Source organism: Triticum urartu, chromosome 2A (assembly GCF_056163025.1).
Source record: "Triticum urartu cultivar PI428250 chromosome 2A, HENAU_Tu73, whole genome shotgun sequence".
NCBI lineage: Eukaryota > Viridiplantae > Streptophyta > Magnoliopsida > Poales > Poaceae > Triticum > Triticum urartu.
In genome coordinates, this window is record NC_141874.1 from 141,832,335 (window position 1) to 141,904,423 (window position 72,089).

General features: G+C 44.9%; 2 protein-coding genes across 3 annotated transcripts; both read right to left on the bottom strand.

Annotated features, from left to right (window-relative positions):
• Positions 1–23,229: 23,229 nt before the first annotated feature.
• On the bottom strand, positions 23,230–25,058 carry LOC125541252 (uncharacterized). 2 transcript variants are annotated; one of them, XM_048704711.2, is made up of 2 exons: positions 24,141–25,058; positions 23,230–24,029 (listed from the first exon to the last, which is right to left on the bottom strand). In XM_048704711.2, the coding sequence occupies exons 1-2, from the start codon at positions 24,798–24,800 to the stop codon at positions 23,895–23,897; spliced, it is 795 nt and encodes a 264-aa protein (XP_048560668.1). In that variant the 5' UTR covers positions 24,801–25,058; the 3' UTR covers positions 23,230–23,894. The 2 variants fall into 2 exon arrangements, with proteins under 2 accessions (XP_048560668.1, XP_048560667.1); XM_048704710.2 differs by having other exon boundaries at positions 23,230–25,054.
• An 11,432-nt stretch (positions 25,059–36,490) lies between these two features.
• Positions 36,491–40,619, bottom strand: LOC125536256 (putative methylesterase 11, chloroplastic). The gene is made up of 5 exons (XM_048699449.2): positions 40,161–40,619; positions 38,297–38,533; positions 37,448–37,591; positions 37,184–37,315; positions 36,491–37,095 (listed from the first exon to the last, which is right to left on the bottom strand). Exons 1-5 carry the CDS (start codon positions 40,473–40,475, stop codon positions 36,808–36,810), a joined length of 1,116 nt encoding a protein of 371 aa, XP_048555406.1. The 5' UTR covers positions 40,476–40,619; the 3' UTR covers positions 36,491–36,807.
• Positions 40,620–72,089: the final 31,470 nt, after the last annotated feature.

Sequence of the window (72,089 nt, forward strand, 5' to 3'; positions counted from 1 at the left end):
TATATAAAAGTTTTTATTATATCCCTCTTGGATGCCTATCATTTTAGGACTAAATTTATAACCAAAGCAAATTACCATGTTGTTTAGAGACTCTAAAAATAATATAAGTGAAGCATTAGAGTTCATCAATTTCTATAAAATAAAACCACTGCCGTGCTCTAAAAAGATATAAGTGAAGCACTAGAGCAATATTGCCTAGCTCAAAAGCTATAAGTGAAGCACATAAAGTATTCTAATAAATCACGATTCATGTGTGTGTCTCTCAAAAGGTATGTACAGCAAGGATGATTGTGGCAAACTAAAAAGCAAAGACTCAAATCATACAAGATGCTCCAAGCAAAACACATATCATGTGGTGAATAAAAATATAGCCTCAAGTAAAGTTACCGATAGACGAAGACGGAAGAGGGGATGCCTTCCGGGGCATCCCCAAGCTTAGGCTCTTGGTTATCCTTGAATATTACCTCGGGGTGCCTTGGGCATCCCCAAGATTAGGCTATTACCACCCCTTATTCCATAGTCCATCAAATCCTTACCCAAAACTTGAAAACTTCACAACACAAAACTCAACAGAAAATCTCATAAGTTCCGTTAGTATAAGAAAATAAATCACCACTTTTGGTACTGTCGTGAACTCATTATTTATTTATGTTGGTGTAATATCTAATGTATTCCAACTTTTCCATTGTTCATACCCCCCGATACTAGCCATAGATTCATCAAAATAAGCAAACAACACATAGAAAACAGAATCTGTCAAAAACAGAACAGACTGTAGCAATCTGGATATTTCTAATACTTCTGTAACTCCAAAAATTTTGAAACATTAGGAAAACCTAAGAAATTTGCTTATTAATATTCTTCAAAAAGAATCAATATTTTATCACGCTTCTGCTAAAAATGATAATTGTTTTTCTAAGCGCAAAAGTTTCTATTTTTCAGCAAGATCAAGTCAACTATCACCGTAAGCTATCCCAAAGGTCTTACTTGGCACAAACACTAATTAAACACAAAACCACATATAAAAAGAGGCTAGATGGATTATTTATTGCGAAACATGACCTAGAAAGCAAAAACAAAAATAAAATTGGGTTGCCTCCCAACAAGCGCTATTGTTTAACGCCCTTAGCTAGGCAAAAAAACACGAATAGATCTAGGTATTGTCATCTTTGGCATGGAAACCATAAGTGTCTCTCATAATAGATTCATAAGGCAATTTAATTTTCTTTATTGGAAAGAGTTCCATGCCCTTCCTTAACAGAAATTGAAATCTAATGTTTCATTCTTTCACATCAATAATTGCACCAATCGTTCTAAGGAAAGGTCTACCAAGGATAATAGGACATGTAGGATTGCAATCTATATCAAGAACAATGAAATCTATGGGCACATAATTCCTATTTGCAACAATAAGAACATCATTAATCCTTCCCATAGGTTTCTTAATAGTGGAATCCGCAAGATGCAAATTCGAAGAACAATCATCAAATTCACGGAAACCTAACACATCACATAAAGTTTTTGGAATCGTGAAAACGCTAGCACCCAAATCACACAAAGCATGGCACTCATAATCTTTAATTTTAATATTAATAGTAGGTTCCCACTCATCATAAAGTTTTCTAGGATAGAAACTTCCAATTCAAGCTTTTCTTCAAAAGATTGCATCATAGCATCAACGATATGTTTAGTAAAAGCTTTGTTTTGATTATAAGCATGAGGAGAATTCAACATGGATTGCAACAAGGAAATACAATCTATTAAAGAACAATTATCATAATTAAATTTTTTGAAATCCAAAAGAGTGGGTTCATTGCTACTTAAAGTTTTGACCTCTCCAATCCCACTTTTATCAATTTTTAAATCAAGATCTAAAAACTCTGAATCATTGGGACGCATTTTAACTTAAGTTGACTCATCTACAGTCCCATCTTTATCAAGATTTATATTGGTAAAAAACATTCAATGGGAGTCACATCAATCACTTTAAGACCTTCATCTTTATTTTCATGGTAACTAGAAGAACACGTTTTTATAAACCAATCTTTTTTAGCACGCATCTTAGCGGTTCTTTCTTTGCACTCATCAATGGAAATTATCATAGATTTGAGAGACTCGTTGATATCATGCTTGCATGGAATAGATCTAAGTTTCAAAGAATCAACATCAAGAGAAATTCTATCCATGTTCCTACCAAATCATCAATCTTAAGCAATTTTTCTTCAACCAAAGCATTGAAATTCTTTTGCGAACTCATAAATTCTTTAACACTATTCTCAAAATCAGAGGGTATCTTATTATAATTTCCATAGGAATTGTTCTAGGAATTACCATAATTATTAGAGGAATTACTAGGAAACGGCCTAGGATTAAAATTACCACTATACGCGTTATTACCAAAATTGTTCCTACCAACAAAATTCACATCCATAGATTCATTATCATTCTCAATCAAAGTAGACAATGGACTATCATTAGGATCAATAGGATCACTCTTGCTAGCAAATAATTTCATAAGCTCATCCATCTTTCCACTCAAAACATTAATCTCTTCAATCGCATGCACCTTTTTACCAGTGGAAGATCTTTCGATATGCCATTGAGAATAGTTAACCATAATATTATCTAGGAGTTTAGTAGCTTATCCTAAATTAATTTCCATAAGAGTACCTCCCGCGGCCGAATCTAAAAGATTTCTAGAAGAAAAATTCAATCTGGCATAATTTTTTTATATAATCATCCACAAATTCAAACCATGAGTAGGGCAATTTCTTATCATCAATTTCATCCCCTCCCAAGATTGTGCAACATGTTCATGATCAAGTTGCTTAAAATTCATAATATCATTCCTAAGGGAGATGATCTTAGCGGGAGGAAAATACTTGGAAATAAAAGCATATTTACACTTATTCCATGAATCAATACTATTTTTAGGCAAAGATGAAAACAAAGTTTTAGCACGATCTCGAAGTGAGAACGGGAATGGCTTCAATTTAACAATAACATTATCCACATCTTTCTTCTTTTGCATATCACACAAATCAACAAAATTATTAAGATGGGATGCGGCATCTTCACTAGGAAGGCCGGAAAATTGATCTTTCATAACAAGATTTAGCAAAGCGGCATTAATTTCACAAGATTCTGCATTAGTAGCAGGAGCAATCGGAGTACTAATAAAATCATTATTATTGGTGTTGGAAAAGTCATGCAATTTGGTATTCTCTTGATCCATTGTGACAAAGCAAGCAATCCAACACACGATCACACAAGAAGCAAACGAGGAAGACAAACGGAAGAGGGGCAAAGAAAAGGCAAATATTTTCGAAAATCGTTTTAGAAGTGGGGGAGAGGAAAACGACAGGCGAATGGCGAATAATGTAATGCAAGAGATGAGAGTTTATGATGGGTACTTGGTATGTCTTGACTTGGCGTAGATCTCCTCGGCAACGGCACCAGAAATTCTTCCTGCTACTTCTTGAGCTTGTGTTGGTTTTTCCCTTGAAGAGGAAAGGGTGATGCAGCAAAGTAGAGTAAGTATTTCCCTCAGTTTGAGAACCAAGGTATCAATCCGGTAGGAGATAACGAACAAGTCACCGAATACCCGCACAAACAATCAAACAACTTGCACCCAACGCGAAAAAGGGGTTGTCAATCCCTTCATGGTTACTCGCAAAAGTGAGATCTGATAGAGATAGATAAATAGTAAAGTAAATATTTTTGGTATTTTTGGTTTATAGATCGGAAAGTAAAAGATTGCAAAGGAAGTAAATCGGAAACTAAAATTGTAGATCAGAAACTTATATGATGGAAAATAGACCCGGGGGCCATAGGTTTCACTAGTGGCTTCTCTCAAGATAGAAAATATTACGATGGGTGAACAAATTACCGTCGAGTAATTGATAGAAAAGCGCAAAGTTATGACGATATCTAAGGCAATGATCATGAATATAGGCATCACGTCTGTGTCAAGTAGACCGAAATGATTATGCATCTACTACTATTACTGCACACATCGACCGCTATCCAGCATGCATCTAGAGTATTAGGTTCATAAAGAACGGAGTAACGCATTAGGCAAGATGACATGATGTAGAGGAATTTACTCAAGCAATATGATGAAAACCCCGTCTTTTTATCCTCGATGGAAACAATACAATAAGTGCCTTGCTGCCCCTACTATCACTGGAAAAGGACACCGCAAGATTGAACCCAATGCTAAGCACTTCTCCCATTGCAAGAAAAACCAATCTAGTTGGCCAAACCAAATCGATAGTACAAAGAGACTTGCAAAGATATCAAATCATGCATATAAGAATTCAGAGGAGATTCAAATAATATTCATAGGTAAGCTGATCATAAATCCACAATTCATCAGATCTCGGCAAAAACACCGCAAAAAAGTATTACATCGAATAGATCTCCAAGAACATCGAGGAGAACATGGTATTGAGAATCAAAGAGAGAGAGAAGAAGCCATCTAGCTACTAGCTATGGACCCGTAGGTCTGTGGTAAACTACTCACGCTTTATCAGAAGGGCAATGGTGTTAATGAAGAAGCCCTCCGTGATCGAATCCCCCTCCGGCAGGACGTCGGAAAAGGCCCCTAGATGGGATCTCACGGGAACAGAAGGTTGCGGTGGTGGAAAAGTGTTTTCATGGCTCTCTCTGTTGGTTTTGGGATATATGAGAATATATAGGCGGAAGAAATAGGTCGGTGGAGTCACGAGGGCCCACAAGGGTGGGGGGCACTCCCTACCCCCCTGGGCGTGCCCTTCGTCCTTGTGTATGCCTTGTGGCTTCCATGACTTGCACTCCAAGTCCTCTGGATGTCTTCTGGTCCAAGAAAAATCATCGCGAAAGTTTTATTCTGTTTTGACTCCATTTGGTATTCCTTTTCTGCGAAACTCTAAAACAAGGAAAAAACAGAAACTAGCACTGGGCTCTAGGTTAATAGGTTAGTCCCAAAAATAATATAAAATAGCACATTAATGCATATAAAACATCCAAAATAGGTAATATAATAGCATGGAACAATAAAAAAATATGGATACGTTGGAGACGTATCATACATCTATTAAGATGCTTAAAGAAGTCATTTTCCTGAGGTTTGGAGTCTCTATATATTTAATGACTGATTATGGTTCACATTTTATTCATGGTGCTTTCCGTAAACTTCTTGGTAAATATGATGTTAACCATCGAATTGCATCTCCTTAATTATCATCCTCACTCTAGTGGTCAAGTTGATTTGAGAAATAGAGAAATCAAATTGATTCTGCAAAAGATTGTTGATAGATCTAGCAAGAATTGGTCTAAGAAACTTGATGATGCATTATGGGCATATAGAACTGCTTATAAGAATCCTATGGGCCATTTATGTATAAAATGGTTTATGGAAAAGCATGTCCATTACCTCTTGAGTTACAACATAAAGCATATTGGGTAATTAAAGAATTTAATTATGATTTCAAACTTACTGGTGAAAAGAGGTTATTTGATATTAGCTCGTTAGATGAGTGGAGAACCCAAGCTTATGAAAATTCCAAGTTGTTTAAAGAAAAAATTGAAAGATGGCATGATAAAAGAATTCAAAAACGGGAATTCAAAGTGGGTGAGTGAGGGAGTCCTGGATTAGGGGGTGTTCGGATAGCCGAACTACACCTTCAAGCTGGACTCCTGGACTATGAAGATACAAGATTGAAGGCTCCGTCCCGTGTCCGGCTTGGCGTGGAAGGCAAGATTGGTGATACGGATGTTCAGACCTCCTACCATTGTAACCGACTCTATGTAACCCTAACCCTCTCCGATGTCTATATAAACCGGAGGGTTTTAGTCCGTAGGACAACATACACATCAACAATCATACCATAGGCTAGCTTTTAGGGTTTAGCCTCTCTGATCTCGTGGTAGATCTACTCTTGTACTACCCATATCATCAATATTAATCAAGCAGGACGTAGGGTTTTACCTCCATCGAGAGGGCCCGAACCTGGGTAAAACTTCGTGTCCCTTGCCTCCTGTTACCATCCGGCCTAGACGCACAGTTCGGGACCCCCTACCCGAGATCCGTCGGTTTTGACACCGACATTGGTGCTTTCATTGAGAGTTCCTTTGTGTCGTCGCCATCAGGAAGGATGCCTCGCCCCGTCTTTAAAGACGGCACCGTTGCTAAGGGATCTTTGGCTGTCGGCCAAACCCTCCGGCTAGGTGGTTTTCTTATGACCACCTATTCGGCTTCTGCACCAACGATGACCTCTCGAGCCATCGAAAACAATCTTCATGTCAACTTGGAACTTGCCGAGCAGTAGATCCAATAGAGCTTTCCTCCATAAACGAGCTCTTGGATCGCTTCACTGCCCTGGGAGTTGCTACGGATTACGACCAGATTGGGCCTAAAACCGATCTGAGAGAGATTAACTCTCCCCAAGCCACCCATCACATTGCCGTGGTAGAGGGACAGTGCGGCGACCCTTCATCTATCTTAAGGACTCGCTATGTCCGGATTCCCGATCCCTCCAAGCCGGATGTCCGCGGAGGGGAGGATATCACTCAAAACCTGAACCTAGAATCAGGCGATGGACTGGATTCATTGGACGACATCCAGGAATCCAAATTTTCGAGTTCGGAAACTCCTCGGCCTCTGAGCCTCAGAAGGGGTAAGGCTTCAGATTTAATTCCACCCACCCACCCAAACATTAGCAATCTATCCAAATCAAGCAAGAGCCCAAAGAAACAGTACATCATTACTGGGCCAGATTCCTCCTGGTTACGAACAGGATAAAGGGCTGCCGCGAGGAAGACGCAATTTCATTCTTCTGCAATAATTGCACGGACAAGGGAATACTCAACGCCATAAGTCGCCGTGATATTACACGCTTTGCTGACTTAGCGTCCATAGTACGAAAGTACTGTGCGATGGAAAGCGCCCGGAAAACCGAAACAAAATTTTGGGACAATCCGGCCCTTAAGGCAATCCCAGTCCGAAATAAAAGGGTGCATCATCGCCAGACACCCGGGTCAAACACCAAAAGGCAAAAACCCTCTACAGGGCATGGAACCGTACTGGAAGGATGGCTTAATGGACCCTGTAAAATTCATAGTACAGAGGACGCCACACCAACTCACAGCCTTAGAGCATGTTGGATACTCCGGAAGGTGGCCAAAATTGGCGAAAACCTCCTAATTCCGGAGGCCATAGAAAGCCACCCCAGAGACACCAATACGGTATTAACAGTCTTCGAGACCTTCGCATCAAATAATATGCGAAAAAGGACACTCCGCAGCCTTGCCGAAGTCTACCAAGTAGCAACAATAAACCCATGGAGTGACACGGCCATCACCTTTAACGCCAGTGATGAACCTAAATTCCGAACAGCCCGAGCACCAGCTGCATTGGTCCTCGGTCCAATAGTGGACGGCTTTCGTCTTACCAAGGTACTCATGGACGGCGGCAGCGGATTGAACCTCATTTAAGAGGAAACTCTTCAAAAAATGGATATAGACTGGAATCGCATCATGCAAAGCAGCACAACCTTTAGAGGAATAATCCTCAGTCGGGAAGCGCGCTGTACAGGAAAAATCACACTAGATGTGGTGTTCGGCACGCCGAACAATTACAGGTCCGAAGAGGTCACGTTCCATGTGGCCCCGTTCAGCAGTGGTTATCATGCTTTGCTAGGGCGGGAAGCATTCACAATCTTCCAAGCAATACCCCATTATGGGTACATGAAGCTCAAGATGCCCGGGCCTAACGGGATCATCACTCTCGCTAGTGATCCGGACATAGCACTCCGCGCCGAAAACAAGACAGCCGCACTGGCCCTCGAGGCACTATTCAAAGCCCTAGCGGCTGAGGAGTTGACTGCGCTGCGCTCTACGGTGAATAGGGACGATGTGGTACTCGACAAAAGATCCAAATCCACCTCCTTTAAACCAGCGGACGAAATAGTCAAATTCCAAGTCCATCCAACGGACCCCAATAAAACAGCTTCCATCGGGGCACAGTTAAACCCTGATGTCGACGCCGCATTGTGAGAGTTCCTACGAGAGAACTGGGACATTTTCGCCTGGCACCCTTCAGACATGCCAGGAATCCCACGCAGGCTGGCCGAGCACAGCTTAAATATACAAACAGGATTCAAACCTGTCAAACAGGCTCTCCGGCGTTTTTCCGAACCTAAGAGACAGGCTATGGGAGAGGAGCTAGCAAAGCTATTAGAGGCCGGATTCATCAGAGATATAAAACATCCGGACTGGCTAGCAAACCTGGTGATGGTACCAAAGAAGGACAAATCCTGGCGCCTGTGTGTTGATTTTAAAGACCTTAACAAGGCTTGCCCAAAGGATCCCTTCCCCCTCCCCCGCATCGATCAAATTATCGATGCGACCGCAGGACACGATTCGTTGTGTTTCCTCGACGCATATTCCGGCTACCATCAAATCAAGATGGCAGAACTAGACCAAGCCGCAATGGCATTTATCACACCATACAGGCCATTCTGCTTCAACACGATGCCCTTCGGGCTCAAAAACGCCGGCGCAACATATCAGCGCATGATTCAGACATGTTTGGCAAGCCAGATCAGTAAAACAGTGGAGGCATACGTAGATGATGTGGTCGTCAAAACAAGACATGTTGAATCTCTAGTAGACGACTTGAGGCTCACAAATGATAATCTCCGAACATACGACATCAAGCTCAACCCGGAAAATGCGTTTTCGGCGTTCCAGCCGGAAAGCTCTTGGGCTTCATTGTATCCAGCAAAGGAATTGAAGCAAATCCAGCCAAGATCCGAGCTCTGTCGCAACTGGATACCCCAAAGGACCTCAAACAAATACAAAAGTTAACCGGATGTGTGGCGGCTCTAAGCCGCTTTATCTCCCGCTTGGGAGAAAAGGCCCTTCCCCTTTATGGCCTCCTTCGGTGCACCGAACACTTCAAATGGACGGACGCAGCCACGGCCGGACTCGACGAAATAAAAGCCATACTGGCAACAAACCCAGTCCTGGCCGCGCCAAACACCGGCGAACCAATGCTATTGTACATCGCAGCAACACATCAGGTTGTAAGCGCAGTGCTCGTCGTCGAACGAGAAGCGGACGGACACAAATTCCCCCTTCAAAGGCCGGTCTATTATGTGCCCACTGTCCTCACTCCCTGCAAATCACGGTACCCGCATTATCAAAAGATTGCGTACGCGGTATTCATGGAATCCCGGAAGCTACGACACTACTTTCAAGAGTGTTCAATAACAGTAGCCTCGGAAGTACCACTTAACGACATTATAAACAACCATGACGCAACGGGCCGGATTGCGAAATGGACCATCAAGCTCCTCCCGTTCGACATAACTTATAAGCCACGACGAGCCATCAAGTCACAAGTTTTGGCCGACTTGGTCGAAGAATGGACGGAGGCCGACTCCCTAGAGAGTACGGCACATATTCAAATTGGACTATGCACTTCGACGGCTCCAAAATGTTGGCTGGACTGGGGGCTGGCGTCGTTTTGACGTCCCCCACAGGAGACACAGTTCAATACGTACTACAGATTCTGTACACGGACTCCAACAATGCAGCCGAATATGAGGCCCTTCTACATGGTCTCCGGATGGCAGTATCCATGGGCATCCAACGCCTAGAAGTGCGCGGGGACTCGAACCTCACAATCTCCCAAATAAATGGAGACTTCGATGCCAAGGATCCAAAAATGGCAGCTTACCGCAACGCCGTCCTAAAAATGTCAGCTCGGTTCGAGGGACTTGAATTTCACCATATAGCCCGGGAAAATAATCAGGCGACAGACGTCCTGGCACGCATCGGCGCAAAACGCGATGTAGTCCCCCCCAACATCTTCTTGGAAAGGCTTTTCAAGCCATCCGTGGCATGGGAAGGGGAGCCGAACAATAACAGCCCAGACGCAACCGCACTGCCCGACACCGAACATTCTGACACAATCGGAGGCTCTGCCATTGAAATAACACATTCAGCCCACGTAATAATGGTCGTCATCGCCCCATGGACAGAACCATTCCTCGCCTACCTTACTAGGCAGGAACTCCCCGAGGACCAAAATGAGGCACGCTGCATAGTGCAGCGATCCAAAGCCTACAGAGTCCATGAGGGAGAGCTTTATAAGAAAAGCACTACCGGAGTCCTTCAAAGGTGCATCTCCGAAGAGGAGGGGTGGAATCTCCTGGCTGAAATCCATGCCGGACTCGGCGGTCATCACGCTGCAGCCCGGTCCCTAGTAAGCAAGGCCTTCTGTACAGGCTTTTATTGGCCGACGGCCCGGGCAGACGCTCAGGACTTAGTCCAACGATGCATCGGCTGCCAGCTCTTTGCAAACCAAAGCCATATGCCACCCACCGCCCTCCAAACTATCCCCATCACTTGGCCCTTTGCGGTCTGGGGGCTTGATATGGTTGGACCCCTTAAAGGCGGAACCCACAAGCACAAATACTTACTGGTCATGGTGGATAAGTTCACCAAATGGATAGAAGCCAAGCCTGTTAAGACGGCCGAATCTGGACCTGTGATAGACTTCATATCCGGGGTTGTACACCGTTACAGCGTCCCCCACAACATCATCACTGATAATGGCACGAACTTTACGGTCGACGAGGTAAAACTCTGGTGCAAAAACATGGGCATAAAGCTCGATTATGCTTCCGTCTATCACCCACAAACTAACGGCCAGGTCGAACGTGCAAATGGTCTTATCATGAGCGGCATCAAACCCAGACTAGTGCGGTCCCTAAAGGAATCCAACACGCACTGGGTAGAGGAGCTCGACTCCGTACTCTGGGGGCTGCGGACCACGCCGAATCGCACCACCGGATACACACCATTCTTCATGGTGTATGGCGCAGAGGCAGTTCTACCTTGCGACATAATTCATGACTCACCTCGAGTGCGCATGTACGAGGAAAGAGAAGTCGAGCTTGATCGGCAGGACAGTTTGGACGCATTAGAGGAGGAGCGTGACGTGGCGAAAGCCTGTTCCGCATTCTATCAACAGCAAGCTCGAAGATACCAAAGCAGAGAAGTACGGGCCAAAAATTACAACGTTGGCGAATTAGTTCTATGCCTGCCAGACAAGAAAAAGGACAAACTCAAGCCCAAGTGGGAAGGTCCCTTCATAATTGACCAAGTCCTGACTGGTGGAGCGTACCGCCTGCGAAACGCATCGGATAACCGACTCGAGCCGAACCCATGGAACGCAGCCCGTCTCCGAAGATTCTATGCCTAGCGCCAGATCCTGTGTTCGTCTCCTTACCATGTCCATTTTTTATATATTGTCCGTCTTACATTTCTCTCCTTCTCCCTTTTTCTCTCTCTTATAACCTTTAAAGGCTCACAAAATGACGCGCTATCCGCGCTCAGTAAACCTGGGGGCTTCTTTAAATAGAAGCTTATTTATACGGGCTTCATGCCTAACACATGTGTCAAACTTCCGCATGTACCTTTTATTCACCATTATATGCATCGATATGACTTAAGTTTTGGCCAAGCTGGGTTGCCTGGCTCCTGTGCTTACCCCTACGTTCCCGATTATTCGGCTAGGTGGTAAAGGGAGCACCTCTGCAATTGCTACTGCCGGATCAGCCGGACGTGTACCTCAGACTGGGTGAAGCCGAAAGCTAGCGTTCTTAAGAGAATATTCGGTCGGTGAACTAAAGATGATCTTTTTCTTTATCTATGTGCCCCCAGGCGTTTTTCCTGCGTTTCTTTTCGCAGCATGGACATGCACTTTAGGGCATGCCCCCCAGGGAAAGGAACCCCTAACGGAACTATTCTCCCTGGAAGATGTTTCTTACTAACCATGTAATATAACATAACTAGTCGGGCACTTGTCTGTTCACGCACTAATGACCCCTACGCCTGGTCTCCACGCATTCCCCGGTTCCTATATAACCGCATGGGAATTCGGACACACTCCGGACCGTCAGGCCCCGAGGTTGAAGCGAAAAGGTCGGCCATGACAAATGATCTACAATCCGGCTAGAAGGCATTATAAATGTCAATTCGATTACATAGTCATTTTGTCTGATTGTATTCCTCTTCAATACCATCTAACAGGCTGTCTAATTTACAGTCCTGCTGGGAGTACTTTGCGGCCAACTCTACTTGGCCGTACACTAAGCTTACAGGGATTTCCTTCCCATCGGGCCCTATAGGACCGACCTCGGCCATGTGGTTGGGGTCAGCCTTTGAGTACCGCGTCTGCACCATGGCCCAGGCCTCCCTAGCGCCTTGACGACAGGCTGATATCTTCCACAATTGGAAGCGCCACCGTGCTCCCTTTAGCTTCTCCGCAAGCTCTCCAATACCTTCGGGCATGGAGACGGATGGCCACAGGGCCTGGGCGACGCCTCGCATCGCCTGCCGAACTCGATCGAGCAGTTGCGAGAGCTTGGGAAGAAGGTCACCCGTAGAACCGGGCATCTCCTCCGCCGGACGACCTGTTAACACACCTACAGACATTGCTCTGTCAGTTGACTTCCCCGTCGAACTTTCTTTCAAATGGTTCGTTCAAGCACTTACTAAATATGCCGCGCCGAAGCCGCTGATTCTCCTTCACAGAGTCTGATAGCTAGGCATGAACATCTTTCAGCTCAACGCCCAGCCGGGTGTTGGCATCTTGGAGAACGTTCTTCTCCCCCATCACCTTTAATAGCACCCTCTCACCAGCCTTTAGCTGGCGTAGGAGATGTTGCTTTTCCGGATTCAATCCGGCGCCATCTGCAATTTTATTTGTCAGATTCACACCAAAGCCGTGCTTCGCAAAATACTTATCTATCGAAATGTATATTACCAGAGGGGGCCTCCTTAGGCTCCCCTTCCGCGGCTAGTGCGGCCTCCAGTTGGGCTTTGCACTCTTCCAGCTCCTGGGACAATAGGGAATTCTTTTCTCTAAGAACCTGCATATCAAATGATCCTTAAACCAGTTATTCTACCTGTTTCAAGTCTCGGGGGCTACTGCTACATAGATATTTACCCAAAAAAATTACCCGTATGTCTTTTACATATTGCTCCGTGGCTCTGGCTAGACCATTTTGAGCGGCACGGAGGTGCGCATCTCCCGAATTGAAGGCATCTAATGCCTCTTGGGAGAAGCAAGCGTCGCGAAGAATTGTCCGGTGACGCCTGTGGTTCATGGCACTTTCCACCTCAGAGTTGGTGGCAGACAACCCGTCCACATCCTCCGTCAGAGGAACGTCCGGCACACGCCTTGCATTCGCCTTCGCCCCCGGACCAGGCTTTGGAGCCTGGCTGGTGGAGGCGCGATTGGCAGCCTCTCCGGATATAGTCCGGCGAGGTCTCTTTGTCCTGAAGAAGGCGCGAGTGTCAAATGTGCCTCGAAGGTATAAAAACTGGGATAGAGGGGCGCGCCATACCTTTGCGCTGATGCCTCGGTCCGGACTGCACCTCTTTTCTTCCCATGGGGCCCTGCGGCCCCTCGTTGGCTCGTTGCCGCAGGTTCGGCCTTCCACCTCAACAACCTCCCCTACAAAGTTCGGTTGCGATCAGGAAATTGAACACGCATGGACGGACCCCTATCCGGGGTATTGGGACTTCGATATCAGGTACCTGGGGCGTCGGGATTAGCCCTGGGTAATCGGCCGTAATGGCCACCAAGGTGTTGTCCTCGCTCAATTGATGGAACACTCCATCAATCAGCTCCACAGATATGTTCAGATCCTCTTGAGAGGCCGGGTCGAGAGACCGTCCTGGGTCCTCGGGTTGTGGAGGCGGGCTGGTTCTTTCCTTAACAGCCCGGCGCAGTTCCTGCGTTGAGGTCATTAGACTAAGTATTTAACAATGGGAACACTAAACGGATGAGCAAGTAGATGCGACCACTTACCCAGCTTGGGGGATTGTGCATAGATAATCCACCCTGTGGGTTGACGCGGAGAAATTCCTCCTCTTCTCCCTTGTACAAAGTGGACAAGATCTTTAATAGAGCGGCAACTGAATCTGGCCCTTTACGGCCGTAGCGGGTGGCGTCGTCCTCCCTGTTGAAATCCCACATGGGGTGGCTTCTATACTGAAGCGGCTGCACCCCCTGCATGATGCATTCGGCCATAACTCCGATCATGGTTAGTCCGGAATGGGCCAACAATCTTATTCGGCCCATCAGGTGAACGATGTTCCTGTCACTTTCCCTTTGAGGGCTCCGTGGACGCTAGCTTAGTCGCTTCTTTAAGGGAGCACTATCGAATTCTAGGAGGCCGATCCGGATAGGATCCGGCAGCGGGACGTCTTCTATATAGAACCATTCCGAGGGCCAATCTTTGGATGCCTTCTTTGGAGTTCCGGATAGATGTCCGGTCCCGGCGATGCGCCATACTTCGGCTCCGCCCACTTGATATATTGACCCTTTCTTGGAATGGGGCACGAGGCAAAACAGCTCCTTCCACAGTCCGAAATGAGCTTCAATACCCAAGAACAGCTCGCAAAGGGCTACAAAGCCCGCGATATGCAATACTGAGGCAGGCGTGAGATGATGTAGCTGGAGGCCGTAGAACTCCAGTAGCCCTCGGAGAAATGGGTGGATGGGAAATCCGAGCCCCCTTATTAAGTAAGGGACAAGGCACACCCGCTCTCCTTTGGATGGATTAGGGGCATTCTCTGCTTGCTCTCTGCCGTTGTAGACGGCAAGACCGGCTCGAACCGGGAGCATATAGGCCGGGGGGAGAAATCCCTTGGTCTGGAGCGTCACTAGCTCGCTATGCGGAGTGGAACATCTCTCCCAATATCCAGGCTTAGGGCTGGAAGGGCGAGCGGAGGAGTTGCGGCGGCTGGCCATGGTGGAATGGACCTTTGTCGGATGCGCTCTGATGAACACTCGTGGAGGGGAGAAGGTGTGGATTGGATCTAAATCCTCGTTCCCTTAAATAGGGCAGCTCATTTGCGCGGCTAGGGGTGTGAACGAAAAAAAACACTCAGAATTTTCATATTCGTTTGACACATGGGAAACGGCCATTATTGGGCGTAGAAGCTAAGGAGCGCAACATCTACAAGAAACTGGACTTTATTCAAACAGGTACGCGGAATTTGGAGGAGAACCCGCCTTGCAATGCCGAAGAAAATCTGCGTGCCGGACTCGTCGTCATTGAAGCCTGGTTCGGGGGCTACTGAGGGAGTCCTGGACTAGGGGGTGTTCGGATAGCCGAACTACACCTTCAAGCCGGACTCCTGGACTATGAAGATACAAGATTGAAGACTCCGTCCCGTGTCCGGAAGGGACTTTCCTTGGCGTGGAAGGCAAGCTTGGCGATACGGATGTTCAGATCTCCTACCATTGTAATCGACTCTATGTAACCCTAACCCTCTCCGGTGTCTATATAAACCGGAGGGTTTTAGTCCGTAGGACAACATACACATCATCATCATACCATAGGCTAGCTTCTAGGGTTTAGCCTCTCTGATCTCGTGGTAGATCTACTCTTGTACTATCCATATCATCAATATTAATCAAGCAGGACGTAGGGTTTTACCTCCATCAAGAGGGCCCGAACCTGGGTAAAACTTCGTGTCCCTTGCCTCCTGTTACCATCCGGCCTAGACGGACAGTTCAGGACCCCCTACCCAAGATCCGCCGGTTTTGGCACCGACAGTGAGCATGTTCTATTGTACAACTCTCGCTTTAGTTTTTTTTCTAGGAAACCTTCTCTCCAAATGGGAAGGACCATATATCATCGAAGAAGTTTATCGCTCCGGAGCTATCAAGACCAATAATGTATAGGGAACTAATCCGAGAGAGGTTAATGGACAAAGAATTAAGCATTATATCTCAGGTACATCTATTAATGTTGAAACTAATATTGTTCAAACTATGACATCGGAGGAACACATAAGAGAGAGCTTTCGGAACTCCAGAACCCTAAAAAAGTGTAGGTATGTGATACTGTAAGTAAACCAACTCCAAAAATTTCATAAAAATAATTTTTGTTCATTTTGGAATATTAGAAAAAATTACAAAAATAAGAAACAACCGAGGGGACCCACGAGGAGGTCACAAGGAAACAAAGCGTGCCCTACCCCTTGGGCACACCTGGTTGCCTTTTGGGCCCCTCATGTGCCTTCCCGACTCCGTTTTATTCTGGAATACTTGTTTCGCAAGATAAAATTTCTCTATATATATACTCATGGATGTTTTGACCACCAAATCGCAAGAATCTCCTATGTTCTTGTTTTGTGTTGTTTTTCTGACGGATCCAAATTCCTATGGCTCCCCGAAGGCTTCGTACCAAGCACCGGATCGTGCAAACTTCGTCGGCAAAACGCCCATACAACGAGGTTTACTATGAGTGGTCGTCAAGAGAGGAAGACATGGGCAAGGAGGATAAAGCCGAGGAGGCCGCGGGAAGTCAGACTCAAGAGGGAGATCAAGCCATGCCTATAGGAGAGACTGTAAAAAAGGGAGATATACTGTAAACCCTTTATGATCATCTTTCCCCGTCTAAAATTGATACTTTAAGGATTTTTCGAACAATTTGTGCTCATAATACTTCCTTCACTCATTAAGTTATTTTGTTGGAGGATCATAATCGTGCCGTTCGGAGCATTAATAGAAATCTAGAATACTTATTGAAGCTGAAGGGCAAGCCCACTACTTCATCATCACCATCATCACCAAAGAAAGAAACTTGAGTACACGGGTATGTGCACCATCCTAGGATTGTGCCAAGCTTGGGGGAGGTGCCCCCCTATCATATCACCATCATTGTTATTATCTTTACCTATCTTAGTTCGATCCTTAGTTATTTCATGATTTAGAAGAATAAAAGTTTAGTATGATCTATTTTTGAGTGCTAGTTTGGTGATCTATCTATCTATGTAATCGAGTTGGGAGTTATATAATAAAGAGTAGTTTGAGTTTTGCTTCTTTATTTTTATGTTCCAATCTTAGCAATGAAAATAATAAAAAGATCATATGCTAATCCCATGGAAAGTAATGACTTTACATAAAGAAAAGTATAACTGATAATTTTTTTTGGAAGTTAACAAACATAGTATTGGTCAATGATGCAATTCATGAAAGATTAATAAGGGAAGAGAAGATTCACATATAAATATACTATCTTGGAACTCTTTTATGATTGTGAGCCCCCATTAAATATCTTATGTCAATTAGTTGACGTTGGACAAGGAAGACAACGTAATGAGTTATGTTTGCTTATATTCACACATAAGTTATATTGTCATGAATACTCCAACATGTGGTGCTTGCTCAATATCTTTTGCTAGCCAAAAATCCGCACCAAGTAGAGATACTACTTGTGCATCCAAAACCCTTAAACCCAGTTTCATGTCATGAGAGTCCACTATATCTACCTATGGATTGAATAAGATCCTTCAAGTAAGTTGTCATCAGTGCAAAAAGCAATAAAATTGCTCCTAAATATGTATGATCTTTTATTGTAAGGGAAAATAAGCTTTATAAAGTCTTGTGATGGTAAAGAAATAAAAGCAACAAACTGCATAATAAATGTTGCTATCATAAGGGACAACATAAAGTGACGTTCATTTACATTAAGAGCTTGCATATCCAAAAATAAGAAGCGCATGACAACCTCTGCTTCCCTTTGCGAAGGGTCTATCTTTTACTTTTCTGTATTTATTTCAGTGCAGGAGTCAATAGTGTTCTTCTCTCTATTCCTTTTTTCCTTTTTTTCTCTTTGCAAGAATCATGTGGTGGAAAAGATCTAGGCACATATATCCAGTTGGATATGAGTAATCATGAGTTATTATTGTTGACATTACCCTTTAGGTAAATAAGTTGGGAGGTGAAACTATAAGCCCCTTTCTTTCTTTGTGTCTAACTTAAACTTTTGCTCCATATATATGTGATGAGTGTCAGCAATCATAGAAGACTAAATGATAGTTTAGTATGTGGACTTACTAAACAAAAGCTCTTACATGAGACCCTTCCTGAGAATATGATGAACTGTAATTGTTTCCTTGACTAAGAACATAGTTTGATAGTTTTCAAGAAAGTTTATGCCTTATACTTCGTAATTGTGATGAATTGTTACTTGATCATGAGAAGTTTTATGATGATATATTGCTGCTAGGACAATGATCATGATGCTACTATATCTGTATTTGGTCTTTATCGACACCTCTCTCTCTTTCTAAACATGTGGTCATGATTATCAGTTTCAGCTTTTGCTTGAGGAGAAGCGAGGTCTAATCTTGGGGGAGTTGATACGTCCATCTTGCATCATGTTTTCCCACTAATATTTATAATGTTTTTATCATTATAACACTTTGTGATGCAATTCTAATGCCTTTCCTATCTTAATTTGCAAAATTTACATGGAGAGGGAGATTGCCGGCATCTGGAATTCTGGACCTGGAAAAGCTACATCAGAGATACCTATTCTGCATAACTTCAAATTGACCTGAAATTTCACGGAGAATTTTTACAGAATATATAAAAAATAGCGGAGCAAAGAAGTACCATAGGTACCCACCAGTTGCCCACAAGGCAACATGGCGTGGCCACCCCCTGGGCATGCCATGATGCCTTGTGGGGCCCACAACTGGCCTCTGGCCCCCATCTTCTACTATATGAAGGGTTTTGACCTAGAAAAAAAATCAAGAGATGACTTTCCGGACGAAGCGTCGCCGTCTCGAGGCGAAACCTGGGCAGGAACACTTTTAGCTCTCCGGTGGAGCGATTCCGCCGGGGACACTTCCTTCTGGGAGGGGAAAATCGAAGCCATCGACATCACCAACAACCCTCTCACCGTGGGAGGATCAATCTTCATTAGCATCTTCACCAGCACCATCTCATCTCAAACCCTAGTTCATCTCTTGTATTCAATCTTTGTCTCAAAACCTTACATTGGTACATGTGAGTTGCTAGTAGTGTTGATTACATCTCGTAGTTGATGCTAGTTAGTTTATTTGGTGGAAGATTATATGTTTAGATCCTTGATGATATTCAATACCCCTCTAATCTTGAACATGAATATGATTTTTGATTAGTTACTTTTATTCTTGAGGACATGGGAGAAGTCTTGTTATAAGTAATCATGTGAATTTGCTATTCGTTCGATTTTTGTTGATATGTATACTATGTTGTTGCTTCCTTTAGTGGTGTCATGTGAACATCAACTACATGACACTTCACCATACTTGGGCCTAAGGTAAGGAATTGTGGAGTAATAAGTAGATGATGTGTTGCTAGAGTGACAAAAGCTTAAACCCTAGTCCATGCATTATTTCATAAGGGACTGATTTGGATCCATATGTTTCATGCTATGGTTAGATTTATCTTAATTCTTCTTTCGTAGTTGCGGATGCTTGCGAGAGGAGGTAATCATAAATGGGAGGCTTGTTCAAGTAAGAATAGCACACAAGCACCGGTCCACCCACATATCAAATTATCAAAGTAGCGAACACGAATCAAATAAACATGATGAAAGTAACTTGATGATAATTCCTATGTGTCCTCGAGAACACTTTGCTTATTATAAGATACCGTTCCGGCTTGTCCTCTGCTATAAAAAGGATTGGGCCACCTTGCTGCACCTTTGTTACAATTACTACTTGTTGCTCGTTACAAATTACCTTGCTATCACACTACTTGTTACCGATAATTTCAGTGCTTACAGAGAATACCTTACTGAAAACTGCTTGTCATTTTCTCCTCATTGGGTTCGAAACTCTTACTTATCGAATGGACTGTGATTGATTCCCTATACTTGTGGGTGATTAGTATCATATCTCGAACGGATAAGATCAGGATCCCTAGAAATGGGGGATAGCGGTCGGTGGGGAAGGAAAGGAGGGATTTCCTTCCCCTCCCCTTGGCCAACGACCCTACGGGCTTGGAGGGCAAATCACCAACCCCTCCACGCATATATAAAGGTGGGGAGGCGTTGGGGACAGCCACACTTCCACCCCTTGGCGCCTCCCCCTCCCGTTACTCCTCCACCTCGCGCAGACACTTGGCGAAGCCCTGCTACACTTCCGCTGCCTCCACCACCACCACCCCGTTGTGTTGGATTAGATCTCATCTACCTCCTCTCCCTCGCTTGCTGGATCAAGAAGGAGAACGTTTTTGGTCTATAAGGGTACGTAGACATACTCCCCTCTCGTTGCTTTGCATCTCCTAGATTAGATCTTGGGTGTTCGTAGGAAATTTTTTGATTTTCATGCTTCGTTCCCCATCACCTATCCTGGCTTACCTTCTCCGGAAGGAGTTACCCGAGGACGTGACGGAAGTCGAACGTATAGTTCGCCGAGCTACCGCTTATGCCAACCACGAAGGAGAGCTGTACAAGCGCATCGTTATTGGAGTTTTCCAACGTTGTATTTCTCCTGAAGAGATCTGACAACTCATTCACGAGATAACCTGGTCGTTCACAGTCTAGGGGATGGACATGGTCGGACCTCTTCGTACAGGTGAAGGTGATAATAAATACCTCCTCGTCATGGCAGGGGCAGACCTACATTGAGGTGAGTGGGAGCCCATGCCCCACCCAAAATTTGAAATTGCACTAATATTTGCTTGTGTTTTTTGAAAAAATATGCTTAATTTTTTTACTTTTTAAAGAACATGCCCCCACTCAAATAGTTTGCCCCTAGTCAAAATACTCTCTAGGTCTGGTACTGCATCATGGTCGACAAGTTCACCAAGCGGATCGAAGCGAACCCGGTCACCAGCCAAGCTGCGGAGCCGGTCATTAAATTCATGTCCGGTGTGATTCACTGGTACGTCATGCCTTGACGCAACATCAAACTGGACGGACTACGCCTCCGTTCCACTGTAGTGCTAAAAGGGTAAAATGAGCCTAGTTTCTAATTTCCTAAATCAGTATTGCTCATTTTTTTTTCTAGGTTTCTATTGCACTGTTCCGAAACAGAGTTTTCTCCAGAGTAATCCATGCACTCCACTGTACTTTCAGCCAATTGGATGCTTGTGAATGGTTCTGCATTACTTTGAACATCATGATTAGAGACCTTTGTCCGTTGTTTCCAGTAAGTAGACCTTGATGGGTTTGATTAATATAAACATATTTAGTTGTTCTTGATTGATGAGAATATGTTAATGAACCAACTATAGAATTAGGGTCTCTTATTGCCATTTAGTAAATGGAATATTAACTCTAGAATTTTTACTGTGACCCCACCTGTGTGATTGCAGACAGGATCTCGGATCATTGAGCGTTTTTGTCCTGGGTCGCTTGTTTCTTTTTCTTTTTTGAGAATCAAGAGCTTTATTAATTTAACCAGCGGGATTACAATCCTTCATCACACAGGCCGTGAGGAAGGTCGGAACATAGTTGATCCAAATACACCGACGTCTAGAGGAGTTACATTGTTTAGCACAAAGATGAGCTAGTTCATTCGCTTCCCTCGAAATGAAGGACAATCGAAACTCCTCAAAATTCCTACAAAGCTCTTGGATTTCCTTAATTATGGTAGCTATCTCCGAGCGGTCATTCTCTGGAGAATACCACAGTTTAAGCACAATTTGGGCATCAGTTTCCATGTGCACTTTCCTATACCCCAAATCAAACGCAAGCTGGGCGCCATCTCGTATTGCATACGCCTCCATGGACATAGCAGAAAGTCCATTCTCATACCAAATTGCCTGAGCACGAATTAGCTTTCCTTTGTGGTCGCACACACCTGGTCATGTGCCTCCCCGATGGGAGTCCTCTTGAAACGAGCCATCTACATTTATCTTCAGGGTGGCTTGGTCCGGCGGCTTCCATCTCTGTACCTCCTTATTGGCAACTGTTGTCATCTTTTTTCCAGTCGCCGCTAGATCAGCAGCAACATCTGTTGTCCATTTAGCTGATTGCATCAAGGATCTTGTGGTCTCACCGTGTGTGCGTGCATTTCTTTCTGTCCAGACAGCCCAGGCACCACATAGAATTACACATGCATCTGACTGCTTAACCTTGTCATGATCCACCATATCCACAGCCCATGTTTCATGACTTAACACTGGTATCTTAACTGACGTAGCTTGCTTGACCTCCTGCCAGAATAATTTTGCCCAAGTACAGTCAAACAAGGCATGGCGGATGCTTTCCTCTTGGCCACAAGCTTCACAGAATGCTATTCGCTCAATATGTCTCCCGCAGAGAACAGCTTGAGTTGGGACATACCCTTTGATCACCCTCCACCAAAAATTTCTTACCTTCAGCGATACTGGGAGTCGCCACAGTTTCCTCCAGAACCCCCTCTCCTGCCCCTCTGAGCTTGATGCTGAAACTGTATCACGCCGTAACGCGACCATCAGCTTGTATGCTGAACGCACTGAGAAATTCCCAAATCGATCCAGGGACCATGCCCAGAAATCATCCTGTGCTTTCCCAATCGGTATATGTGTGATCATGGACCAGCAAAGCTCCTAAAATGCAAGCGGAATTCAATGATTCTCTCGAGGTATTCCACACCGGTTGCAGCTTTTGTCAAGAATTTCATTTGTTGACTTTTGTCATGTAAATATTATTATTTTATATGCATTTTTGCTCTTCGATTTTTTTTTCAGCACAGCTCTTTAATTCGACATCTTTCCTAATTTGTACAAACTCACATAAGCAAATATAAACTAATTTTCTACAAACTCACATCATAGTTCAGAACGGTTTCACTGAAATGTAGATAAACAATGGACTACTGGACAACTTTTACAGAGGATCTTGGTGATGATAGGATATGTTGGGGGAGTGAGTTGACTAGTACAACCAGATCCAGCGCTGGATGACTTGATGTGGGAAGGACTGCTCAAGAAAGATATGAGGAGACCGATAAAAGGACCGGTGATAGTGTCACGAGTTTAGACTGGAACGGCACGGCGGATACTTGGAGCGATGAACATGCCAGTTCTCACTCCCGGTGGTGCAAGTGCAGGGAGTCTGAACTGAATATGCAAGACTGTTGTTGCACATAATTCGGATGAAAAGCTAAGATATGAAAAAGCCAAACCTGTTTGTCAAATAGCTGCACTATGATGCAAGCTTTTCACACTCTTGCCAATTTGATTGCGGTATCTCTTCTAACCAATAACTGTCCCAAACATGGTTGTGCGGCTCACCACTCAAACGAAGCATTGTGAAATCAGAGGTGAATCCATTGGATTCGTGCCTCAGTACACAGTTTTCCAACTAGAGCAGCAGAATGATTTAAGAAGACATAGAAGCATACAAGAATAAATCGATACAAAAAGATTACTCAAATGCTTTGCACAGATTCAGGCCAACAATTTTCCATTCATATCTGAAACTGATTACAGTATGACTTGATAGTCAGTACATCAAGGACTTGCTTAGCTCAAAGCTTCACCCACACATACACACAAGAGTTCACCAACCAATGCTACTCATTGGAAACTGCAACTTTAACTCACCAAGATGCCAATGCCTAAGAATCCAAGTCAGTCAAGATTAATTTTACAGGACAGTCAGCACAGACTCCAGATGCTAGGCAGCTCACATGATTACGTGTGTATCGACAAGTTCAATTCTACTCCTTTTTCCTGCTACAAGCCGGGTAGCAAACGGGCGTTTTTTATTTTGCGGCGAGTGCGTTTTACGCTCTGTCTCGTGCCGGAATTGCAGTACATGAGTTTCCAGTTTTTTTGGCTCATCTGCTTTACTTTGATCTATTGAAATGCCCTTTATTTACTTAAACCCTTAACTTAGGACCAGGTGTGGATGTAGTGTAACTGTGTCGTACACATCTTAACAAGGTTTTTGCTGCCTAGCTAGATGGAGACTGTGCTGACACTCTTGTAAAATTACTATTGACTGAAAGGGATTCAAAGAACACTAGAAATCTTGGTGATTAAGTGCAGAACCTAGAGAGGCAAAGATTAAATGAAACTCATGTGTGAATGGTTTAGGAAGGTAAAAAGACTAGCAAGGGCGTAATACCACTGGACTCAAGCAAGGAATTGGTTGCTTCCTTGGTGCTGCAACAGCAATGGCAGGCAATGGTGATTGGTTTTGCCTGGGAATCTTGCAGCTGAGCTCCCTCATCCCCCTTCTAGCCTGCAGAGTTGAAGCTAGAGTCACATTCTTCACACCGGGCGCAACAGCAGTGACAGGCAGTGGTGTAGAGCCGACGAAAGAGCAAGCCTTGGAAGCGACGGGACGAGAGACCTTCTTCACGGGTGCAGCAGCATTGGCAGCCTTGGAAGTCGGGCGCTTGCGGTGGTGGCAAGCGAACTCCTCGTCTTGAGCCATCTGGCGTCCACGGGCACAGATGGCGCACCGGACACCAACAGGTTCAGTACCAGCAGCGGCCGGCAAGGTGGTGGCAGGCCCAGGGCGCGTGGCGACGGCAATATCGGAGGCATGGAAAGCGATGGACGCCGTCGGCGCCGGGCTAGGTTCTCCGTGGTCGACACCCTTGGGGTGGTGAACGAGTTGGCACCAGGCACGAACGGGATCAGCACGGGTGGCGGTGGCTGGAGCAGCGACAGCAGTTGCGACCGTGGCGGCGTGGCGACGGGGACGCCCTCCATGGTGGACGCCGTGGCGGCGGAGTTCTTGGACGGCTGCGGCGGCCTCCTTGGCGAGGCCGTCTTCCCCAAGACGGCGCTGGAAGTCGGCGTCCCAGCAGGCAAGGGACTCCCGGGACTCACCGGTGGCCTTGGCAAGGCTGTGCTTGGTCCAGTACTGGAGCACCCTCTCGAGGGCGCGCGAGGGCACCCGCATCTCCAGCGGGCGGGCTTGGGCGGCGGCCGGGCGATAGTCCCACGCCGGAGCGACGAGCACCTTGCCTTCGGAGCTACGGAGCTGGAGCACCTTCGCCGCCATCGACGGCGTGTCTAGGTCTGGAGATCGGGAAGGTGCGGGAGCAGATCGAAGTGGAGCTTTTGCTCCCACCGCCGCTGCCCATTTATTCAGGGGAGAGCTCCTAATTCTTGCCGAACTCGGATTGGAACTGTCGCCGGCTGAACTGGAATTGGGATCCAACTCGAGCTCGGCTGCGGCAATCTCACGCGCTCATTCATTTTTGACTGAAGAACAAATGGAACGTCTTCAGTTTCTCAGTCCACAGAAAGAACAAATGGATTTCTTCAGTTAAAAACCTGGACGCCTCTGCATCCTACTGATGAATTTCTACTATATAAAATAGGATGTGCAAGACAGAAAGAAAATTCATTGCCAATTTGGCTTTAGGGAAATTCGGTGGTACAAAAATCAGTCATAGTTTGTATTGTTCTTGAGCACAGCCTAAAATGATGTGTATAAAACACACAATTGTACTTTTAGGCAAATTGCATAAATTTCTGAAGCCACTAAATTCGACCTCTACTGAATGTTGCTTTTTTTTATCTCAAAATATGTTTCCTTCCTACACAAATTTTCCCTTCTGATACTAAATATGCTTCTGAAAGAGAAGCCCAGCAAAAATGGTCGTGCGTCCCAGCGGCCTCGGACGCCGCACACCCATCATAGCTCTTCTCGTTGTGGGTTGCAACGCACCGACGGTTGCAGCTCCCTCGTGGGTGGTCATAACTCGTCGTCTCGGTGGCTGGCTAAGGGTGCAACACGAGGTCCTTGTGGTCCCCCATGTCGATGACCTCGCCCCCACCCCACCCCATCATGACAGGGGAATACGTGTGTGCGACACATGACAGTGCGCATGGAGTGATGGCTACCACCTCCGATGAACTTCTAGGTGAGAGGTGTGAGACGAGTATGAGAGAGATGCGGGAGAAGATGAATGGCTGAGAGCATGATAATCTCCGCCTATAAGAGGATAAAGAAAGAAGGGATAAGCGGTTGGTGGGCCATATTGGCGTATGTGGCTTACGTATGAAGCCTGCTAAAAGCGAGCAAGCGGGGCGGCTGATGAAGAGCCAAGTCGGTCAGCCAATATAGATATTTACCTTTTAATTTTGCCAAAACTTACATCTTAATTAAGTTTTCATGTCAAATTTGTATCCTTTAGAAGGTATTTCAGAAAACAAGTTTCCATGTCATCCATTTGAAGGCACTTGCTTACAAAAGAAGCATGATAGGCATTATTTTTTGTAACAAAAAAAGAGTCTGAGCAAAGGAAAATATATGACATCTAATTATATGAGCGCTTGTGTCTACATTGATATTCAAAAAATACTATACTAGTGGGAAACATATATGTGCATTGTAACAGGAGAACAAAATTGCATGCTCCTATCCCAATAAGCACGTCTTGAGACCCCTCTATGGTTCCACGTCCTCTATTCAGATATAGTGTCCTATTTTGTGTTGTCGCAATGCTACTTATCCTCCTTTCCGTCCTTACTGAAAGTGTTGCAGTGCCACTGCACGGCACACCTATCGTTGAACCACGCCAGCGCTAAGGAATGTTTCAAACTTTTAAAACCAACCTCGTCAGGTTGGATATGAGGGCCATGCTCCGCGAGCTACACCCTGCACTTGGTTCATACACCGTCCCTCATACTCCCGCTCGCTTTTAAATTGTTTTCTAAATGCATGAACATTATATTGAAAAGATATTAGATGCATACTACCTCGCATCCGGCGTTTGTATGAGAGGCTGACATCCGAGCATGACCAGATCGATACCATCGAGTGTATATCGAGTGAGGTGCAACTCACCCGAGCAATCGCCGAAAAGTTCCCGCCCTCCATTCTACCATGAATATTCTTATCACAGAAGACCCAAAGAATGTCATTCCAAGTGTGCGGTAGGTCGGTCCAAGATGATTTTTTGACATTTCTCATAATATTTAGTCATAGAAGTAATCCGTCAATACATCCATGACAATACATGTTTTCCCAAGTTTCCTTGACATGAAAGTGTTCCTACTATAATATGAAGAAGTGTCACAAAAGTGCTTTCTTCTTGTAGCGTGTATTTGTAGATCTGATGCAATCACTACTACAGGGCCAAATAGCATTGACCGACTAAAATGTATCATCACTGACCAACGACCCGACAATGCTTTTAGGTCAACAATGACTTCATCATCACAGATGGGACGGCCAACGAGTGCTGACTACCACAAGCCCCCCCCCCCCCCCCCCCCAAGCAGAGTTTCATCATTAACAACTTTGGATTGCACTGCTAGCAGTAGCAATTCAATGGGACTACTACTAGAAGTGCATCCCCAAGTATGCAAATCACATCACACATACAAGTATTGTCAATATTCCATCTCGTATGCACATATACGAAACCTTTTATAGTGCATTCCATTGCATACATATACATTGCTAGCCTCATATACAACAATTGTAGATCATAATCATCGCATTGGTACATTTTCACTTACAAGATCGTGTATCCTTTGTTGGTTTCATTGTTGTTTTTGTCGCATTGTTGGTTGCATCCTTCTCGTTGTCGATAGATCTGCCACGTTGCATTTCAATATCCGGACCATTGAAAGGAACTAACTCATGCTGCATATGAATAGCCTTTTTTGGAGTAACTCTTGCATATGAATAGTCGGATATCTATTCAATTGGGGGTAAAGCCCACTAAAAATATTTTCAATACATGTTTCATTTTTTTCCTTCTTTGATTATATGTGTTTTTATCAGGTTTCTTCGTTCTTTTTTAATATATGTGTACTTTTTCAATACATGTTGTACATCTTTTGTATCACACGGTACTTTTTTTATACATGTTGAACATTTTTCAAATACACGATGCATGTGTTTGAACATTTTATAATGCATATTAAACATTTTTCAAATACATGTGGATCTTTTTTAATGATATGATTTTTTTAAGTACATAAATATTTTTTTGCATTGTATTTTTTTAATACTTGATAAATATTTGTTCCAAATGCATGTCGGAGTATTTTTCTAATAAATGTAAAACAGTTTTTAAATACACATTGAATATTTTTTGAATGGTATGAAACTTTTTTTAAGCACAAACATATTTTGAAGATGTCATGAACACTTTTTTGTAATGCGTGAACATTTTCTTCAAATGTCACCAACATATTTGTTAATGATATCGACATTTTAGTTGCGTGAACATTTTTGTAAACTGCAGAACATTTTTTAATGTGCCATATACACTTTATGTTTCAGAATACAAATGCAAATAAGAAAAAAAATAGAAACAAAAATGATGAAACAAGAAAAAAATGATGCTAAAAAAACCAGCGCTTGCTCACTGAAAAATAAAACCCGCTGGGATCAAAATATAAGATGCTTTTTGACACTAACATAGTTATAATACAGAAGGAGTAACTTGGTAGTGGGCCGTCCCACAATAATGCACCATTGCAGGCGAGCCTCAAAAATGGCCCGGCCCAAGTCTTAGCATTAGCATTCCTGCCACGACCGCTAAACCCTCTTGATCTAGACATGCCTTCGGCGGCGCCACTTCCCCACCGACTTCCATCCCCTGCCCCGGCGTCGTGCCCGGGACTTATATGTCGCTCTCCCCCTTTCTTTCTCCCACAGCCCCAGCCGCCTCCTCCTCCTTCCCACCCCGCCCTTCGCAATGCCTCCTCGCCGCGACCACGTACGCCCCTCCTCCTCCTCTCGAGCTCCCAAACCCTAACGACGTCTCCGGCAAGGCAAGCAGACGCGGCAGAGATGGAAGCCGAAGGCCATCCCCGCCCCCTCCCCCTCGTTCGCGGCCGTCGAGAGGATGGCCCTTGCGCCGAGCACGGCAGGGGCGGCGCAGGTGTGGGTGCCCAGGGGCTACACGACCTCGGCGTCCTCGTCCTCAACTTGGGTCACTGGAAGTTCTGTACATGAAGCAGGCAAGGACCGAGCGTTTTGAATTAACCAAGGCCTTGATTGAATGCAAGATGAAAGAGGGTTCCTCAATGAATGAGCATATAGTAAATCTTGCTGGCTATGTTGATTGACTAGCTTCTCTGGAATTTGGAATTCCGCCGACACTCAGTACAGACATTGTGCTTGCTTCACTCCTCCCATCTTATGATGGCTTTATCATGAACTACAACATGAATGGGATGGAGAGAAGTGCAAACGAGTTGTTTGCTATGCTCAAAACTGCAGAAGCTGGAATGCAGAAGAATAAGATAGTGTTGATGGTGAACAAGACCACCAGTCTCAAGAAGAAAGGGAAGCTGGTAAGACTGAGTCTCAGAAGAAGAACAAGGGCGAAACCTCTAAAGAGACTGAACGTTTCTACTGCAAGCAGAAGGGACACTAGAAGCGTAACTGCAAGAAGTATTGGGCGAATAAGAAGAACGGTTATTCTAGTAAAGGTATAATCATTATACAAAGTTAATGTTATTCTACTTGTAAATTTCTGTATGTCATTAGTATTTGATACTGATCGGTTGCTCTCATTTTGCAAACCGATGCAGGGACTACAAAGAGCTCACAAGGAGAGAAGAAGTGAAGTCGTGACATCAGTCGGGAATGGTGATGGGATCACTGCTCGGAGACCGTCAAAGTCATGTGTTTAGTTTATCTTCAAGATTTATCTTAGAACTAAAATAATATTTATTTTGCTTCGAAGTTATGTAATGCATTATCCTATGGGTTATGTGATGGATATTCTTATAAGTCTTAAACAATAGTTGTTCGAATTATTATGAGAATATATTTTTGATTAAACATCTATTTTTGATGGTTTATTCATGATGAATCTTGAAGGTTGTGATCTATAACATTAAAAGCTAAACGTCTTGAGAAGACTGATAAACCACTTGTGTGTGGCACTGCTTGGTTATATCGGATAATTGATCTTCATAGGGATGAAGTATAAAAGGTTTTTGAATTGACTGAATACATTGAGATGTATAAAGTTTGACGGATATAATAGGGTGTGATGAAATTTTACTTCATCAATCTTATGAGTAAATATGATTTACTTTATAAAATATAAGACTAAAATATTTGAAATGGTTCAAAGAAATTCAAGATGAAGATATAATATCATTATGAATGAAGATAGAATAATTCTTCTTTCATGAAGAACTATATCTAAGTCATAAGTTTAGTAAACCATTGAATATTGTGGAATTATTATTAGTGATCTGCTCGTATTAAAATTTGGGGGATTCAATCATGAAACAACAAAATATGTACTAAACGGATGCACCATCTAAAAGTCTGATAAAACTATAAAGAGTAATATAGTATTTTAGACCAAATGCTTGATTGTAGGTTTTGTGTTGCTCTTACAAAATTCAAAGGACAAAATGTTTGCCAGAATATGTTTATCGAGAAAAGGTTTTATCGTTAAAAGAGTAAGTGGGAGGATGATACAGTTTATTAATATTATTGAATACTTGGCTCAAGTTAAAAACAAGACTAAACCAGAAAGGTTCGGGAATAAGTTTGTCTGTGAAACTAAGCAAAGAATCTACTACAAAATATGTAGAAACTTTAGTTAAAACTGTAACAAAATGCAAAGGTCGGGAATAGATTATCGAGTCTACTGAATATGATGTATCGAGCAATGTATGAGTTGAACCATGTCATTTCCAACTTCTGAAAATGCATGCTTGCACTTTGTGTGAGTGTGTGTTAATTCAAAAGTTTGTATTTACATCATGTAATTTATGTGAGTGGTTTATACATGTGTTTTTACTGGTTGGCATGCAAATTCCAAATTTTGAAACCAAACCAAACACAATCCAATCAATGCTGCCAAATATTTGATTTGAGACCAAATGACAACCAATGGTTTTACCAAACCAAATTGGTAAGTGCTATGGGGTACAATCCAAATAGCCACAATCTACCTTTTTTAGCCATGCCAATAACTTGGTAGAGCTAGATGGGGCTCAATCCAAACAGACCCTACTATAGGCTAGACCGACCTACGACTCAGAATAGGCAAGTTATAGACACACCCTTGATTGGCAGGGAAACGCACAGGCAGTCACCCGATTGGGTCGGCCTAGTAGCGAATGCAACGAGCAGGAAACCGGGCACTATAGCAAAATCGAACGAGTACCGTCGTGTCCCTCGATAGGATATCCCAGAGAGGTGAATAGGTCAGCGGGAAACAAGGATGTGAGTTTTACACAGGTTCGGCCCCTCTTGATGAAGGTAAAGCCTTACTCCTGCTTTGTGTATATTGCATAGGGGTGTGTGTGTACAAAGTACATGTATAAACCGAATGGACTGTATCTATGATCTATCGACTAGCTTGGCCGCGACTTATATAACATTCTAGGGTTACACATTCTAGTTGGCTACATCAATGGAGGGAAAGTCCTCCACGGCTCCGTCTTCCCTTACTTGGACGACAGGGCTTCAAGAGTCTTCTTATAGAACACCATGGGCAGCCCACCAAAGCTCAGAGCCGGAATTGATCTAGGGGTCCTCAAGCTGGCCCACCAGGCCGACAGCCGACATGGTGAGGCACCCTTGGGCCGTAACACTGGCAAGTACTGTAGCGATGAAATTGACTACAATAGTGAATCAAATCGGCTACAATAGCGAGCTGGATCGAGGCATTGCAGCAACCATTTTTACAAAAAGTTTGAGAACAAATTTTGGAAAGGATAAACATTTTATGAATTTTTCAATATGTTTTTGAATAATGCAATCAGTTTTTTGAGAAGCACGAACAAATTTTGAATTTCCAAAACATTTATAGAAAAGTTTGAACACCTTTTGAATTTTCCAAACATATTTTTTTAAGAAATTCTTTGAAATTTTTGAACTTTTTTGAAAATGTGGAACTTTTCTGGTTCTCCAATTTTTTTTAAAAAGTACACACATTTTTCAAATTTGTGAACATTTTTGAAAATGTGAGCCGCCCAAGGCTCACATGGGGGTGCACATTTGTTGCCATCCAGTGGATGTACGCTTGGAATAGGAGGTCCCGTTTGATGCAATGTGCGTCCAAAATAACTAATTAAGGGGTATCCCTGTAAAGGCCACTCTCATATTATCTAGTGCCCGACAAGTGGCGCACATGCGTCGTAACTTGAGAGTTTTGTCCTTTTTCATAGATTTATTTTTTCAAAATGTTACATTTGTTGAAACGCTCATGCAAATTGCAAACTTTTTTCACCGTTGAATTCCTCATGTCGAAATTTTTCAAAACTAGATTCATGTTAATAGGTTTGACGATTTTTTTCTTCAAAAACGAGGAATAAAGAAACAAAAGCAAAGAAAACAAAAACAGAACACTAAAAAAATGAAACCAGAGGAAAACCAAACCGAAAATAGGGACACCAGAACCACAATTGTGCTTTTTCACTTTTTCCTAGAAGCACAGGTGGGTTTTTCCTTTTTTTGGGAAGCGCAAGTGCACTTTTCCCTTTTTGGGAAGGACATTTTTGCTTCTCATCGAAGTACACGATGTGCTTTTCCTTTTCTTTGGAAAGCTCGTGGAAGCACAGGAAGTGCTTTTTTTCTTTTTCAGGAAGCTCATGGAAGCATATGATGAGCCTTTTCCTTTTTCTAGAAGCTCAACTATATTCCTTTTCAAAAAGCACATGTTAAGCTTCTCGTGGGAGCACAGCCGTGCTTTTCCCTTTTTGGAAAGCACATGTTGTGTTTATCATTTTTCAGAAAACATAGTTGTTCTTCTCACGGCAAAACGCTATTTCTACAAAAAAAAAATATTTTTTCCACCAAAACCTAAGAAAAACCAAACAAAAGCTGAAAAGCCAAAAATGTCAGAAAAAACCCCACAACATGTAAAAAAAACGCTAAGGATGCACCCAACGCATGACACATGGTGGTGGCTGGATGCACCACTTGACACGGTCTTAGGCTGAAGGAAATGACTTGTGCAGAAGCCCTTAAAGATACCCCTTGATTAATTGCTCATGTGCGTAACATAGGAAACACTGACTTGCCCTGCCTATCCAGTAAAAGCCTTAAACAAACAGGTCGAGTAGTGCCAGTTATTTAGCCCGTTTTCTTTAGTCCATTTTGGGCTTTTACTTGATTGCTCCAGAGGCCCAACCAAAGGACAACTTTTTTGCTCTCTATCATGGCGCCACAACACGCTGCGACTATATCTCGCATTAAGCGAGTAGGTAGAAAGTCTCACTGAAGCTTCTAAAGTAATTGGTCAGCCCGTTTTCTTTAGTCCATTTTGGGCTTTTACTTGATTGCTCCAGAGGCCCAACCAAAGGACAACTTTTTTGCTCTCTATCATGGCGTCACAACACGCTGCGACTATATCTCGCATTAAGCGAGTAGGTAGAAAGTCTCACTGAAGCTTCTAAAGTAATTGGTCAGCCCGTTTTCTTTAGTCCATTTTGGGCTTTTACTTGATTGCTCCAGAGGCCCAACCAAAGGACAACTTTTTTGCTCTCTATCATGGCGCCACAACACGCTGCGACTATATCTCGCATTAAGCGAGTAGGTAGAAAGTCTCACTGAAGCTTCTAAAGTAATTGGTCCGGCCAATTCGCATTCGTGCGTGCATAGTTAAAGTAATAAAAAGAGCGCAAGAAAGGGGAGAAGCAAGGACCGATCCCTGGTCTCTATGGAGATCGCAGGCACTGCTAGCCACTTCACCCAAGTCCCATTCGTGGTAAGTAGTAGGGGCGCATCCTACTTGAGGCGATTCGAGCTGGTTTTGTCCGGTTTTTTCTTTCTTTCTTTCTTTTTTCTTCTCCTTTTTCCATTCTTTTTTGGCATTTTGTTTCTTTGGTTTTATTTTTCATTATTTTCATTTGGTTTATTTTCTTCATTTTTCGGTTTTCTTCGTTTTTTGTTTTTATTCTATATTTTTTATGTGTCAAAAAACATTTTTCTAATACATGTCTAATATTTTTCCAATACAATTTTAACACTTTTGTAATACAAGTTCAACATATTTTCTATACACATTTTTAACATTTTCAAATGCTGGATTAACAATTTTCAAATATAAGATTACATTTTCTAAATACATAGTCAACATTTTTCCTATACACACTTTTAAACCTTTTCAAATGCTTGATTAACATTTTTCAGATACAAGATTAAAATTTTCTAATACATAGTCAACATTTTTCTATGAACATTTAACATTTTTTCAAATGTTTGATTAACATTTTTTGAAAACATGGTCAATATCATGGTCAACATTTGAAAAATGTTTGATTAAAAATTTTATATACATGATCAAATATTTTCATCATTTTTAATACATGGTCAAGATTTTTTCTAGACGCATTTAACCTTTTCCAAATGCTTAATTAACATTTTCAATCACTTCTTCAACATTTTTCAAATGCTTGATCAAATTGTTTCATGCACATTTTTTGTATACATGATAAAAATTTTATTTATACGCATTTAACATTTTTCAAATACTTAGTCAACATTTTACAAATGTTTTTGTAGAGTGATTTTTGTATATATTTATTTGAAATATTTGGAAGTATAAACAAAAGTAAAGAAAACTAAAAAAACAAAACAAAAAATGAGTCTGTTGTTCCCGTGCACCTGCGTTGTCCCAACTAGAGCCACCGTTCAGCCAGGGTTCCCACTGTATCTCTTTATATGAGACATAGGGGCGCCCTCGCTAATAGGTGGTGTCGCCCGTTCCGAGCACATCATCGACGACATCACGCCGCTGCTCCTCTACTCCGTGGTCGAGTATCTCCACTTCCGCATCCTCGTGAAGGACATATTCGTGCAATTCCGCTCCAGGCACCCCGACAACATGCTCCACCCAACGTGTAAAAAATCTGCCTCGCCTACGGACAACCATCCCAAGGTACTCAGGCCAACTCCTACGCGCGATCCCAAATGGACGCTCGTTTTGTCCCATAGGTCGGGTAAAAAGGGCGGCGTCCGGCCGTTTGTTTGTTTGTGCTGGCAGTGCGCCTAACAGGCGAACGCATTTTGTCCGGCCGTCTGAAATTTTTGCAAGAAAAATGAAAACTGAAATTAGATGCGTTGTTATGGTCATGCCGGCCAGAGCGTCGGCGATCGGCAACCATGCCAGCCTACAAAAATTATCACCCACGGTTCACGCCGACACAATAGCCAGCGGCCGACACACTTGGCGGCGCACAAAAAACGGGCGTAGTTCGCAGCCCCAGTTTATGTCGGCATACAAGCCGACATATAAAATGATGTTGCTCTTGGTCCGTAGCTCAACCATCTAGCTCGAGCATTGTCGTTTGCTTCTTCTCGAACTAACCGCTTCTCTTCGGGGACATCTTGCTCAAGTCTACCGTCATGATCTCCACCTCCTTCGCAATGAAAACTAGTGCCACCTCCTTTGCTTTGGTGTTCACATTGGTGGCCTCAATCTCCAACTTCTTTGTTTGGACGGCCTCCTCAATCTCGAGCTTCCTCCTTTTGGCGGCCTCCTCCATCTCGAATTTCTTCGTTTGGTGCTCCATGTAGGCCTTCATTTGCTCCTCTTTTTCTTGGCGCTTCCTCTCGTCCCTTGCTTCCTTTTGGGTCATCATGCCTTGCAATTTTTTGTGCAAGGCGAACGATGCCGCATCACGATTCTCGTCCACCTTCGAGTTGGCCACTTCACTCCTTCATGATCAAGGACGACCGCCGTCCCTCCATTCTTCTTTAGGGTGGCATATTGATCTTTAAACTTAGGGTAATATTTGATGAGTGTCCAACAATGGGCTAGGGTGAATGGCTTGTTCGCATGTTGGGCCTTGAAGGCTTCCAAAGTTTGGCCGGCGTGGGTCGGCTAAACCCTAACATGAGGAGGGCTTGCTACGTCGCTGCCTGCGTGGCCTTGGCGACGAGGGCCTCATTATCTTCAACGGCGACCTTGTGTTGCGCAGCGGTGGTGGCCGGCGACGACTTTCCTCTCCGCAGCTGCGGCCCTTCGGCCAGCCCTCTTCGCCGTTTCTCAGGCGAGCTGCACCGGCGTGAGCACCTTCTTGGGTTTCTTCTTCTTTAAAGCCGCGGAACGGGCGGCGGTGGCGGCCGGGATGGCGGCGACAGCGTCCTTTGAGGCGGTGGCCATGACGGGAGCAGGAGGGCGAGAGAGTTTTTTGGGTGAGAAGGGGAAATGGCAACGTTGTGCCCTCGACGGTCGGACCAGGGGGAGGACAAGGGCGTGTGTCCCACATGTTAGCGCTTTTTGACGGAAACGCGACCCAAATTTGGGCCATAAATGCGTTAAGGGCGAGAAGAAAACGAACCCCCATCATTTGTGTCGGCGCGTTGGACTGTATTTTTTGTCCATTTTGATCGAAACGTTGGATTTGGCCTCATGGCGCGCTAGTAAGCTAGTGCCTCAACCTCCGTCACCTTAGTTAGCGATGTCGAGCAGATGAGCCCCAAGCACAGGATGAACAGAGAAGTGATCGAGCTGGAGCAGCTGGGGACAAGAGTCATGCAGTTTGCAGCCCTAGTTTGCAACCTGATTACAAGGCGATCAGCCCGCGCTTGCACTTTGCCCTGGACTCCTGGAGCATGAAGATGGAGGATGGATGAAAATCACCATTTGAGTATGAGCACCAATTCAAACCAGGGAAGAAGGTGATGCTCCAAGAGTACCTCGTCTGCTACATCGTCATCGAGGGCGGGATCAAAGGGCAAATTCCAATTTCCGTGAGGGTAACCGGACCATAATTCGCATCGACAGACAAAATAAAAACCAGTTAGTATTATTTTCCTCTATTTTTCCTCATATTGGCTGCAGTACAATTACACAGTCACACGTGTATTAAGTTAACCACCATGATGAACATGTCATTGCAGACAGGAAAGGTGTAATCGTTGAGACAAGGGTGAAATCCAGAGCTCCTGCTCTGCTGCTTACATCCCTGAGCAACGGCTTCCAAACGTTTTGTACAACGCCTATTTTTACTGCATTTTACCTCCAGCTTACTCTCATCCCAAAATATACAGCAGCAGTCATGCGAACAATCATGGCGATCTCGCCGGCTGAAAAAATAATCTGACAGAGAACAAGCTCTCATGATGCCTGTGCTCGCGGCAGGGTCGCTATCTCTACCAGCGTTTTGTGCAACGCTTGCGGCCTCGAGAAGAAAGGGGCGTGGTCTGAACCTTTCAGCCGCAGGACCTTCTCCGGCGGGTTAGTCACACACATGCTCTGCTGCAGGGAAAGAGGTATCGCGTTGTCCTCCGTTGTCTCGACAAAGAATCGCCGCACCGACCCGTAGTTCCCTTCTGTTAACGTGAGTTTCTCCATTACCGGGGCAAAGGGGATGGGTCTCATGGACACTGAAGCCAATGATACATCCTACAGAGACAAATGGAGTGGGTGTGAAATGTTAATTTCGAAACTAGGATTCAGTGATATGGTTGGACATGATTGTCTGACAATATACCTTGGCAGGACTTTGGTTGAATAACAGATCTCTTACTGAAGCCCTGTCGATGTTGATAGCGGTGGGAGGCCGGTCCTTGCCATTGGAGTATACTAATTCCTGTGCCTTTTGGAGCATACCATTTGTATCCATCTGAAGCAATGGGAGCACAATTGTCTGGCATCAGGCAGAATCTTTGAAGATATACTAACTTGAATGCTAGACAACATTGAAGATTATTTTTTCAGTTTTTTAATTGTAATTATGCTGTCATTGGGGTCAAACCTGTTGTTGGAAGATATCAAGAGCACTATGTCCATTTGTCAGCATTGTTGCACACAGGAAAACAGCCTTGGCAACTTTCGATGGAAACATCTCCATCGCATGGGATATGCAAGCACCCCCAAAATCATGTCCAACCAAGATAACCTGTGTAATAACAAGAACTATCAATGATGTATATTTGCTTAGGTGAACAAGATGCTGTGCACAGCAAGAAATATCACAAATAGGGACCAGTCTCAAAGGAAAAAATCTCATGGAATAAATTATGTGATGCTGAAATATCAGAACCAGCGCCACAAAAATTCCAACAATACTGAGAAAATGTGAAATTGAATCTGATGCATCAGCGAGTAAAGTGGCATGCCTTTGATAAATAAATTGCACATACATTAATGGCATGTTACCTAGCTACTCAAAACTATTCAAGTACGAGCAGTACGGCAGCAAGCATGGCCATTTTCATGAGATCCCGCTGGGCCGGCGAGCCGATCGCACGACACGGACACGGGTACTCTAGGAGACTATCTGGAGAACATTCATTGTGTAAGATTTTTGTTCAAGTAATACTGACGCCCAGACTTCAAACCGTAAGCTCAGATTCCATCTTTCATAAATTGATTCCAAAACACTGAGAACGTTCTGTGCTTATGTTTTTTCTTTCACATACATGTTGCTATCTCGAACGGTTAGGGGTTACCTTAGGCTAACAGCGTATATCTTAATACTTAATATCTTCTAATATTATCATCCATGATAGTCAAATGATTAGCCTAATAATATTCCAAACTGAAGTAAATTTTGCTAAATATGTCAAACATATTATGGTTAGAATATCAAAAGAGAGCAAACCTTTTCAGCATCACCTAGACCCTTAAGGTAAGAGGTAAGTGGCTCAGCATACTCTGAAAGACTGCTAATCTTGTTTGTATCAGAAGAATTAATCCCGGAGCCTGTTAAGTCAATAGCATTGACTTTGAACCCACTATCTTCAAGAAGTGACATGGTCTTGTACCAACACCAAGCACCAAACCCACCTCCGTGAACAAGAACAATTATGTTGGTTTCCAAATCTTTAGTGTTCAACTCCTGTTTAAAAAACAGCACATTGGTTAAGATGGTTATATGAATGCAATGACCGCAGTTACATATAGAAACAACACTAAAACATCTTTTTTGTTTAGATAATGGAAGAGCTTTATTGCTTCCTGCCTCTGCATGGTAGATCCACATCTTACATACATACAGATAACATATATTAGAGTCAAAGAATAAATCACTGAGAATCTTAAAACAACTCTGAAACATCTGCATTACTAAGCAAGAACATGCAATAAATCCCTTGAAGTTCACTAGGAATTCAGGAGCATAGGCAGTTAGGCACTAGACAAAGTGTCAAAGGTATTTGCGTTTTTCATAGTTGTAACTGTAGAAATGTTTGTTTGCCAGCGATTCGAAAACAAAAACACCAATTAACTGCCAAATGGCGTGCTAATTCAGTATCATATATACATCCATCAACTGACCAGTGGCATTGAAAATGTCAGACACGAACTACACAATCAACCAAAACCTCCCTGCTGACGGCCGGCAGCTTCTTCTTGGTAAACAGTCAGCACGCCACTAGTTGATAGCCATGTTGGCAGGTATATAAGCCAAGTTGCCGCCGGCAGCCATTTCCAGTAACGGCCAAGACAGACTAGGTGACAGCAACAAACATTTGATTTCGACAAAAATTAGGCAACACAGATTCACCGTGACTGAAACAATTTTTCGAAGTAAAGAATATCAGGAACTAGGATCCATGGGACAAGTGGAAGGTACCCTCCTCGTCCCTTCTCCAGAATAAATGAAGACATGCGACAATATCATTGTCCTAGGAGGCTAGTACAAGAAACAATCAATGTAATGGCGTCTGAATTCTGAATCATGCCAATATGTACCAACAACAACCGCCACCCATCACCCAGACGTCCGTGGTTTCCAAATACGCTCTGGACTTTTACTAAATCAATGCTCGGTAGCTTGCCATATGGATCGCATTGTGCAATCACGGAGAGATGAATGGACAGAGGCCCCTGGAGCTGTAGGTTTTCCACGTTTCGACTAGCCTATGGCATACGGGACCCCCATGTTATAGCCTCACTAACCAGCGACACAGATGGATCAGAGATTCAGAGGACGCCTGCAAAATGTAAGTACTGCAAGTCTACTTGGCAATTCTCACATCGCTAATCGCAGTAAGCACGGGAACAAATCGAACTATTGAAGGGCATTATAGAATCAGGACAGGTTCGACAAAAACAGATGAATTTTGAGGACAGAGCAACATAGAATTGAAGTAAGCATTTTTTTCTTCGAAAAGGACGATTACCCCGGCCTAAAAATCGGGCATCGTTTCGGCAAGCCGGACAAAGCATGGGAATGGATCAAATTCCACCATGGAAACAGGGGGAGACCGGAGAGGCGGAGACGGCGCCGGAAACTACGTAGAAACTACTGTAGGCGGCACTCACGGAGCCTCGGTGGCCGACGAGAAAACCGACCGATAACCACCAGAAATCCGGAGTTCCCGGCGAGTGAAGGAAAAGTCAACATGGAGCAGCGTCAAAATTTCACGCGGCGGCACGCGGACCAACTAACTAAGCAATGCGACCGGGAGAAGCGAAGCAAGCGAGGAACGAAGGAAGGAGGAGGAAGAGGACGGGGTCGATACCTTGGCGAGGAGCTGCTGCGGCTGGAGCTCGGGGTCGGCGAGGGAGCGCGGGCGCGTGCTGGAGCTCCTGGGCAGCGGCGGGCCCTGCTGCTGCCGCTTCGCGGCGTACCGCACCGACGCGGACCGGTCAAACGCGCCTCCCCCTCCGCGCTGCCCGAGCACGAGCGCCGCGGCGGCGGCCAGCGCCTGCTCGTCGATCTCCGCGGCCTTGGCGCCGCCGCCGCCGCGGCGGGAGGACGCGGAGGAGCGCCGCTTGGCCTGCGGCGGGGAGTCGGAGGGGGGCGTGCCGGACATGCAGGACATCAGAGCGCCCATCGGACCCTCCTCCCGCCCGCTCCGATTCCGAGAACCGGCGGCGATCGTGGGGCGAGGAAGGGGAAAGAGGAAGACGAAGCAGAGCAGAGGGGAGGGGGGGCGCGGCAGAAAGAAACGGCTGGAAAGGAGTACGAAAATTTATACTTGCGGTGGTACCGCCGTTTTTGCGGACAGGGGCCTCCGCTCCGGCGAAATTCGTGCCCCAGTGGTTGGTTGTTGGGGGATCATCAGAGGTGGTGCTGCTGCCTTCATTTGACACGACGGCACCGGAAATGCTGCGTGTTTGGTCAGCAAACAGGGCTGACAAAACACCACGAAAGAAGAAGAAAGATTACTACTACTGTTGCCAAGGCGATGCGATCTCCAAAGGACCGTATGTCATCTACCGTCCCTGTCACAATGGGAAAAAACTACAATATGTATGGCAGAGGTCACGGCTCGTTCCTTTTCCATACGCAGTCACGTCCTCTTTCGATGGAGCAAACTCGGAGACTTGAAATTGAATGCCCAAGGATGGAACGCCCGCTGCTACTACTGCACGATGCTGGGCAGTCGGTGTCAGCAGGAAGCACCGGAGGGATCACTGTTGCCGTCGAAACATACTCTCCGTACACTAGTATTTTACAGTGGCTGTGGGCTGTGGCTGCAAATGACTGTACTACCACTGGAGTAAACAGATGCGTTACGTTTATTTTATCGGGTGCAGTACAAGCGTGCCTCTGCGTTGGTGCGCTCGCGCGACCTCGTAGCCAACGTGAAATGCTGAAAGCGACGTGACCTAGCAGATACCAGCAGGTACTACTCGTAGGAGCGATGGAGCAGATCGGCACCGGCCGGCCGGTGATGGGTCAGGGGCCCGTTCGGATCAGCGACGTGCGACGGTGCGAGAGGAAATTTGCGTCTTCTTTTTTTTTTTACGACGGGCGACGGCCCCCTCTTTTGGAACGAACTCTCCGTTTCACGTTCCTTGCTGGGGCGACCGTTCCGTGGTTTGACGGCGACCCCACGGAACGGAACAGATCGGGCGGCGGCGCATGCAGACGGCTGAACGGGTCCAAGGAAAACAGCGCGGTGTGACGATGAAGGAAGGAATTGACCCGGGCCAGGTGGGTTGACTTCCAAGTAACGTTCGGGGCGACGTAGCTCCAAGTAGTAGTATGTGGTGGGCGCGTAGTACGTGTCCACCACATGCCACGCGCACGCCCAAATATAAATAGTGGCAGCTGAACGGATCTTGGCTTATATATTCCTCTATATATAGGAAAAGAAAGAAGATCAATATCCCGCTCGCTCGTTTCTCACGGATATATGCCAGATGGCCTCGGCGCGTACGCACACGCTCGAGCCATCATGGCGACGACACAACGACTCGCTAGCTCTCTCTCTCTCTCTACGAGGGCAAGGAATAAGCTGAGCCAGCGACTGGTTGTTGGGTTCAATTCAAGACCTGCGTGCGCCCCCAGTCAAACACAAATCATCTCCACCCCGCCAACGTCGCGATCGATTACTAGTAGTATTAGTAGTAAGAGGATTCTGCATAGAGAGAGAGAGAGAGAGAGAGAGAGAGAGAGAGAGAGAGAGGAAGCAACGTGTGCCGTTGACCAGGCTGATCCGCAAGAAAATCATGCTCGGATCGGACGCCGCTCCGTGGTCAGCACAGCAGCACTGTGGTGGTACTTTAGAAATTCAGAAACGGATGGAGCCGTGTGGACCAACGATGCAAGTAGTACTGCCACTCTGCTGGTACTACGATCTCTATCTGCGTTGCTGCACGAGAACATGGTGCCGAATTGTGGAGGAAAAAAGAAAGACCCATGGTGCAAGAATCAAGCAGCGCCGTTGTGCTTCATGACGGAATTGACGATCGACACGGCTCTGCTCAAGTGTGTTTCAGACAGCGCAACCCAGTGTAGCTTTCTGTTACTCCACTGTATTTCCTCCTTCCTTCGCGAAGTGGCGACTGGTTCTGGTTGGGTGAAAAAGGCCGAGCAATCTTGGTCGCGGACTTGCTTTTGCTAATTTGGCTGTTGGGATCCTCTTGCTCCTCACCCGCAAAAAAAAAAAAAAAAGGGATCCTCTTGCTCCTAGTGGAAGGATCGGGCAAGCTGGCAAGACAGGTCGCTCGCTCGCTGACTGGGGCTCCACAAACTCGCATGCATGCGTCAGCCTGGAGTGGAGGTTCCAGCCATGCCATTTGGACGATCTTTTCACGTCTGGTAGTATATGATATTCGTATGCCGTCGAAAGTTTGTCCCATCCTTTAAACTTATACACACCACTAACTGTCTCGATGAAATCTGGGATCAAAAGTCCCGTCGCAAAGTTGTTCTACAAATGCGCATTTTGGATGAACCATCGTGGATATTTACGGATGTGGCGCTAGTTTTCCGAGGCCGGGATGATCATTTCAGAGGAGGATGAACGCAAAGGTGCGGATATGCCTCTGTGAGGAGCTGATGAGACGACCTGATGGCCGTGTGTTTAAACATGTTTTCTTCCGAAGAGGGAGGTGTGCGTGGGGCCTGGGCTCACCAAATCATGGTTGTTAGCCTGCTAATTAGAAATACTCCTGCAGAACATGGGTGATTGATCCGCACGTTGACGACACCAACGAACGAACTCGGGTGGTCTTAAGATTAGCCAGTCATATACATGTGATTAGCACCCACGACCAAAGGTTCAACAAGGCGTTAATTAAGATTTGCAGCTCGCTCAAGGCTCGCAAATCCTGCCAGACTAGCAGTTGTGATGATAGCTAACTTTGCTTCGGCCAGAATGACAAAAGCCACCTCCAAAAATTCTTGTACGCACAGTATCCAAGTATCCAACTTACAACTTTTCCTCCTCTCCTCCTTCTCTGAACTCTATTGACAAGCAGCAGTACAGAAGTATCAAAGGAGGATTTGGTTTGATCTTTGCACAGATCAAACTCAGCTCAATCCCAACAGGCAGCTCACATGTTCCCCACCAGAAAGCTGATCTGGGAAGTTTCTCCAGATCTCTCCTTTAATTAATTATAATTAGTTATCTAAAAAAGGGCAGGGGGGAGGGGGGATGAAGAGCATCATTTCTCCCATGAGACCTCACGTACCCTCCTCATCTCCTCTCCTCTCCCCCTTTAGCTCTCCTCACTTCCTTATGATATTGATAATGCGGCAGTGGTGGCTAATCATGAAGCAACATGTCAGCATCTGAAGTCTGAACGCAGCAAAGGGGGCAGAGGATCATCCTGTCATGAGTTCCTCGAGTCCGGACTGTGGAGCAGTGAAGGTTCAGAGATTCTGTTGTGCAAAAATGATGATTATTAATGCTACTACATTGATGCGTCCCTGGGAGATGATCAATACTGAACAGTAAGGATAGAGCCAGGATTGGAACCTGGTGGGTGAGCCGTTTGAGGAATTCGTCTCCCGTCCTTGCCACGAGCCGTGGCATTTTCAGACAAAAGTGCAGGGAGAATGGCAGGATGAGTGAGCTGAAACTGAGGCGATCACTTCATCACTCGGCCCGCAGCTGAAACTGAAGCATGTAAGTGGCAGTTGGTTAAAGTTGTAGGAGTACTTTGGCAGTCTGTCGCCGCAAATCGGAAGCAACTGCCAACCGGTGATCGATCATGCATTGCATGCATGTATCGGTGGTTGAAGTGTAGCGGCTTGGCACGCCGTACCACAACTACCTGGAGCGGGTGGTCCGTAGGCCATGAGCATGCGTAGGTGCGACGCTTGTGTGTATGAGCTGCACGAGCGTGCATGCGTACATAGCCGATCGGCATGTGCGGCGCAGAAAGGCGCGGACGGCGAGAGATCAGGTTAATCTGATGATATCTCTACTACTTAGAGCCTTTCCGGAGACGTCAAATAGCGCCGTTCTGAGGGCTAACCGGCGATAATTTCAGGTGGGGCCGATCGGGTTTTCAGCCGCCGTCCCCAGGTCTTCTTCTTTCTAAAAAAAACATACTCGACGAAAAGTCGGCCAAACACGACATAGATTCGGTAAAATTTAGGGGTTTCATTGTTTTTTACATATTGAAAACATAATATAAAACACAATTAAAAAAACAACTACTACTACGCCGCGCCGCTGCCGCGCCGCCTATAGGCCGAAGAGCTCGCGAAAGGCATTGTAATCCCCGCCGCCGTCGTCCTCCTCCTCCTTCATGCCGCTGACATTTCTGCTGCACCCCTGTCCGGGGTCGCCTTGGCGGACGGGTTTGGCGGGCGGCGGTGCCTCGTCGTCGCTGTCCTCGAGGACAATGACGCTGCCCTCATCGCGGCCGCGGCGCTGGCGCCCTGTCTCCAGCCGGACCCAGTCCTCGCGCGCCCACTTGATGGCGGCCTCGTCGGCGATGACCATGTCCTCGTGCTCGCTCTTCACAACGACGAGGTCTGGCTCCGTCTTCGACTTGACGAGGCGGGGGAGGGAGCGGAGGAGGCACGGCCGCCCTCGTTGAAGACGAGGGCGCCGCCGCGGGTGCGCCGCCCGAGCGGTGTCTTCACGGGCTCGGCCTTGATGTTGGCGGGAGGGGGCGCGTCGCCGCACTGCGCCGTCCATGAGGAATCAATGGAAGGCTGACCGGCGGCAGCCTTGGGATTGATTCCCCGCGGAAAAACGAGGCTATGAGGAAGACAAGACGAGGCTGGTCGCTGACTCGGCGGCTCCACCGGGATTTCGCGCCAGAACGTTTCCCCGGCGCCCCCGGGCCCCCCAGCGCGTCGGTTCGACCTGGGTCCATCGGTGTCAAATTCAGGCCTAACTGATGAAAATTGGGTTTCTGAAGACGTGACTGGGCCATTTTTTTACGCCGGCGATAAAAAAGGACCGTGTGGAGAAGGGAGGGGGGAGGGGCCTCTTGGGCGGGGGCGAGTGGAGATGCTCTTAATCTCTACTACTTCTCTACTACTTAAAAAAAGTAACGTTTTCAATTCATCTTTATTCTCACTACCCCTTCGTCCAACTTTTCATGTACTCCACTGTCGGCGTTATGGGAACGGGGGTCCCCAGACTTGCCTGCCTGCGGCCTGCAGCGTGGCTCAAGTGGGGGCCCAGCGCGGCCCATCTTCATCAGCTCAAGCTCAAGACCCTCGCGAGGGGCCAAGCCTCGCGGGGCGGACGACAGGAAACTTCCTCAAAGGCAGCCTCACCAGGCAGGCTCGCGAGGAGGCGGAGAGATCAAGGCAGGGGTACCTCGCGAGGAGCCCGTGACGCAAGCCATGACGTTCGAGACCAGGCGGGCGCCGGCATGCGGAGTGTCCTTGTTTCCCCTTTGGTGCAAAGGGGGCAAGCACAGGCCAAGGCATCAGGCAAAGGTTATCATTCCGGTGCAACGAGACCAAGACCAGCAGAGCGGCAGGACGGAGGTCACCCTGGAGCCCAAGACGACGTCATCACCAGAGCTTTTGGCAGTCGAAGACCACCTTTGGTCAGGATAACTTGTACTAGATGTTCTCCTTCAAAATGGCCAATTGTTGGCGCCCTTCCCGCTCATTATTTGAGGAGAGGCCCAGGGCCTCTATAAGTAGAGCTAGCCATCACAAGCAGAGGGACACCCAGAGAGAGAGACACCCCCGGAAGGACATCGGGACACGGAGAGAAGGGGGGACCGAAAAAGAGAGATCTGGTAGAACCCCAGCAGAGAGAGAGAGAGAGAGAGGCGACTGAACTCACCCCAACAGTTCATCGCACCAGCTCAAGAACACCTCTCGCGAGGCTGTTCTTCCCTTGTACTGTTTATCATCAGCCCCTGAGGCAATCCACCACACCACACACTGGAGTAGGGTATTATACCACAACGGTGGCCTGAACCAGTATAAACCTTATGTCCCTTGTGTTGTTCGTTGTTTCCAGCTCAAATCACGCGAGGAGATTAGACGTAGATCGGTAGGGGAGAGATCTCCACGCACACCCTAGTGTTCGAACCTCAAGGGTCTGCCGGAATCCGAAATCCGGCATTTGGCGCGCCAGGTAGGGGTGCGCCGGAATCCTTCCTCCTCCGCATCGCATTCCGTCGCCTTGCCGTTCAGATGTCAAGCGACCCGGCTGCCAACGCCAACCGCTGGGCAGCGTGGCCCGCCCACGCCGTGTCACCGACCCAGAGCGACCTCAACCTTGCGCCTCAGGCAGCCTGCGCTCCGCAGGGCGCTGCGGGGCGCGGGTGACGCGGCCAGACGCCGCCTACCCTCACACCACGGCAGGTGCGGGCCGCGGCAAGGGCCTCAAACCACTCCGCGGCCACGGTGCCGTACACCCGATGGGAGCAAGCAAACTCCAGGGCCGCGCTCACGGTGGCCCGAGAGCTGCTACGGTGTCGGCTGCTAGAGGGCGTCCGCGACATATTGCTGGAGCGAGTCGCCGAGCTCCTGGACGCCGCCGCCTCAGGGACACCTCCTTTCTGCGTCCAGCTGCCACTCCAGACCCAAGGCGGGCCGTATGGCGGCGTCGTGCGCGCGCACGCAACTTCCGGCGGACTCCAGGGCCCATTCAGCGTCAACACCCCCGCCGGCACCGGGCGACAAGTCGCGCCGGCCTCTTCTCAGGCCAGCGAAGGGGTGTCCGCCGTGGCCTTCAGCTTCGGCGGACCGCCGCGCCATCACCCCCAAGACGGCGCTCCAAGCCAAGCTGCGTGGCATGCGGGGCGCTACAGCGAGGCGCACGGGGCGGTGGCCCCAGAAGTTTACGCGTCCCGCATGGTGGATCAGGGGGGCGCACTGGAAGAAGATCATGGCTCATTCCTCGGGCCAGGCTGGGGCGAGGAGGCGCCAGGAGCTGAGCTCTTTCAGGAACCACAAGAGAGCCTCGACGGCTGCACCGGCGGCGGCAATTATCGGGTACCACTCATCCCTCAGGAGCAAGCTTATGCTAACCATGGGTCGCAGGAGATACATGTCGCCGCAACAGGTGGCTGCCCCAATTCTGTAGCCTCATACCCCTCAGGAGGAGGGCGCAGGGGGCTGCAGGAGACGGTCCGAGATTTGGGTTCGTCACCGCGACGGTCGGAGCAAGGCCTTCTCAAGAGGGAGGCCCCCTGTCGGGGAGGTGCCCCAAGGCCTGCCCCCGGCAGGGGACCCGTGGTCGTCGGGGGAACCGCTGGCGACCGCTCTGCCCCATTGGCGTCGTCCTGGTTTCCGGTCGCCGTCCATGGCGGCAGAGTGAGGCGTAAGGCGGGGCCCTCGTCCGGCGATATGAAGCAAGGCCGGTACCTGTGAAGAAGGCCCAGTGCCTGTGAAGCTCGCCGCCCGTGACACTCTCACGTAATAATGAGTGGGGCTGTACACGCTCCGGAGTCTCCGGAGAGCCGCCCTCGGGCCTCGGGGGCTCCCGCCCACGCCCAGTGGCAGCACTTAGCTCCGCGCTGGTGAGAAGACGTCGAAGACTAGACTAGGTGCCGGACGCAGCCTTTTGCTTTTGCCTTTCCTTGTTGACAAGTTCTTCGATTTGGAATTAAGTTGGATTTGAGCTCGATGCTTGCGTGTGTTTGGGGGAAGGGGTGTCTAGTCTCGTTTGAGCAATCTGTCGCGTTCTGGTTTCGGCTTTGCGTCCAAAGTTAGCATCGGCTACCCCCTCTCGCGAGCCCCTCGCGAGCCGGGCCGGGCCAGGCACGTTTACAAACAGGACCGCTGTTACCGCACCCTTTCCGGAGGTTTTCGTCGCGGAATATACAAGTTAATCAGAAGACACCTGAGGTGCAGTGGCCCCCGTAGGCCCGCTCGGGACTCGTTGGGGTCGGAAGGTACACAAGTCACCTGACCCATCACCGGGCTAGCGGCTAAGTTCACACGCAACATTATGCTTACCAGGGTACTAATTGCAAACATTTACATGAGGGGCTTCCCCTCCCAAAATGCTCTTACATCCTTCAAGGCCAAGCCTGAACCTTCTTCGTGCAGGTTAAACAGCAGTGACATGCGGTCAGTTGGACATATCACTCACCGCGTCTTCTTGGGCATCCCCGGATGCATCACTGGCGTCGTCGACATTGCCGCCGCCGCCAGCATCTCCGTCAGCGCCAGGCTCGTCCACAACGCCGCCTTCATTGGCGCCTACGACCACGCCGTCGTCATCAGACGCAAAAGGCCCTGACGAGGGCGTCCACGTAGTCCTCCACCCACCGCGCCAGGTCGCCCCAGACGGCAATGGGCACGGGTGTGATGGTAGCGTCGAAGTCAAAGTGGGGGTCCCTGTCCTGCAGATGGCTGAAGACGCGGGAGAAGGCACGCCCGAGCAAGGCTCGGCTCCTCTCTTCGACAAGCCAACGGGACCTCTCGGATCGGTTCTCTAGAAGCGTCACCACATCGGTGAAAAATTGAAGGTTGCCGGCGTAGTTGACCTCATACGGCTCCTTAGTGGCAGCCTCGCAGATATAGCCCAAAGCTGTGTTGGCCCTCTCTCTAAGCGTTTGAAGCATGGGGGCATGCACATGCTCCAGAACCCGCCGCCGACGGATCTCGTCATCATTCCGCTGCACGACGGCCTCGGCGTCATCAACCCTCTGTTGGAGAAGAAGCCGCTCGGCCCGGGAAGAGGACAGCTCCGCCTGCGCCGCGCTGAGGGCGGTTGCGCAGGAGTCCGCACACCGCGTCACTTCGGTCAGTTTGGCCCTGAGGGCTGCGGTCCTGCCCTGAGCCTCGGCCTTGATCAGCCCCAACCTCGTCCCGCATTAGCGCTCGAAGGCCGAGCGAGTTTCTGCCACGCGGCGATCGACTTCTTCCTGGGCCCGGGCTTCGCGCGCGGCAACGTCATCCTCCGCCCGGGCCACCAGGTGCTCCCTCGTCTCCAACCGCTCAAGGTCAAGGTTACACTCGGCGGCCTCCAGGGTCAGCGCCTCCTCGCGCTTCAGAAGCTCCACCCGGTCAACAGAGGCCACCCCCATCGACTCAAGGGCTGCCTGGCGCAGTTCCACTTGCTGCTCCAGGGAGTTGCTCCAGGCTTGGAGCTCCCGTGCGCGCTCCTCCGCATCCTTGCGCCATCGGTCTGCCTCCCGAGCCTCCTCAACGGCCTGGGAGCAGGCCTCCCGCGAAGCTGCCAGCGACGCTTCAGCCTTCGCGTTTTCGAGATCACGTTGGTGACGCGCGAGGGCAATGGCTACCTTTAGTTTGCGCCTCTCCTCAGCAAGGCGCAAGCCTTCGGACTCGAGGCGCGCATCCTCGTCAGCAAGCTCTGCCCCGATCCGGCTCACCGCATCCGCCGCCCTTCGGAGGAACTCTTCGCGAAGGGCGCGTCGCTCCCGGACGCGCCTGAGCACGTCATCCGCATCACCCTCTTCCACCGGAGCATGCGGAGGGCCCCGAGGCGGCAAGCCCCCTCCCGGTGCGGAGCTGTGGGCTGGCGCCCTAGCCATCGCTGAACGGACCTCTCCGGGAATCCGGCCTGGCATCAGTCCACCCACGGAAGAGGAGCCAAAGACAGACTTCAGCCATTCACCATCTATGATCAGAGGAGGAACGCGGGGCAAGTCGGATGTGCCCCAGGAGGACTCATGAAGAAAGGACAGCGGGCGCGCAGGCTCGAGGTGCCCTATGGAACGGACCACTCCACCAACTGGTCTGGCAGCAGGGGTACCGCTCGAGCTCGTCGAGCCCAAGGCCAGCGGAGAAGGCGAAGCTTGGGGGGATGGCTCCTGGGCTGGCTCAGCGGGTTCCGCAGGGCAGGTCCTGAAAGGGCCACGATCAGTCGCAGGGATAGCAAAGTAAACGAGCAAGAAAATAAGAAGACTTACTCGTCCATGGCGAAGTACTTCCTGCGCTTCAACAAACGGCAAGGGCGGTCATTGCCACCCAAGGCCTCCTTCCTCTTGCGGAGGGCCTCGAAGTCTACGCGGAACCGACCTAAGCGCTCGGTGCAGGGGTCGGCCTCTGGTGCGGAAGAAGCGACAAGATGATCAGCGTTGGAAGAGTCAGCCTGGGGGCGCCGTCAGGCGTCGCCTCGCGAGGAACGGCTGGGGGCTCGGAAGCCCCGGCCTCAGGAACCATAGGTCGCGACTCCGCACCTGTCGCCGCTCCAGGGCGGGCCTCGGGAGATGCTGCCTTCGAGGCTTCTCGTGGCATCAGCACCTCGACATCGGGCGCCTCAACCCTCGCCGGTTCTCATCTCCCCGCCCTGTCGCCCGAGGAAGGACCGCTGTGGGCGGCAGGGGAAGCAACCACGGCGGCTGGGTTCTCGCGGCCCCATGAAGCCAGCCAGGCGCAGTCCCCACTCGTCGAAGCTGGGCATCTGCCTCACAAAATCGGCCCTGCCGGAGCAAAGATACAAGAGGATACCATTGCTCTGAAGGCTGCCTGGGAAAGGATCGCCAGTCAAGACCCTGAGCACCGTCCGCAGCACTTCAGGCACCAAGTCCTCCTCCTGAAGACGCATGCGGTCTCCATGCCCCGCAAAGTCCCACATCCGGCGAGAGTGGCGCTGAAGAGGAGCAATGCGACATTGGAGGAACTCCTTCACCACCTTGGGCGCTGTCACATTGAGCGCCCTCAAACTCTGGAAGCGGCGCCAGACGAAGGCGAGCCGGGTGCTCACGAGCACCTCATGATCCCAACCCGCGTGGGGAACAGCAGGCGAGGTCGGGTGCGAGAGCAGAGGATTGGGCACTCTGACATCCACGTACAACCACCGCTCTCTGAACCTGGCCTCAGGAGAAGGAAGGCTGAAGTCGATCCCTGAAGCGGCCGTCTCTAGCACGGCGAAGAAGCTCACGCACCCTGAGCACTGAGTGGGGTCGCTCAGGCGCAAGGAAAAGAAGTGGCGCAGCAGGGCAACGGAGGGAGGAATGCCTATCATCGCCTCGCAAACAAAAGCAAAGACATCCAGAAGGGTAATGGACTCCGGCCCGAGGTGCATCATACGGATCTGATAATGGGAGAGCACCGCGTTGAAGAAGGCGAAAAAGGGGGAATAAGACCCGCCCATAGGGCATCGACGAAGAATCGGACCTCCGTGACGATCCTATCAAGGGAGGCATGGGACGCAGGCCAGGCCGTGGTCCTGCCGCACTCGTTGAAGATAGTTGCAAGGTCGGAGCGGACCTTGTCCAAAGCTTCTGGATTGAGTATGATCGACCGGGCCATGGCGGGGGTCGCCGCTGGAGGTGTGCGGGGCGAAGGCGCGGGCTTCTTTCCCCTTCCTTTTTTCGTCGGTGCCATGGCGGTGAAGAAGAGGAAGAACTCGAGCCGGATTGGCGGCGGAGGCTGGAGCTCAAAGAAGAAGGAAAGGTAGGAGGCGGGCGAGCAGCGGAAAGGAGGAACAACTGTGTGCAACTACGGGTCCGCTTAGTCGGGTGCGTAACAAGGTGTCGTGGGGAAGCGTAGACGCCCACGTCCAATCAATCACCATGCGGTGCCCAAGGCCGCAGGCTGTTGGGGCCCGTGGCGCTTCGCGCTTGCCCCTTCGCTTTCCTGCTAGGCCAAGCCCGAGCGCGCCTTGGGCCCGGGGGCTACTGTCAGCGTTCTGGGAACGGGGGTCCCCAGACTTGCCTGCCTGCGGCCTGTGGCGTGGCTCAAGTGGGGGCCCAGCACGGCCCATCTTCATCAGCTCAAGCTCAAGACCCTCGCGAGGGGCCAAGCCTCGCGGGGCGGACAACAGGAAGCTTCCTCAAAGGCGGCCTCACTAGGCAGGCTCGCGAGGAGGCGGAGAGATCAAGGCAGGGGTACCTCACGAGGAGCCCGTGACGCAAGCCATGACGTTCGAGACCAGGCGGGCGTCGGCCTGCGCAGTGTCCTTGTTTCCCCTTTGGTGCAAAGGGGGCAAGCACGGGCCAAGGCATCGGGCAAAGGTTACCATGCCGGTGCAACGAGACCAAGACCAGCAGAGCGGAAGGACGGAGGTCACCGTGGAGCCCAAGACGGCGTCATCACCAGAGCTTTTGGCAGCCGAAGACCACCTTTGGTCAGGATAACTTGTACTAGATGTTCCCCTTTAAAATGGCCAATTGTTGACGCCCTTCCCGCTCATTATTTGGGGAGAGGCCCAGGGCCGCTATAAGTAGAGCTAGCCATCACAAGCAGAGGGACACCCAGACAGAGAGAGAGACACCCCGGAAGGACATCGGGACACAGAGAGAAGGAGGGACCGAAAAAGAGAGATCTGGTAGAACCCCAGCAGAGAAAGAGAGAGGCGACTGAACTCACCCCAGCAGTTCATCGCACCAGCTCAAGAACACCTCTCGCGAGGCTGTTCTTCCCTTGTACTGTTTATCATCAGCCACTGAGGCAATCCACCACACCACACACTGGTGTAGGGTATTACACCACAGCGGTGGCCCGAACCAGTATAAATCTTGTGTCCCTTGTGTTGTTCGTTGTTTCCAGCTCAAATCACGCGAGAAGATTGGACGTAGATCGGTAGGGGAAAGATCTCCACGCGCATCACAGTGTTCGAACCTTAAGGGTCTGCCGGAACCCGAAATCCGACATCCACTTAATTTCTGACCCGATTTTATTTTAATTTACTTATCAAACTTTTAATCAAAATATAAGGTAATCACTAGTCAGAATTTGATGAACATTTATTTGCACAATCGTATTATTATTGACAGATAAATCACAAGCTAACGTATTAGAATATTTATACCTCATTACAACACATGAATATTGTTTAGTCAAACAAAAACCTGACCACAAGCGTTCTAAAAAGAAAAAGGAAAACCAGCACGAAAAGGCGCCGGGCGCCGGGAAGGCAAATCCTATTTGCCGCTCTGTGCAGCAAATTGTCGCCATACCCAACACAGCTAGCAGACAAGGGACCTGACTTTATAGGGAACGAGGGACCTAATTAGTTCGCCCTTTTTTCTTTTGATAGACATCTGTAACTGTATTCATAATCATAACAATTACAGGTACACTAATTTAGACCTACGATCCAAAAAATACAAAGTAATTCTTATGACTAAGAATTACAATGAAATCTTTTGAAAACACCTTCTTCACGGCGTCAATCTCTACTCGAAGAAAATACTCCAAAGACTTCGATAAAGAGGTTGCAATTAGATTGTAGCAACGATGTTGTCACTCTTCCACCCGCACGAACATTACTAATAATGGTTTTTGACCTTCTGTTTAGCTAATGTAGGTATCCTGTCGACTATCCTGGTTTCCGTAACTTCTACCAATCCGTTTTATCTTGATTTTGGGGACCTTCTACAAGGTTATGTTTGGGTTTCTGCTATATATTTTATGGTTTTCTAGTTTTAAAAATGTTCTATTTTTTCAAAAAGTGTTCTTAATTTCAAAATTGTATGGAATTTGAAAGAAGGTTCTAATTTCCAATAAATATTCCATTTTTAAATATATATTTTTTACCAATTTTAGTTTTTGTTCGGTGTTTGTAATTTTCAAAGATAACCGCAATTCGGAAAATTGCTCAATTATTTTATGAAAAATTACGAAAATTACAAAAAAACGTTCCCAAATCTAAACATTGTTTGTGTGTCCTATAAAATGTTTAAAAATTCAATAATGTACGTGTATTTTGAAAAACTAATCTCAAACTAAAAAGTTGCTCATTTTATTCTTATTTTTTGAAAAACAATCGCTAGTTCAAAAATTGTTCAACTTTTCTAAAAAATGTTCGTGTTTAGAAAAAATGTGTTTCCAAAAATCATTCGTGTTTTTCAAAAAAAATGTTGGTTTAAAAAAATCCACATCTTAAAATGGTTCAAGATTTTGAAAAATGTTGTCAATTTAAAAAAACGCCCTCGTTTAAAAATGGATGCTTGCATTTTCATAATTTCTCACAAATTTAAAAAAAAAATCATGTTTCCCTCTGATCATGTCAGCGAGAATTAATATGGATTAGAGGTGTTCATAAAAACCAGATCTTAAAATGTTTAATTTTTTAAAAAATATTCATTTTTTAATATACCAACTAGCTACAAAACTAGAAAAAAGACAATGCGGCACTCCAAAGTGTCGACGTAGCAAGCGGCCAGTAGGCGCCGCCACTCCTATTCCTTGTGTAGGTCGACAAAAGTCAAACGCGCACCACCCTACCCTTATGATACGTCTACAACTTATGTACTTTTTCAAACATTTTTACTATTATTTTGGCCACTAATTTGTATGACTTGAATAAAATTAGCATAAATTAGCGCTGTTTTCAGTAGAATTACCTTGGTGCTATTTTTATGCAGAAATAAATTGCTCAGAATTGAACGGGGATTTTTAAAGAATTGTTTTAAATATTTAATGAATGACGAAACGAAGACGGACTGGAGGGGAGTGGCACGGCCAGGTGGCGCCCCCTAGGACGTGCCATAGCAGCGTGTGGGCCCTCAGTTACCGCCTTACGACGATTCCACTAATGTCGCTTGAACTACGTCGGTATCTCCTCAGAGAGGAAGGGATGATGCAGCACAACTGCAGTAGGTATTTCCCTCAGTTATGAAATCAAGGTATCAATCCAGTAGGAGAAACAAGCAACACTATGTAAACGGTACCTGCACACAAAGAACAAATACTTGCAACCTGACGCTTATGAGGGGTTGTCAATCCCTTTTAGGTAACGGCGTCATAAATTGGCAAGTTGTCGGGAGACTTGACTTGATTCTCTCCGACAAAAGATAGGTAAAATTGTGATAGATTGGATAAATAGATCTCGAATAAAAGATGCAAATAAAATACTTTTGGGTTTATGGAATAATAGATTTGAAAATAAAAGCAAATAAAAATAGATCTCAAAGACAAGTAATAGATCGGAAAGCAAATATGATAAAGAATAGACCCGGGGACCGTAGATTTCATTAGTGACTTCTCTCAAGAAATAGCACACAGTGGGTAAACAAATTACTGTTGGGCAATTGATAGAACTTCAAATAATTATGACGATATCAAGGCAATGATCAATATATAGGCATCACATCCAAGATTAGTAGACTGACTCCTGTCTGCATCTACTACTATTACTCCACACATCGACCGCTATTCAGCATGCATCTAATGTATTAAGTTCATGGAAAAACGAAGTAATGCAATAAGAATGATGACATGATGTAGACAAGATCTATTCTTGTAGGAATAGACCCCATCTTGTTATCCTTAATAGCGACGATCAATACGTGTCTTGATGCTCCTTCTATCACTGGGAAAGAACACCACACGACCGAACCCATCACAAAGCACCTCTTTCCATGGCAAGAAAAATCGATCTAGTCAGCCTAACTAAACCAAAGATTCAAAGAAGAAATATGAGGCTATAAATAATCATGCATATAAGAGATCAAAACTCAAATAACTTCCATGGATAAAATAAATCATAAACTCAAAGTTTATCGGATCTCAACAAACACACCGCAAAAAGAGTTACATCAAATAGATCTCTAAGAGGCCATTGTATTGAGAATCAAGAGAGAGAGAGACATCTAGCTACTGCCTATGGACTCGTAGGTCTACAGTGAACTAATCATGCATCATCAAAGAGGCACCAATGACGATGATGAACCCCTCTGTGATGGTGTTTAGATTGGATCTCGTGGTTTTGGAACTTGCGGTGGCTGGAATTGTGTTTCGTCGACTCCCCTAGGGTTTTTGGAATATTTGAGTATTTATAGGGCGAAGAGGAGGTGCGGGAGGCCACCGAGGTGGGCAGAACCCACCAGGGCGTGCCTAGGCTCCTAGGCTTATACCTCCAATAATAAGCACACAACGCAAAGAAAACAAGATCTATCAAAAACAGAATAGTTTGTAGAAATCTGAAAACTTCGAATACTTCTGTAACTTCAATTTTTTTGAAAAATTAGGAAAAAGTGGGCAATTTGTATATCAATCTTGTGTAAAAATTTCAGAATTTTATCACGTTTCTTCGATTTATTAAAATGGTTTTACCGAGCGCAAAAGTTTCTCTTTTCCAAGAAGATCAAATCAACTATCACCAAACATGATCCCAAAGGCTTTACTTGGCACAAACACTAATTAAAACATGAAAAACACAATCATAACAGTAGCATAGTTGTGCAAACACTCAAAAACAGAAAGGAAAAAGGCAAAAGTGAAATTTATTTATTGGGTTGCCTCCCAACAAGCGCTATCGTTTTATGCCCCTAGCTAGGCATTGAGATTTCATTGATGATCACATGAAAGATAATAATTAAAACACAAAGAGAGCATCATAAACAAACACATTTAAGTCTAACGTACTTCCTATGCATAAGAATTTTATAAGCAAACAAATTATCAATACTAGAAATATTTAGCAAAGGAGAGAAATAAAACATTGACAATCTCAACATAACGAGAGGTAATTTAGTAGCATGAAAATTTCTACAACCATATTTTCCTCTCTCATGATAATTGCATGTAAGATCATAATCAAATTCAACAATATAGCTATCATATAAAATTTTCTCTTCATGATCCACATGCATGCAAAGTTGACACTCTTCCAAAATGGTGGGATTATCATCAAATAAAGTCATGACCTCTCCAAAACCCAGTTTTGTCAAAAATTTCATATGATTGAACATTATCCAAATTTGTGGGATTATTTTCACCTAAAGTTGACACTCTTCCAATCCCACTTTCAATATTATCGCAAACATATTCATCATGAGGCTTAATTTTTTTTTCAAGATCATAAGAATAATCACCCTAATCATGATCATTGCAACAAGTAGTGGACATAGCAAAATTAGCATCCCTAAGCTTGGGGTTTTGCATAGTATTAACACAATTGACATCAATAGAATTTATAATAATATCATTGCAATCATGCTTTTCATTCAAGGAGCTATCGTGAACCACTTTATAAATTTCTTCTTTTAACACTTCATCACAATTTTCAGATTCACGAATCTCAAGCAAAACTTCATAAAGATAATCTAGTGAACACAATTCACTAGCAATTGGTTCATCATAATTGGATCTTTTAAAAATATTAGCAAGTGGATAAGGATCCATATCAATATATTTTTAGCAAGCGAAGATGCAAGCAAATAGAAGGCACATGGCAACATAAGCAAATATAAGACCGAACGAGAAAAAGGCAAACGAAAAGAAGGCAAATAAAAAGGAATTTTTTTGTGAAGTGCGGGAGATGAAAACGAGAGGCAAATGAAAAATAATGTAAATTGCAAGGAGATGAGATTTGTGATTAGGAACCTGATAGATGTTGATGATGTCTCCCCGGCAATGGCACCAGAAATTCCTTTTGATGTCGCTTGAACTATGTCGGTATTTTCCCAAAGAGGAAGGGATGCTGTAGCATAGCTACGGTAGGTATTTCCCTCAGTTATTAAACCAAGGTATCAATCCAGTAGGGGAACCAAGCAACACTATGTAAACGGTACTTGCACACAAAGAACAAATACTTGCAACCCGATGATACGTCTCCATCGTATCTACTTTTCCAAACTCTTCTGCCCTTGTTTTGGACTCTAATTTGCATGATTTGAATGGAACTAATCCGGACTGACGCTATTTTCAGCAGAATTGCCTTGGTGTTGTTTTTGTGCAGAAATAAAAGTTCTCGGAATGACCTGAAAATTTACGAAGAATATTTTTGGAATAAATAAAAAATACTGGGGAAAGAATCAACCAGAGGGAACCCACCAGCTGACCACAAGGGTGGGGGCGCGCACCCCTGCCTTGTGGGTCCCCATGACCTCCACCGACCTCAACTCCAACTCTATATATTCACGTTCGGGGAGAAAAAAATCAAGGAGAAGGATTCATCATGTTTTACGATATGGAGCCGCCGCCGCCTCCTGTTCTTCATCGGGAGGGCAGATCTGGAGTCCGTTCGGGGCTCCGGAGAGGGGGATACGTCGCCATCATCATCACCAACCTTCCTCCATCACCAATTTAATGATGCTCACCGCCGTGCGTTAGTAATTCCATCGTAGGCTTGCTGGACGGTGATGGGTTGGATGAGATTTATCATGTAATCGAGTTAGATTTGTTAGGGTTTGATCCCTAGTATCCACTATGTTATGAGATTGATGTTGCTATGACTTTGCTATACTTAATGCTTGTCACTAGGGCCCGAGTGCCATGATTTCAGATCTGAACCTATTATGTTCTCATGAATATATTTGCGTTCTTGATCTGATCTTGCAAGTTGTAGACACCTACTACGAGTTATGATCCGCATACCCCAAGGTGACGATAATTGGGATTTTTTCGTTGATTACCGCAGTTTGAGGAGTTCATGTATTCACTAAGTGCTAATGCTTTGTTCTGGTTCTCTATTAAAAGGAGGCCTTAATATCCCTTAGTTTCCACTAGGACCCTCATGTCTACTACGCAACTTTATTCTTGTAGACACATGTTGGGCCTCCAAGCGCAGAGTTTTGTAGGACAGTAAAAAAATTCCCTCAAGTGGATGACCTAAGGTTTATCAATCCGTGGGAGGTGTAGGATGAAGATGGTCTCTCTCTCTCTCAAACGACCCTGCAATCAAATACAAGAAATCTCTTGTGTCCCCAACACACCTAATACAATGGCAATTTGTATAGGTGCACTAATTCAGCGAAGAGATGGTGATATAAGTGTAATATGGATGGTAGCAATATATTTTTATAATCTAAATAAATAAAAACTGCAAGGTAGCAAATAGTAAACATGCACAAAAACGGTATTGCAATGCTTGAAAATGAGGCCTAGGGTCCGTACTTTCACTAGTGCAACCTCTCAACAGTGCTAATATAATTGGATCATATAACCGTCCCTCAATGTGCAACGAAGAATCACTCCAAAGTTCCTACCTAGCAAAGAACATAAGACGGAATTGTTTGTAGGGTACGAAACCACCTCAAAGCTATTCTTTCCGATCAATCTATCCTAGAGTTCGTTGGTAAGACGGAATTGCTATAAAACTATTGTAAAACATCCAAGAATGATAAAATAACAACATGAATACTTCATAAATTATAGATACGTTGGAGACGTATCAGCATCCCCAAGCTTAATTCCTACTCTTCCTCGAGTAGGTAAATGATAAAAGAAATAATTTATGAAGTGTGAATGCTAGCAAAGTGCACAAGTTTGATCAATGACAATTTCAATCAGTTTTCCTAGCATCATAACAACAATTCTTTCTTATAAAACTTCTCATGTTATAATAGCAACCAATTCACATGTTAAGGTTCAAACAATGAACTCTCTTGAAACTCAACAACCTATGCTCTCAGTCACCAAGCAATTGCAATTCAACTTATTCAACAAAGTTTAAGTAAGAGCTCCACATACTCAACCATCATATAGTCTTCTATGATTGCTAACACTCACCTCATACACATGAGCAAAACGTTTCAACCGGACACATAGAAAGATATGGGATTATTATTTTTCCTCCCAACGTATTCACCTCAAGGGTGATGTCAACAATAATAACTCATGCTACCCATATCCAACCGGATATATGTGCCTAGATCTTTCCTCACCAGATGATGCTTGCCAAAAAATAAAAATAAAAAGGGAATAGAGAGAAAAACTTTGACTCTTTGCATAAAAGTAAATAGTGAAAAGTAAAAGATAGGCCCTTCACAGAGGGAAGCAGAGGTTGCCATTCGCTTATTTGTTTGTATGCTCACCCCCTTAGTGCAAAAGAACATCGCGTTATATTGCTCCTTATGATAGCAACCTTTATTATGCTGTCTGTCGCTTTTATTCTTTGCCATCACAAGTTTGTACAACGCTCAATTTTCTCTTACACTAAATGATCTTACACTTTTAGAAGCAATTTTTATTGCCTTATTTCACCGATGACAACTTACTTGAAGGATCTTATTCAATCCTTAGGTAGGTATGATGGACTCTTGAAAATAAGATTTGGGTTTAAGGGTTTTTGGATGCACAAGTAGTATCTCTACTTGGTGCGGAATTTTTGGCTAGCAAAGATGGAGGGCAAGCACCACATGTTGAAGGATCTATGACAATATAACTTCTATGTGAATATGAACAAACATAAACCATTACATTGTCTTCCTTGTCCAACGTCAACAATTTTGGCATATAATATTTTGATGGGGGCTCACAATCACAAAAGATTTCTAAGATAGTGTATTTGCGTGTGAAAGTTCTCTTCCTTATACTAATTATTCGTGAATTGTTTGTATGACCAATATTGTGATTGTCAAGCCTCAAAAGATATCACTTTCTAAACCCAATGTGAAGCTACCACCAGGCATGATATGATTTCAACTTCATGACATTCAATTTGTTCAACAATTTACTCATAGGATATAAGTGAAGCACAAGAGTATATGACAAGCTACTCCAAAAAGATATAAATGAAGATCATGAGCATAACATTTCTTTCTCTTAAATTAATTTAAGTGAAGCAAGAGAGAATTTCTTAAAAAATACTAAAGCACACCATGCTCAAAAAGATATAAGTGAAGCACTAGAGCAATTCCATAGAAAAGAGCTTGTTGATGGGATGTGAATGCCGCTTACCTAGCCTCCCTAACAACTATTTAAGGACTCTAGTTTATTTAAAAACGTTCAGATCTAAGCATTTTATTAAAACAGCAAGCAAAATGAAAATAAAATGACATTATAAGAATAGCACACATCATGTGAAGAAGCAAGAACTTAGGCTCAACCGATACTAACCGATAATTATTTGAAGAAGAAAGGTGGGATGCCTACCGGGGCATCCCCAAGCTTAGATGCTTGAGACTTCTTGAAATTTTATCTTGGGATGCCTTGGGAATCCCCAAGCTTGAGCTTTTGTGTCTCCTTAATTATTTTTATATCACGGTTTCCCTAAATCTTAAAAGCTTCATCCACACAAAACTCAACAAGAACTCGTGAGATAAGTTAGTATAAACCAATGCAAAACCATTATCATTCTCTACTGTAGCAAATCACTAAAATTATTATTCAACATTGCACACTAAATGCCTCTGCATATTTAATACTCCTATCCTCAAATAGAATCATTAAACAAGAAAACATATGCAAACATAACATCAATCTGCCAAAACGGTACAATCTTGAAAGAATTCAAGAGTATCAATACTTCCCTAACTCCAAATGTTATGAAAATTTTCCAAGTTGTAGAAAATTTATCAGAGCTCATTTTGCAAAACGTTTCAACATTTTATCACATCCTGACTTTTCTAGGTAATTTTTGCAACAGCGGTAAACTTTCTGTTTTCAAATAGCAACATGTATACTTGCAAAATAAGCATGGCAAAGGCTATCATTGCCACTTTTATTGAAATAAAAGATGCAACACATTATTCTAAATAACATCAAGCAAATCCTAACAAAATAAAATGATGTTCCAAGTAAAACTCATATCATGTGACGAATGAAGACATACCTCCAAGTGAGGTTACCGATAATGTTGAAGACGAAAGAGGGGATGCCTTCTGGGGCGTCCCCAAGCTTAGTTGCTTAGATCTTCCTTGAATGTTACCTTGGGGTGCCTTGGGCATCCCTAAGCTTAGGGTCTTGTCACTCCTTATTCCCCTCATATCGATATCTCACCCAAAACTTGAAAACTTCAATCACACAAAACTTAACGGAACTTTGTGAGATAGGTTAGTATGATAAAGAGCAAACCATTTCACTTTTGGTACTGTCAAAGACAAGATTAATAATTGTTATCACACAATGCCTACTGTAGCATATCATTTCCACAATTTATATTGAGAAATATAAGCTATGGAAACTAGAAAACAAGCAAACTACGCATTGAAAACAGAATCTGTCAAAAACAGAACAGTATGTAGTAATCTGTACTCCAACCATACTTCTGCTACTCCAACAATTCTGAAAAATTATGAAAACCTGGGAAATTTTTATATTAATCTTCTTCAAAAAGAAGCAGCATTTTATCACGCTTCTGTTAAAAATGAGAATTGTTTTCCTGAGCGCAAAAGTTTCTGTTTTTCAGCAAGATCAAATCAACTATCACCGTAAGCCATCCCAAAGGTCTTACTTGGCACTTTATTGAGACAAACGCAATAAAACATGATTAATACAGTAGCCTAAGCATGTGAACACACACAAAAAAGTAGGTAAAAGCGTTCGGTTGTATCCCAACAAGCGCTTTTATTTAATGTCTTTTAGCTAGGCATGATGATTTCAATGATGCTCGCATAAAAGTAAAGAATTGAAACATGAAAAAGAGCATCATGAATCACATGACAAGGACATTTAAGCCTAACACACTTCCTATGAATAGGGATTTTGTGAGCAAACAATTTATGGGAACAAGAATCAACTAGCATAGGAAGGCAAAACAAGCAAACCTTCAAGATTTTCAACACATAGAGAGGAAACTTGATATTATTGCAATTCCAACAAGCATAAGTTCCTCCCTCATAATAATTTTCAGTAGCATCATGAAGAAATTCAACAATATAGCCATCACATAAAGCATTCTTTTCATGATTCACAAGCATTGAAATTTTCTCACTCTCAACATAAGCATATTTATTCTCATCAATAATTGTGGGAGCAAACTCAACAAAATAACTCTCATGTGATTGAAAATTAAAATCATGATGACAAGTTTCACGGTTATCATTATTCAATATAGCATACATGTCATCACCATAATCATCATAAATAGCAACTTTGTTGTCATAGTCAATTGCAACCTCTTCCAAAATAGTGGATTCGTCACTAAATGAAGTCATGACCTATCCAAATCCACTTTCATCACTATAATCATCATAAATAGGAGGCATGAAATCATCATAACAAATTTTCTCATCAAAACTTGGGGGAATTCATCAAATATAGCGTTCCCAAGCTTATGGCTTTGCATATCATTAGCATCATAGATATTCAAAGAATTCATACTAACAGCATTACAATCGTGCTTATCATTTATACCAAGCATTTTATAGAACTCTTCTTATATCAATTGAGCACAATTTTCCGAACCATCATTTTCAAGAATGATATTATAAAGATGATCAATAATATGATGCAACCTCAATTCCATTTTTATTTAGTATTCTTTTATAAACAGAACTAGTGATAAAACAAAAAACTAAAAGATTTGATTACAAGATCTAAAGATATACCTTCAAGCACTCACCTCCTCGGCAACGACAACAGAAAAGAGCTTGATGTCTACTACGCAACTTTATTCTTGAGTTGTAGACACGTGTTGGGCCTCCAAGCGCAGAGTTTTGTAGGACAGTAGCAATTTCCCCTCAAGTGGATGACCTAAGATTTATCAATACATGGGAGGTGTAGGATGAAGATGGTCTCTCTCTCAAACGACCTTGCAATCAAATACAAGAAATCTCTTGTGTCCCCAACACACCCAATACAATGGCAATTTGTATAGGTGCACTAGTTCGGTGAAGAGATGGTGATACAAGTGTAATATGGATGGTAGCAATATATTTTTATAATCTAAATAAATAAAAACTGCAAGGTAGCAAATAGTAAACATGCACAAAAACGGTATTGCAATGCTTGAAAATGAGGCCTAGGGTCCGTACTTTCACTAGTGCAACCTCTCAACAGTGCTAATATAATTGGATCATATAACCGTCCCTCAATGTGCAACGAAGAATCACTCCAAAGTTCCTACCTAGCGGAGAACATAAGATAGAATTGTTTGTAGGGTACGAAACCACCTCAAAGCTATTCTTTCTGATCAATCTACCCTAGAGTTCGTACTAAAATAACACGAAGCTATTCTTTCCGATCGATCTAACCAAGAGTTCATTCTAAAATAACACCAAAGCAAATTCATATTCATAATATTCAATCCAACACAAAGAACTTCAAAGAGTACCCCAAAATTTCTACCGGAGAAACAAAGACAAGAACGTGCATCAACCTCTATGCATAGATTACCCCAATGTCACCTCGGGAATCCGCGAGTTGAGTGCCAAAACATATATCAAGTGAATCAATACGATACCCCATTGTCACCATGAGTATTCAATTGCAAGACATATATCAAGTGTTCTCAAAACCATAATAGTATTCAATCCGATAACCACGAAATCTCAAAGGGAAAAACTCAATTCCTCACAACAAGATAGAGAGAGGAAAACACCATATGATCCGACTATATTAACAAAGCCCGCGATACATCAAGATCGTGACATCCCAAGAACACGAGAGAGAGAGATTGAACACATAGCTACTGGTACAAACCCTCATCCCCGAGGGTGGACTACTCCCTCCTCATCGTGGTGGCCGCCGGGATGATGAAGATGGCCACCGATGATGATTTCCCCCTCCGGCAGAGTGTTGGAACGGGGTCTAGATTGGTTTTCGGTGGCTACAGAGCCTTGTAGCGGTGGAACTTTTGATCTAGGTTAACCCCGAGGGTTTTTGGAATTTTGGGGAATTTATAGGGTAAAGAGGGGGTGCAGGAGGCCACCGAGGTGGGCACAACCCACCTGGGCACGCCTGGGCCCCCAGGCGCGCCCTGGTGGGTTGTGCCCCCCTCGGGGCGCCCCCAGGTGCTGCTTTGGCTCATCGTGGGTGTTCTGGTCCATAAAAAATCTCCAAAAAGTTTCGCGGTGTTTGGACTCCGTTTGATATTAATTTCCGGCGATGTAAAAAACAAGCAAAAAACAGCAACTGGCACTGGGCCAATAGGTTAGTTCAAAAAAATGATATAAAGTTGCTATAAAATGATTGTAAAACATCCAAGAATGATAAAATAACAACATGAATACTTCATAAATTATAGATACGTTGGAGACGTATCAGACCCCGCTGCCACGGGAGGGTAGGACAAAAGATGTCATGCAAGTTCTTTTCCATAAGCACGTATGACTATATACGGAATACATGCCTACATTATATTGATGAATTGGAGCTAGCTCTGTGTCACCCTAGGTTATAACCGTTTCATGATCCATCCAACATAATTATCCATCACTGATCCATTGCCTACGAGTTCGTTTCATATTGATCTTTGCTAAGTTACTTTTTCGTTGCCACTGTTACGATTGTTACAAAACTACTATTATTACTTTTGCCACAACTACCATTACTTCCATACTACTTTGCTACTAAATACTTTGCTGCGGATATTAAGTCTTTCAGGTGTGGTTTTAGCGACCCGACCTCAGACGGTCAAGTCTCTGTGCTTAAGTGTCATCCCTGGATCGGTATTGCTGACACACACAGTACTCGAGGATTTATAACAAAGTTCAATCACACACTTATTACATCGAGTGTCTCAAAAGAGAACATACTACAATAATATGGCTGAAGGCCATCTAAATACGATAACAATGGAAGCTTCGAGGGTAGAAGAGTCCATCCAACTCCACGGCAAAACTAAGTGCATGACTACGACCTAGCGCACCTTACTCTTTGTCTGAAAATTCTGCAACATTATACGTTGCAGCCTGTGTAGGTCAGCACATGGAATATGCTGGCAAGATAACACTATAGAGCAATGAACAAATAACAACTATCACTACATGCATATATGGCTGGTGGAGGCTCTACGGTTATCATTTGCATAAAGCTATTTTTCCCTACAACAAAGGAATATATTTTATTTAACTACCAAGTTGGTTGAAAATTATTGAGAAGGTTCCTCCAACTCAATCCCAAAATAATAATTATAACCCAACAAATTAATTAAGTAAAGTGATGAGATCAAGCCAATAATTCAAGTACCAGATACTCAAGATGTCCATAACTAGGGACACGGCTAACCATTATTAGTTTATACACTCTGCAGAGGTTTGCACACTTTTCCCCACAATACTCGATCTCCTCCGTTGAATTTATCGCACTACATGATGTTTGAGAAACGGATGACCGAGACACAGTCTTTCAGAAGCATTAACTCTTTACTCTGGGTAGACAGTAGCACCTACATCCCCTACACCTGCTAGCCTACCACTGAAAGAGGTCACACAAGTTACTCGACTATGCCAAAGCCCATAATGGCTGGTGGCTGCACACGGAAGTTTCTAGCATGAAAAATCTTATGATCCCTTTGAGTCTAGCTGGCAAACCACAGGATGATCACACGGGTTCTCCGGGATATCCTAGAACAACACTGGATTGCTCCAGGTGCCCGCAACCAATCCACCCAGATGTGTATTAAAGTAGCCACCTTAAGTTTAACCATTAATTAATAATAACTCTCACATCTGTCATGGATCACTCAAACCAATCCACGTCTACTAGCATAGCATAGCAGTATAAGCATAACATAGAACTCCCAGGGTTTGAATAAAAGTCAATAGGTCCCTACCTCATCAACTACTTCCCAATTACCCACATGTTGTCTAAATCCTACTCATGCAATGATTGGGGGTAGAAACTAATGCATAAAAACTGGGTAATAAGGGATATGATCAAAGTGTTACTTGCCTTGCTCACGATCGGAAAACCCTAGTGATTCGTAGTAGCAAGCCTCGCACTTCTGAAACTCTATCGTGAATAAACAATAGCATACATAAGCACTCAAGCATAAGATGCAAAGGTAAAACCCGAAAGAAAAGATCCAAACTGAAAGTTCAAGTGAAGAGCTTTGATTTGCAAAAAGAATCAATCGAAATGGAGCTACGAAACTCAAACTATGATCAAAAGGAGTTCAAAATCAAATCTGCTTGAAACCAAATTTTAAACTTTCAAAATCATGTTCAAGTTGATTATCTAAAAAGAGGGGAACAAGACGAAGATTTTGGCGTTGGTTTCACTGGATTTGGAAAAACGAGCACAAAGTATCGGAGGTTTGAAGTTCAGGGACTAATTTGTAAAAAAACTATTCGTGGATAGGTCCCTGGCCGAAAATAAAATTAAAAAAAATCTATCGGACAAACGTCCGCTAACAGAGACCAACGAACGAAAACCGTTCGTTAAAACGATCTAACCAATGAACATTTACTGATTAGACTAAAACAAAAACAAAAAGCCTATCTAAAAACTAAACCGACAAAACCAAAAGAACCGACCGGTTCTTATCGGTCAACGGCGTCGGTGGCGGGATCCGGCGGATCCGGTGACGGGCGTCGGCGGCGAGGCGACGGCGAGGCAGGGCGGCGGTGTGCCGCGGTGAAACGGACGGCGCGGGCGGCGGCTTGCGGTGGCGGCGGCGGCTTGGCAGCGGCGGCGCTGGCGACGGCGGGCGAGGTGAGAGAGAGGCCGGGGGCGTGGCTTTTCAGGAGGGGAGGGGGGCGGCTACTTGGGGAGGGGGTCGCGGCGACGGCGAGTCCGGCTCGGACTCCTACTGGAGTCCGGCGGCGGCGCTCGGCTGGGCCGACCCAGGATTTTTTAAAATAAATTTCATCACGGAAGAAAAATCCTAATAAAATATAAAAAATTCTAAAAATACCATAAACAATTTTCGCGGTCCAAACCTAATATTTAGGACAAGACGAACATTTTTCTGGACTAAAATGCAATTTTAAAAAATGCATGTTTTTCTCTAATTCAAATAAATAGCAAATAAAATAATAATTTGATTTAAAAATTTTCTTCTCCAATATTTCTCTTTTGTTGAAGAATTCATATTATCTTCTCTCATTTATTTTTATTGTTGGAAATAATTGGAGAGAAAATATTAAAATCAAATTGATCCTCTTTTCAAATTTGAAGATAAATTCAAACATGAAAATCTGTGAAACCTCCAACTCTCTCCTTGGGTCCTTGAGTTGCTTAATATTTCTAGGATCACAACCAAATGCAAATGAAAATATGATATGCATATGATGATCTATGTATAACATCCAAATTGAAAATTGGGATGTTACAATGGTTGAATTGACAACTCAGCTGCTAATACTTGAGAATATTCTTTGGCTCCCCTTGTGTCAAATCAATAAATTTGGGTTGAGTACTCTACCCTCGAAAACTGTTGCGATCCCCTATACTTGTGGGTTATCAAGACCTTTTTCTGGCGCCGTTGCCAGGGAGCATAGCTCTATTCTTTGAGTCACTTGGGACTTATATCTGTTGATCACTAGAGGAATATGAAAGACAACAAAACCAAGATCTATCCCTTTACTACGAGGGGAGGTAAGGAACTGCCATCTAGCTATGCACTTGATTCACCTTCTGTTTTACGTAAACTTGCGACACCTACACCTGCTACTGATTCTGATATGTCACATATTATTGATGATGCCACTTCTATTGTGCATGATGCTTATGGTGATACTACATCTTTGCTTGATAATAATGTGCCACTAGGTGAATTTCTTGATGAACAACTTGCTAGGGTTAGATAGAATGAAATTACTGAAGCTGATGATATTATTGAAACTGAAGATTATGATTCTCCCCTGGATATAAATTGCCTAAGGTACATGAGGGTTATATTATGGATGAACAAACTGCGAGACTTTTTTGCTTGCAATCATAGAGATGATATTAAGAAACTGTTAGCTAAGCTGAAAGAAAAATCTTTGAATGCTAGAATGTAATATGATCCTTTGCTACTTCACCTATCTTTGTTACTGATAAGGATTATGAATTCTATGTCGATCCTGAGTTAATTACTTTGGTTGAATCTAATCCTTTCCATGGTTATTAATCTAAAACCGTTGTGGCACATCTTACTAAATTGAATGATATAGCCACCCTATTTGCCCATGAGAAAAAAAATCGCTATTACTATATTCCTAAGTTGTTTCCTTTCTCATTAAAGGGTGATGCTAAGATATGGTTTAATTCTCTTGCTCCTGGTTGTGTGTGTAGCCCCCAGGATATGATCTATTACTTCTCTGAAAAATATTTTCCTGCTGATAAGAAACAAGTTGCTTTACAGGAAATAATTAACTTTGTGCAAATTGAAGAAGAGAGTCTCCAACAAGCTTGGGGGAGGCTTCTTCAATCACTTAATGCTTTGCCTGATCATCCTCTCAAGAAAAATGAAATACTTGATATCTTTTATAATGGACTAACCAATGCTTCTAGGGACCACCTAGATAGTTGTGCTGGTTCTGTTATTAGTGAACGGACTGTTGAGCAAGCTGAAAAACTATTGAATAATATATTGAGCAATGATAATGATTGGACTCTTCCCGAACCACCTCCTAAGCCAACTCCGAAGAAAAGAGGTATTCTATTTCTCAGTCCTGAAGATATGCAAGAGGCAAAGAAATCTATGAAAGAAAAAGGTATTAAAGCTGAAGATGTTAAGAATTTACCACCTATTGAAGAAATACATGGTCTCAATGCCCCGACACAGGTAGTAGAGGTAAATTCTCTCTATAGATTTGATGAAGGTGATATTCCTTATAATAAGTCTGCTAGACAATGCTTGGATGAGTTTGATAACTTTTTTGTTAAACAAGAAAACTTCAATGCTTATGTTAGTAGACAATTGAAATGAAATGCTTGAACACTTGGGTGATTACATGCCTAGAACTGTTAATGATCTTAAGCTTATTAGTAAAGATGCTTCTATGGTAAAAACACAAGTAGAACAAGTACTTAAGGCACAAGATGGTTTGCTCAATGAGATGAATAGTAAGAACAATGATCATGCTGTTAGAGTTATGACTAGAGGTGGTAAAATGACCCAGGAACCTTTGTATCCTAAGGGTCATCCTAAGAGAATTGAGCAAGATTCTCAGAGAATTAATACTGATGCACCTAGTCCTTCTAATAAAAAGAAAAGGAAAATTGATAGGACTTTGCATGCTTCTAGTGAACCTGTTATAGACACCCCTGAGAATACCAATGATATTTCGGTTTCTGATGCTGAAACACGATCTGGTAATGAGCATGAACCTAGTGATAATGTTAATGATGATGTTCATGTTGATGCTCAACCTAGTAATGATAAAGATGTGGAGATTGAACCTACTATTGATCTTGATAACCCACAACCTAAGAATAAATGTTATGATAAGAGAGACTTCGTTGCTAGGAAGCATGGTAAAGAAAGAGAGCCATGGGTTCAGAAACCCATGCCCTTTCCTCCTAAACCATCCAAGAAAAAGAATGATGAGGATTTTGAGCGCTTTGTTGAAATGCTTAGACCTGTCTTTTTGCGTATGTGTTTGACTGATATTCTGAAAATGTCTCCTTATGCCAAGTATATGAAAGATATTGTTACAAATAAAAGAAAGATACCGAAAGCTGAAATTTCCACCATGCTTGCTAATTATACTTTTAAGGGTGGAATATCAAAGAAACTTGGAGATCCAGGAATACCAACTATAACATGCTCCATTAAAAGTTAAAACTGCTTTATGTGATTTGGGAGTCGGTGTTAGTGTTATGCCTTTCTCTTTGCATCGTGGACTGGAATTGAATAAGTTGACACCTATTGAAATCTCCTTGCAAATGGCTGATAAATCAACTACTATGCCCATCGGTATTTGTGAGGATGTGCATGTTGTGGTTGCAAACATTACTATCTTAACAGACTTTGTGGTTCTTGATATTCCCGAGGATGACAGTATGTCGATCATCCTTGGTAGACCCTTTTTGAACACTGCAGAGGATGTTATTGATTGCAACAAGGGCAATGTCACTTTTCATGTTAATGGTAATGAGCATACGGTATACTTTTCGAAGAAACAACCTCAAGTGAATAGCATTAATTCTATTGGAAAAATTTCAACTATTGCTATTGGAGGTTTTGAATTCCCTCTTCCTACTGTCAAAAAGAAATATGATATTATTATTTTTGGGGACATGCATATCCCCGTTGAGGTAACCTAGTGATTATTCGAAAATTCACTGGTTTTATGTCATTCAGAAGATGTTTGTTAATAAGACTTGATCAACCTTGTTAATGGATTCCTTTTGAGGGGCATGAGATGGATGAATTTAGAAAGCATAACTTTCTGTACCCACTTTTTACTTTCTGTTATTTAGAATAAATAAAGAAAATAGTATTATTTGATTGTGTTTTGAATTATCCGTGCAATAAAAAAATGTCATGAAAATAAAAGTTCTCCAAATGCCTTGAAAATTTAGGAGTATGATTTTTAATAGAATATTTGAGAATTTCTAGCACAGAGAACACACCAGGGGGATGCACCAGTAGACCACAAGGGCGGAGGGCGCGCCCTACGCCCTAGGCACACCCTCTACCTTGTGGGTCCCACATGGGCCCCCTCACTTATTCCAGCACCCATCCACTTCGTCTTCCTCCAGAAAAAATAGTCCCTGTGCTCAAACCCGTTAAGGGAGTCCTGGATTAGGGGGTGTCCGGACGGCCGGACTATACCTTCAGCCGGACTCCTGGACTATGAAGATACAAGATTGAAGACTTCGTCCCGTGTCCGGAAGGGACTTTCCTTGGCGTGGAAGGCAAGCTTGGTGATATGGATATGCAGATCTCCTACCATTGTAACCGACTTTGTGTAACCCTAACCCTCTCCGGTGTCTATATAAACCAGAGCGTTTTAGTCTGTAGGACGACATACACAACAACAATCATACCATAGGCTAGCTTCTAGGGTTTAGCCTCTCCGATCTCGTGGTAGATCTACTCTTGTACTACCCCTATCATCAATATTAATCAAGCAGGACGTAGGGTTTTACCTCCATCGAGAGGGACCGAACCTGGGTAAAACTTCGTGTCCCTTGCCTCCTGTTACCATCTGGCCTAGACGCACAGTTCGAGACCCCCTACCCGAGATCCGCCGGTTTTAACACCGACATTGGTGCTTTCATTGAGAGTTCCTCTGTGTCGTCGCCATCAGGAAGGATGCCTCGCCCCGTCTTTAAAGACGGCACCGTTGCTAAGGGAGCTTTGGCTGTCGGCCAAACC

Coding starts and splice junctions, on each gene's coding strand:
- LOC125541252 (XM_048704710.2), bottom strand. CDS start 24,800: ATGGCGGCGAAGGTGCTCCAGCTCCGTAGCTCCGAAGGCAAGGTGCTC.
- LOC125536256 (XM_048699449.2), bottom strand. CDS start 40,475: ATGGGCGCTCTGATGTCCTGCATGTCCGGCACGCCCCCCTCCGACTCC. Junction 37,592..38,296: donor GTCTAGGTGATGCTGAAAAG/GTTTGCTCTCTT, acceptor GTTATTACACAG/GTTATCTTGGTTGGACATGA. Junction 37,096..37,183: donor TCAACCAAAGTCCTGCCAAG/GTATATTGTCAG, acceptor TTGTCTCTGTAG/GATGTATCATTGGCTTCAGT.